The sequence below is a fragment of the Ovis aries genome, chromosome 1 (assembly GCF_016772045.2).
Source record: "Ovis aries strain OAR_USU_Benz2616 breed Rambouillet chromosome 1, ARS-UI_Ramb_v3.0, whole genome shotgun sequence".
In the NCBI taxonomy this organism is placed as follows: domain Eukaryota; kingdom Metazoa; phylum Chordata; class Mammalia; order Artiodactyla; family Bovidae; genus Ovis; species Ovis aries.
Window position 1 is genome coordinate 156,415,037 of NC_056054.1, and position 53,734 is coordinate 156,468,770.

The 53,734-nt window shown below is 37.1% G+C and overlaps 1 protein-coding gene across 1 annotated transcript; it reads left to right on the forward strand.

Moving 5' to 3' along the window:
- The first annotated feature begins 20,080 nt into the window (after positions 1 to 20,080).
- On the forward strand, positions 20,081 to 51,699 carry CHMP2B (charged multivesicular body protein 2B). The gene is made up of 6 exons (XM_004002839.5): positions 20,081 to 20,394; positions 37,631 to 37,722; positions 41,674 to 41,868; positions 45,496 to 45,598; positions 49,476 to 49,582; positions 49,781 to 51,699. Exons 1-6 carry the CDS (start codon positions 20,094 to 20,096, stop codon positions 49,889 to 49,891), a joined length of 909 nt encoding a protein of 302 aa, XP_004002888.4. The 5' UTR covers positions 20,081 to 20,093; the 3' UTR covers positions 49,892 to 51,699.
- The last annotated feature ends 2,035 nt before the right edge of the window (positions 51,700 to 53,734 follow it).

Here is a 53,734-nt window from a genome sequence, read left to right on the forward strand (position 1 = left end):
ATTTACTTTACCAGATATGATTTTAATTTGGGTATTTCTCATTCCTCCTTCTTTAGCAAAACTATTTCACGATGAGACACTAGAACTAGTCAACTCTCAGGGGTGATTCTGAAAGATTAAATCCTGAAATTCTTCTCACAATCACTTATTATTTCATAGTTCTCACTATTTGTCTACACTACATTTCTGCTCTGACACCAAACAACAATTCTATAATTAACCCCAGCCTGGTTAGCAGCTCTGTGCTGACTTCACACTAATGGTACTTTCACCGCTTTCCTGAATTCTCTTCCTTTCTCATCTTTCTACTATTGTACCCTTAGTGTGTGTGTTAGTTGCTCAGTCATGTCCTTCTTTTTATGACCCCATGGACTATAGCCTTCCAGGCTCCTCTGTCCATAGAATTCTCCAGGTAAGAATATTGGAGTGGGTTCCTATATCCTTCTCCAGAGGATCTTCCCAACCGAGGGACTGAACACTGGACTAGTGCGCTGCAGGCAGATTCTTTACCATCTGAGCCACCTGGGAAGCCCGTATGACCTCACTATCCATGGATCAATACAAGAATTGCCTTCAATTCTCCTTTATTATCAATGCCTTACACACTGGTAATGATGAATCACATGAAAATATTTATTGGAGTTCACTCAAGTTCTAGTTTCTCATTTCAACTATGCTACTAAAGTGCTTACTCCTATAATTCTCTTCCAGTTCCTTGAGACATTTGCTGTGCTTACTATTATATTCCTTTCAAAACCCCAAACATATTCTACTCTGTTAAAATAAACAACTGAGTATCACTCAAAAACTCCATAACTTTACTATCACGCTCAGTTATCTGTATGTAATGCCATACATTCTTTTTTTCCTTTTCTTTTGTGATTCTAGATTTTTCCTATTCTCAGAGAGTAAACTTTTGACCCATGAACTGAAAATTTTATTCTTCCTACTCTGGGCTCTCATTCCACTAAATATCCTCTTTATCATTATCAAAACTCTGTTTTTCTAAACTAAAACAATTTGAGTTTTGTTCAATTTGTTCAATCTAAAAACTCTGCCTCTCACACCAATCCCCTCAAAATAAATAAATAAAACAACTTTCCTCAGTATTACTATCTCCTTCAGTTACTGACTCATCTTCTTCCTTCCTTTTGTGGTCAAACATCTTGAAAGAATACTTTGTTCTTAATTCTGTAAATATCCTTGTCAATGGTATATAGAGTAGTATAAACCTGGCTTTAGCCTTTATAGTAGGCTGTATATCCTTGGGCAACTTATATAAATTTTCTAAGTCTATAAAATTTTAATAACTATGGCAGAAATTTTGTAGGACAATTACACGTCATCATGTTATATAACACTTGCACAGTACCCAGCACTGTGTGAGTGGTCCATAAATAGCAACGATCATCATTCTTATTCTTTCATATTCTTATTATTCCTACTATTGTTTCAGCTCACTATATTTCACTTATGCCCATGACCTCATCCCCAATTACCTTATACAACTGCTCTTCCTATACTCACCAATGACTCCTAATTGTCAAATCCAGTGAACTATCTAAAAAGTTTTATTCTATTTGAGTATTAATATTTCATACAGTTAGATGCTCTTGTCACTTGAAATACTTTCCTTTCTTGATGTTTACGTTGTCTGCCTCTCATCTTTTCTTTCACTATTCCTTCCCGGTCTCCTTTATCGACTCTTCGTTCTTTAGGTAAAAGTGTTAGTTTCTCAGTCATGTCTGACTCTTTGTGACCCTGTGGACTGTAGCCCGTCAGGCTCCTCTTTCCCTAGGATTTTCCAGGCAAGAATACTGGAGTGGAGTGCCATTTCCTCCTCCAGGGGATCTTTCTGACCCAGGGATCGAACAAGCTGTCTCTTGTGTCTCCTGCATTGGCAGGCAGATTCTTTACCACTAGCACCACCTGCCTTAAATAATCCCCCTCCTACAAACTTTATTTTAGTAGTCTCTATCTTCTAGTCTCCAGTTCTAATTTTGGTCCTATCATACCTCAATAAAAATACTCAATTCATTGTTTGTTTAATGACTTTGAACTCCAGTTTACCTACCACAAAATGACCGTCTCAAATTTAATGCTAGCAGTCCAACGTGAATGTACTTATACTATGAAACTGTACACTTAAAATGGTTAAGACAGTCAATTTTTTGTCATGTACAATTTATAAAAATAAATTTAAAAATCAAATGCTATGCTTGGGGCTGGTGCATGGGGATGACCCAGAGAGATGTTGTGGGGAGGGAGGTGGGAGGGGGGGTCATGTTTGGGAATGCATGTAAGAATTAAAGATTTTAAAATTTAAAAAAAACTAAATAAATAAAGAAAGAAACTAACAAAAAAATAAAATAAAAATAAAAAAATAATAAAAGTCAAATGCTGGAGAAGTCTTCAGTGATTCCAATTGCTACAATCTTCTCATTGCAAACTAAATATTTCAAAATCTGTTTCCCATTTATTCCTCTAAGTTCCTCTAATACTGCTGTTTCTGTCACTCTGATCTTTGCATATATTGTTCCCTTTACTCAAAATGTGTTCCCTTTTTGTCTAATAAGCACTTATTTATGATTTAACCCCTAATCTTTCTTCTGTTTTCTTAGAATCTCCCAGTCCAGAGTCAGTGACTTCATAGTTACTCCAATAATAGCGTTTTTGTACATACACACACATAATACAGTGCTTAGGCTTTTCTGGTAGCTCAGCGGGTAGAGAATTCAACTGCAATGCAGGAGACCCTGGTTTGATTCCTGGATTGGAAAGATCCCCTGGAGAAGGGATAGGCTACCCATTCCAGTATTCTTGGGCTTCCATGGTGGCTCAGATGACAAAGAATCTATCTGCCATGCTGGAAACCTAGGTTTGACCCCTGGATGGGGAAGATCCCTTGGAGAAGGGCATTGCAACCCACTCCAGTATTCTTGCCTGGAGAATCCCATGGACAGAGGAGCCTGGTTGGCTACAGTCCGTGAGGTTGCAAAGAGTTGGACATGACTGAGTGACGAAGCACAGCACGATACAATGCTTATCACCTTATAACTATTTACTTCTCCTTTTCTCCTCAGCTAGACTGTAATGACATTAATCTCAAGACTATACCTCATTAGACTTTTTATCTCTAGTTTTTAGTAGAATTCCTAGAACAAAATTGCTACTTATTATGGATTGTACAAACAGATGGATGAGTGAGAGTAGATAGAAAAAATGATGACAAATCACATTGTGAAAATCCCTATTATAGTACTTTATTTGATCTAAGATGACATCAGTTCTCAGAAGTATCATCTCTTATAGGCAATTGAGAAGGGAAAAAAATCTGCCAATAAAATGATATAATTTCCTGAAAAATATATTTTTTATTTTATATTGTTAGAAGAGCTTTTAGACTTATTTAGGTGTAAAAAAATTAAATATAATTTTTGAATATATTTAAAGAAAATATAAGACTATATAACTTTGGGGAGGATACATAATTTTCTAAGTCTCAAATTCAACTGATATGCAATTTCTGAAATGTGTTTACTTTGAGAGACTTTTTTTTTGAAATTTTTTTATTCCTTCATCAATGGGCATGATTTCATATTAATTGTCATCTTTTGTCCTGCTAAATGTGTTTCTGATGCATGGTTATTTTTTACACAGTCACTATTTCCTTCAAGATTTTCATTTAGATTCCCAATGGGCAGTTTTTATATCTGACACTAGATTAACCTTAGCAGGTGTTAACAGATAGCTGTCTTTCAGCAACAAGGGCTCACATCCTCCTTTAAATGGTCCTTAAATGATTGGTTGATTGAAAATCATGAGGTTTCAGTTATCCACTCACAGTGGCAGCCATTAACAACTAAGTCATTATAGTTTTGGGTAAGTTTATGTTCAAACTGGTTCAGTGCATGCCCACTAAATAAATCAAGAGGTGAAATATTGCAACTCACTAGGATAGGCTCCTACTTGTTTCTTCCAGAAAACATATATCCAGTCTAATAGTTCAGACAATTTCCAACCGACTGTGTGTGTACATGAACCTATGTACGTGCATACAAATATGGAGAAACATTTGCAACATGGAGGAAACATTTGACCGTTGGCAATTATGCACAATTTCTTGGTGATACAGTGTCTTTCTTCATCCATGCCCATAATCTTCATCTTCTCAGTGCTTTGGTATTGATGGTCTAACTTGGAGGCATGTCAAAGAGCTGCAGGATTTATCAGCTTATTCTATTTGACTAAATCGGAATTTATTCAGTTTTCTTCAACTGAATCGCATGTTGCTGGAAGTGAAAGTGGTAATATTAAATTAGCTGAAGTTTCTGGCAAATGGATGTCAAGCATTTTAAAAATAATCTGTGTTACAACTAAGTTGGTTATACCATCTTCTCACTAATCTGAAACTTCATCCATCTAGGCTGAGATATATGGAAATTTCGCTTTCCTTTAGTTACAGAGCCTGGTGCGTGATTGCCAATCTCTTTACAGACATCTCATTAATAAATATATGCATGTCTTATGTTCTTGGATCTCACTAATGCTTTTGGTTGTTTTTCTGGTAGGGAAATTATAAAATTGTGTTCATTTCTCCTCTGATTAACATTTGCTTCATTAATATCAAATTCATGTCCCGCTGCTCTGTTCCCATGTCTTTCTAAGTACAAAATAACTTACTGTTTCAAAGCTGAATCACAGAGTAATCATCTTGATGACATTTTCAACAATATACATAACAATTTAAATCACTATATGAAGTGCCATGATGGAGTCCCTATATGTGCTGGAAATAGCAGTTACATTAAGAGTTAATCAACACTGATTTTAAGTTGCCATCAGTGGTTAAAATGTTAGGCAAATATTATCCCTTAGGACCAACAGAATATCATGGACTTCTATGGAATTCAGCAAGTGACAATTTCAGAACTTCGTGATTATTTTGTTGTTGTTCTTGATTTTTATCCAGTCATAATCCAACCCATTTACTTATTTCTCAATAAAGGGCTTTACCTCCTATGTCACTTAGAGAATCCAGATATTGTAAGCTATTTATGTGATCACATGTTCACTCTTCCATAAAGCTCATCCAATCTCTTTCTTTATTTGCTTAAATCTCAGAGGAAAATATATTAATTTTCCTTTCTGAAGCTTAACTTTCCCATGCTCTTTGCCTGGTACACCTATGACATAGATAAATATGGCATTGATGGTGACGCGGGTAGTCTTCACCTCAGTTTGAAAAGCAATGGTGCCACCAGTTTCAAGCTTTGTCTTCACTAGGAGCTTTCATGATATTATAAAGGCACTCATGGTGGAATAGAAGTTTCTTTTTCCTTTTGTGCCCTTTCTTCCTTTAAGGTTGTCAATATTAGTAGAGAAATGTTTACCTTTTACATGTTACACTCAAAGGAATTCAGATGCTCTAAACTATTCCAAACTCAGGACAGGATGAAATCCAAAACCAATATTAGTTGCCCTGACAGTTAAGGTACACTGATGACCTTGGTCCTTTGGGAGTAAGGAAAATCAGAAGGATGAGAAAGATTAAAATTATGAATAAATTTTTTAAAAAGGTAAAAATACTCATGGGCACCCATTCTAGGTTGACAGTGTGTGGGTTACAGAGAGTCCTGTACAAAACTTGAAGGCATTTCTCACATTTCCCCTAAGTATACTTGGTCCACAAACTGAAAGAGTTTTCCCAGACCTATGCACTCAGCCCACAAGATGTTGTGAGGTTATATCTCAATTATCTTGAAAAAAACTACTTCTTTTTAATTCTCAAAATTTTGAAGTATATTCTTTACTCGATGATCCCACCTTCTTTCTCACCATCATTTGCTCTGTATCTTAAAGCATTCTGATCTTCTGCTCCTACACTAATGAAACTGCACTTCCTTTTTCTCTCACTCATACTTTTCATCCACTATTCATGCTTTTCACAATTTTGACTACCCATCCTTGAAATTCTCTTTCCTTCTGATTTTCCTAACACTAAACCAGAGATCCTCAACTTATTTATTTGTGTTGTTTATTTAAAGAAGCTGAGCGAGATTGCTTTCTTAAAAAAAAAAAAAATGTCTGGAATGTTGAGAACAAAGTCTTCACAGAAAGTCATACAAAGAAAGGAACTGGAGACACACAACTTCACAACTTTTAACCCCACATTTCAAAACTCTGGTTTTCTTCAATGGTGGGTAAAGGAGTCAAAGCAAAAAGCTGTTTATCCGGCAGCAGAAACAGGAAATGTTCTTCGAAGCATGAAGAGAAGAAAGTTATCTTTCTCCCATATACCAAAGGATCTAACTTTCTTTTAATAACATTTAATAATTTGCTTATAGAAGTCAAGGGGGTGATTTCTTGGTTCACAAAGATATTCCTGTATCTGCGAATAACCCACTAGTAGGCTAAGTGTTAGTTGCTCAGTCATGTCTGACTCTTTACAATCCCATGGACTGTAGCCTGCGAGGCTCCTCTTTCCATGGAATTCTCCAGGCAGGAATACTGAAGTGGATAGCCATTCTCTTCTCCAGCCCAGGAATTGAACCTGACCTGGGCTGCTTCTTCCTGACCCAGGAATTGAACCTCCATCTCCTGCACTGCAGGTACATTCTTTTCTGTCTGAGCCACCAGGGAAGCCTGATTATACTAAGCCTGATTATATTATACTCTAACCTGCCTATTCTGAGTGTATCTGAATATCCAGGGTAAATATTTGATCTGAATTAGGCATATTGACTTGGTATCCTTGGAATCCCAAATTTTGAAGGAAGAAACACAAAGGCTTGCTGGGCATTTTACCTGTGTCATGTTAATAAATGTCAATACCTGGAATAAAAAGGCATTTCTTCAGCTCCTAACAGTCATCCTAGTCTCTCTTATTCAACTAAAGTATACTTTTCACTCTTTCAATTAAAGTTGTAATTCAATATTAAATACTGCATAGATTCACAGTGAGAATGTACCATTTGCTGATCCCTCACGTAAGACACGGAGAAGGCAATGGCACCCCACTCCAGTACTCTTGCTTGGAAAATCCCATGGAGGAGGAGCCTGGTAGGCTGCAGTCCATGGGGTTGCTAAGAGTCGGACACGACTGAGCAACTTCAATTTGACTTTTCACTTTCACGCATTGGAGAAGGAAATGTCAACCCACTCCAGTGGTCTTGCCAGGAGAATCCCAGGGACGGGGGAGCCTGGTGGGCTGCCGTCTACGGGGTCGCACAGAGTCGGACACAACTGAAGTGACTTAGCAGCAGCAGCAGCACATAAGACATGCCACACATTGCAGGGTTGGGAAGTGTGTTTCTCTTTTGTTGCCCCTCACAGACTCTGGAGTAACACCAAAAGTCCAAATCAGGCACATTTTGTGAATAAAATTGAGCCTTATGAAAATCTTGGTAGGTGAACATTGGCAGAACAGATTTTTTTGTTATCAGGTTAAATGTGATTCTCAGAGTTTTATTACAGAGTTCAACTCACTTACTTTGTATCTCTTAACCATTTGTTTTCCTGATCATCTGGGCTCTGAGGATGCTTGTATGTTCAGTTACTTTTTATTGTCTGCTCTTTACAACACACCTGTGAGTTAGAGAAATATGATTATTCATACTGTACAGATGGTGGGACTAAGGTATAATGCCATCTACAACCTGAATAGCAGAGTCGGAACCAGAATTTATGATTCCCCAAACCTCGCATAGAGCAGTATTTCCTGTGATATCCCTGCCCTCCCCTTAACATTCGTGAACAAAAAGCTGCAGATAATTGCAATCTTTAATCAAAATGCCAACTACTTTTCCAGAATGGGTTTGGCTCTTTCACTGTAAGTAGAATATATTATTCATTAAAACATAGGTAATGATTATTAGTAGTACTCAGAGATAAGTTTTAGCTGATTATTGGAAAGTATTATCTTCTGTGTTAGGTATAAATTTAATTCCTTCCTCACTTGATTTCTTATTTAGGACATTAAAAAATTTATTTTATAATGGAGTATAGCTGATTTACAATTTGGTTTTAGTTTTAGTTGTTCAATGAAGTGGTTCAGTTGTACATACACGTATAGGACATATTTACTAAAACAAACAAAACTCTCTGGTGGGAAAAAATGTATTGGAAATAACATGGAGCTAAGCTCTTATGTAGAAACTTGCCAGCTTAGTCGCCTAGGGTAAATGACGTTTTGTGTCAGAAACGTGAAAATTCAGGCTAAACTTACTTTACTACTCGCAAAGAAAAGGAGGACATAGGGAGAAAAATATTTCGGACTGATACATTTTTGTTATTTATAAAGTAGCTATACATTAACATTAATAAAAAGGCCTTTCCCCCTCTAAAGACTAGATATAGAAAGATAACTTATTGGCCTATAGTACGTATTTCCCCCACTCCTTTTCTTCTCTGGCTAATTTTGGAGAAACTAAATTAATTGAACATACAGAATAATATTAAAGTTGATTTTCTATTATGTAGAAATTAAATACATCTTTGCCATATTTATCATCTCTATAATATCCAAATTAAGATTTTTTAAAGTGTTTTCAAAGTTTAGTTTACCATCCATGTTGCTGAGACTTTTCTTCCTGTTAGTTAATGAAGCGCAGGGGTAACCTAATTCATGGGATCCCCATCTGTCATCGCTGCAGCAGTGATGAAGCCCAAAATGAAATTCCATTCTTCATTTAGTTTCTGTACCTTGATATTAGTCAGGTAATCAAGCACAACTCCTGGGGTCTCGCATTTTCAGATGAAGAAACTAAGGTCAAGTGACTTGCCCTGTGTCACACAGCAAGACATCTAAGAACAAGGAAAAGATCCAGCATCCTTGGACTTTCTCAGACGTTACCAAGACCGCCGAACCATCCCATCTTCTCAGGTAATTTCCTTCTCTGATATCGAGTGGGTCACATTTTCTTACCTCTATTTTTTTTTTCTTTTTAAACAGAATCTTTTTTTTCTTTCTTTCTTCTTTCTCTTTGTCTTTTAAACAGGCATTTAGAAATGCTATTCTCTGCTTAGTGTTTCTGGTAATTATCTTCAAGGAAACCAGAATACAAATTTAAAGTAGTCATTAACATGCTGATTAGAAATTTCTCTCAAAGACTCCAAAGGCTGGAAGAGACCCCCAGAGATCATCTGATCCAGGCCCTGACTTCAGGCGTGTTTCACCTAAACAGTTTCCAGCAGATGGAAAACTATATTTATGACCCCCAAGGAGAACGTCCCCATCCTCCCTTGGTAGCTGATCTCTGTGCTTAGATCTGCTTTTCTAGTAATGCGCTATGTGCAAAATGTAGAAAAAGCAACCGCCCACTTTGGTAACATCAGATATTACTAAAATGATGGTTAACCAGAATTTATACTTGTATTCATATGACTTATCTCACCAACATTTCTGACTCAATTTTGGAAAGCCTTGTCATTAAGCATTATTTTAACATAAAATTTTTTGTAATTTATTTTTCAATTTTTAAATCATATTCTGGAAGATACTGCATCTTCATGATTTTAATTTAGGTAAAATGCTTGCCCTGTCTATTTTTGTGCCTTTTGCTTCTTAAATGCAGAATGTGTCCCAAAGAAATACTAGTATTTTCTGTCAGGCTCTATTTCACCATTCTATCCTGAATAACCTTACACTGAATTTGAGTGAACTGTGAGACTTAAGACCTGTTTCTAATGGTTTAGAACTGAATGATGAGCTGAATGCATGTGTATATTCTGACTTGTTCACAAGAACTGCCTTCATCACTTTCTAAATTCTCTAGCAGATTGTGGATAACGGCTTCCCAGCCTCATGTTCCCAATCCCACCCTCATGTTCCCAAACTCTTTTCTGGATCATTCCTTTCAGGGGCTGAGTTTGGCTTTTCCATTTATGCTTCTGACCTAAAATAACTTTCTATCTTCACTAAAATCAGAATATACTTATAAAAATATTAGCGTTCTGAATCTCCATATTGATGGCAGAAATCACTTGTTGAAAGAAAAAATTTCCTAGCTCAAATGTATCCTGAAATGTATCCAAGAGAATGAGGAGTTTACCCAAAGGACTGACCTCTCATATTTACACAACTGACCTCAATGAGCTACATGAATTATATCCTGGGCACTGAAAGTGGTAGGAACATATCATCATTTCTTCATAAACCAAAATGTCTCAATGCCTGCACATTTCTCAGAGCCTGCCTTCCACATCCTTTCTTTATTCTTCTTTATTATTTGCTTCTTTATTAAGGCAGATCTATAGGACAGGACAAGCACTGACTTGAGACCTGAGTCACTGGGGTTCCTTGTAGACCTCCCACTGACTGACAGTGAGCTTCGGCAATTCTTTGTTATAGGTCATGATATCTATTTGTAAAATGAAGAGCTTGTAATAGATAACTTTTAAAATTCCCTTCATCTCTAAAATTCTAGCATAAGTGAATGAAAAAATGAAGAAATAAATGACTGAATAAATTATTGAGCATTCTGGTCTGTGCTCAGTATCTCAGTCATGTCTAACTCTGTGATCACATGGACTCATCATGGAGCTCATCAGGTTCCTCTGTCCATGGCACTTTCTAGGCCAGAATACTGGAGTGGGTTGCCATTTCCTTCTCCAGGAAATGTACTTATTTCTTACAATAAAATTGAGTGGCATTAATCCAATATGCATTTTTGAAAAGTACTTAAATTATATGCTAAATGATGGTTGAATATGGTTGACTTGATATAAAGTTTATTGAAAACTTAGTTTTCAAACATGTGGAGGATAAAAGAAAAAGGAAGTCAGTCATCTAAACATTTAAATATGTTGATTGTGAGCACTATGAATGCAGCTTGAGTCCAAAATTAAATATCAATTAAATAAAACTGTCATTAAATACAAATGTACTATATCCATAAGAAAGAATTTAGAACAAAACATTAAGCCAAGTCTGTTTCAATGAAAATTTCCATGTCAGGATGGAAAAATTCCATCCTGATGGATCCTGATCTTTTGGACAAAAAAGATCCTGATCTTTTGTACAAAAGACCTTTGTCCAAAGATCTTGACTCCCTTTCACAGAAATCTGCTACAGCTGATGTGAGAAAGCATCAGGAATACTCCCACAAAAATGGAAATAGGATAGGTTAATATTTTGAACACATCTGACTATGATGTATAGTAGTAGAAAAGAGCAGTCTATTCATGTCAGTGGGGTCAACAGTGCTCTTTAGAACCACATGGGTGGTGTTGCAAACCACTGGGGAAACAATCTACAACTCAAATATCCCAAAGAATGCCATGCAGCCCAATGATTCATGCTTTTTATAAAAACATAGCCTCATTTCTGGCAGGCAGAATGCTATTCCTCAAAGATGTTTGCCTCCTAAAGCCTGAAACATATGAATATGCTTTGTTACATGACAGAAGGAAATTAGTGTCTAGATGGAATTCAAGTTGCCAATCAGCTGACTTTAAAACAAGGAAATTTTCCTTGAGTGTCTGACTGCATCCAATGTAATCACAAGTTACCTTCCATGTAGAAGAAGGTTAGAAGACAGTGTCAGAGACAGATTTGAATATGCTAACCTACAAGACTTGAAGATGAAGAAAGGAGCAAGGGCCCAAAGAATTCAGGCAGCCTCTACAAGGAATACATCCCTGATGAAACCTTCATTTTAGTCCCATTAAGACCCGTTTTAGATTCCCAGGCTCAATAATTAAAATATTACATTTGAGTTAAGTCACTAAGGTTGTGATAATTTGTTACAGCAGCAGTAGGAAACTCATACAGCATCCTTCTGGTAATAAAGTCAAGGGTAGCCATTCAAGGGAAAAGTCGTGAGTAAACAACTTCTGTACAGCCTTCTTTATAAGTCATATCCTATTCCAGCTGATCTCAGACTTGTACTTAGACTCCCCACATCTCCAAATGCAATAGCTGTTATCATAAAAATGGTTTTAAACTATGAAGACTGTTCTGATATGTCAAATCAACTTGCTATTCTTGACTACAAATTTAACCCTCCTAATACAATTACTTTTCTTGTAAGGGTACTTGTCATCACTAAAATATGTTATTCTTAATTTGGCAATTAACTTATCTAATATTTACTTTATACTTATTTATGCTGTACATGGAGCAGATAATCACTAAATATGATTACTGTTTGTACTATTGTAAAGACCATGTAAAAAGTTAGATTCAGCTAGAAAGAATTCCACAACTGAGTCTAAATACATATTAACAAGATTTCAATAAACTGAATGCCCAGATCTCTTCTGAGTGATTGTCTAAATTTTTATAATATAGAAATGCTAAATTTTTAATTATGTTTTGAAAAGACTAGTTTGTAGCCTAAATTGTAATTTTCACATATAAAGTACAGAGAGAAGATATAAAATTCTCATATTAAACCCTGAAAATGTGATACAGCAGTCCTCCAGCATATGAACATTGTACATAGATATTACTTATCACTGCAATTGTATCTATCAACAAGGTCCAGTTTATGAACTTTAGACACTCTTACATTTTTTGCACCAAAAATAACTAAAATTTTTTTCAAAATTATTTTAATTTTTCATCTACTCTTGGGCATCTTTGAGATTCTGAGCCAATTTTTTGAGTATAACGTATTTAAGAAAAAATGAGGCTTAAAATGAGGTTTAAAAATGAGGTTATATCTCTAAATACAATACATTAATTATAGCCCAACTATCTGAAAGATCTCCAAACTCAAAATTTATAGTCATACCTTCAGTTAAAGATGCAATTTTGTTAGTGGCCTTGAGAGACCCTATATTGTGACATTTAATTCTTGAGTGCATGTGTGAATGCTCATATCATGTCCAGCTGTTTTGTGACCCCATGGACTGTAGCCTGCGAGGCTCCTCTGTCTATGGGATTTCTCAGGCAAGAATACTGGAGTGGATTGCCATTTCCTTCCCCAGGGTATCTTCCTGACCCAGGGATCAAACCCACACCCCCTGCATTGATAGGTGGATTCTTTACCATTGAGCAACCAGGAAAGCCAGGGGTACATTTATCTTTTTAAATTGTTTAATTCTTGACATACCACTACTAATTTTAATAAACTTTTAAGTTCTCTAGAACAATCTTCATGTCTAACTCATTTTTAGATCCCTCAGAGTTACTTCCCTTGTGATTCAGCTAGTGAAGAATCCACCTGCAATGAGGGAAACCTGGGTTCAATCCCTGGGTTGGGAAGATCCCCTGGAGAAGGGAAAGGCTACCCACTCCAGCATTCTGGCCTAGAGCATTCCATGGACTGTATAGTCCATGGAGTCACAAAGAGTCAGACGTGACTGAGCGACTTTCAGAGTTAGTAAGTAGCACTATATATTTCATAGCACATGTGTTCTTTCACTATTTGTTACTGCATAAGCAATGACAAGAAAGCCACATAAATGTAGCTTGAAATGAGTACTACTTTAAAAGGTCAACTTATTTGCATAGAAAGTTCAATGTCATTGTTTTAGTAAATTATTCATACTTACTAATTTACCAAGATCTAATATCCAGAGCCTTTCTTAATTTCTATTCATGTGAAATACAAAGTGAGATAGCTATTACGGTTTATTTTATTGAAGAAGCAAATCCATTACCCCTATGTTGAAGTTCATTTCTATTTGTATGGTAGCAGTTCTGTACTCTAGTGCTCTTATTGGATTGAAGAGCAAATATACACATATGCTGTGTTGTGCCAGGGGGCACAAATTCAGTCCTGATTTACTCATGTGCAACTCCTATTAACACTGAGAAATTCAGGGCAAAGTTTAGTTTATTTTTCAAAAAAGATAACACTGTTACATATTCCAAATAACACAAGAACACTTTGCGACTATAAAACCAATGATGTGCAGCCATACACATTTAGGGTACTCATTTAGCTTTTCATTGACTAAATGTCTGACTTGTCCAACTCATTTTTTATAGCAGATATTTTATAAAGCAAGATTTGACAAAGAGAAAAATGAGGTGAATTTCTGGAACTATAAAAGCATGGAGGCAGAAATTACAGGGAATATTTGAAATTTTAATGCAAAAACATGGTGAACATGCCAAAAATGTGGGAAAATGTTGCATTTAGTTTGCACAGTATTTGTTGCATAAATGTTGCATACATTATTTGGCTTGAAATGGATATACATGTGTTTGAGATAATGCCATTTGAGTGTTTGACCTTTATTTAGTCAGACGGAATAAGTGATGCCTCTCTGTTTTGAATTTGGAGAAGCTGAGAGAGGGGGATCCATGTATAGATATTGAGCCCTGACAAGAGATGGAAGCCAGGAAATGAAGGTAAAACAGGTCCTTTTCCAACGTACCTTTCCTTGAAATCAAACCTTGGGTTCCTCTGTGAGCAAATGTGGGAAATAGCAACCTCAGACAGCCCACACTCTGCTGTCCTGGCCCCTGAGTACACACAACCTACCCATTCAAAGTCACATGGTAACTGACAAACAAGAGCCAACATAATTGACTATGAAGCACAAACTCAGCAAAGGAGTCTGTCCCCACATATTCTGACTCAACACCTTGCTAGCTGTACAGCTTTGAAAAGCCTTTTGATTTCTCTCTTAACTGTTATGTGTTTTAAGAAAAAGAGATTTTTGGATTTTACCAACAACTCTTTCTGCCCTAAGTTTCTAAAGTACTTATAAGTGAATCAATACAAACAAGAATGAATGTCTCCAGTGATGCATGATAACATTAATATTTGGGCTACAATTATCCATAATCAAGAATAGGATGGGAAGACTGAATAGGAATTTATATTTTTTAAAAACACTAAAACTTTTACTTGACTAAAATTTTGATGTAATTCAAAAACAGTAATATAATTAAAGGGAGTTCTATCAGAAATTCCATGTAGATAACAAATAGCATAATTTTAGGATCACATGTAAGTAATTATGTTCCATGTGAGGGATGCACAATGAAGAGAAATGAACAGGAAAGCAATATGGATGGTAAAAGTTTGGACGTATGATGAAATAACAGAAGTTCAATGTGGAACAGTTGTGTGTGTGTGTGTGTGTGTGTGTGTGGTCCAGACATAAGTATTGAGATTATGTTGATCTCCTTCTGAGAAATAGAATAGCATGCTCTGCCCTGATTCACATTTTGACAGGACTAAAAGTGGTCCTTTTGATACTCTTCTGATATAAAAGAAGAGTGAGGTGAAGATGAAAGCAGGGAAATATCAATTACATAGACGGTTATGATCTGGAGGAAAGTAAAGGTTACCTGAATCAGGATGATTCAAAAACCATAAAATATGATTATCCTCTTGGCTTTACCATATCTTTAAAGGTGAAGCCAATAAGATTTGGTGGCATTACTATTAGGGAATGGAACACCCTATCCCAAGATACTTGGCCTGAGCTATATTTTATTCATAAAAGAATTTCAAAATTTAAAAGAAATTTAGAAACCTTCCAATCAAGCCTTTGATTCTTCAAAAGAATTCTTTCTACCACAGCTTGCTCCTGCTTGAGCACTTCTGTGACAAAATGCTCACTATCTCATCTAGCACACATCCTGTTTTCCAAAAGTTCTGCTCTTTTATTTATACTGAGCCAAAGCTTGTCCTGTGATGGACACGTATGCTATCATCATGTATAAAAAGAAATACATATTTGGTCTTCATCTTCATTTCTGACATAAAGCTCCTAAAATCCTTGAAAATTCATAAGTGATAAAAGCAATAAATATGTGTTGACATTCATAACAAACCCCTTTCAAATACACCAAGTTTATGATAATAAAGTGACTTTTGTAAAGCTTCTAAGGATGGGGGCTGTTCATGAGAGGAATGAGCCATGTGTTAGAGGGTTGGAATTTTGAGTCTCCTTCCTCCAACCTCTGGAGAGGGAAGAGGGGCTGGAAATTTAGTTCAGTCATCACTGATCAGTGATTTAATCAGTCCTGCCTTTTAAGGCATTAAAAATCCAAAAGGTCGGGGTTTAGGAAACTTTCAGGTTGGTGAGCCAGAACACATCCACATGCCACCTTGTTTGGGCTCAAAACTCCATGGGGACAGAAGAGCCTTCATTCAGAACTTGGCCCTAGGTATCCCTTCATCTGATTGTTGATTCATATCCTTTAATATCCTTTGTAATAAGCTGGTAGTCTAATGCAGGTGTCCCCATTCTCTGGAGAGGTTGGCTGGGACCTCCCGTCAAATCAGCAGCAGCATTAGATTGGAAATAAAGTGCCCAATAAATATAATATGCTTGAATCATCTCAAACTCCCTCCCTGCCTGCCAGGTGTGTGGAAAATCTGTCTTCCATGAAATCTGTCCTTGGTGCCAAAAGGTTGGAGACCACTGGTCTAGTGAGTAAACTGGTTTCCTGAGTTCTGTTGAGATAATCTAACAAATTAACTAAACCCAAAGAGGGTGCTTCCTAGGTAGCCCTAGCGGCAAAGAACCTGCCTACCAATATAGGAGATGTAAGAGATGTGGGTTTGATCCCTGGGGTGGGACGATCCCCTGGAGGAAGAGATGGCAACCCACTGCAGTATTCTTGCCTGGAGAATCCCATGGATAGAGGAGCCCAGCGGGCTACAGTCCATAGAGTTGCTAAGAGTTGGACACTACTGAAGCAACTTAGCACGCATTCAAAGGTGGGGGTGGGTGGGTTATAGGAACATCAAGTTTATAGCTGGTTGGTTAGAGGCACATTTAACAATCTGGACTTGCAACTGGCACCTAAGTGGGGGCGGGGGGAGGTTAGTGGTGGTGGAATTTTTGGGGATCTGATGCTATCTCTGAGTAAACAGTGTTGGAATTGTTGGAACTGAGTTGAATTGTAGGACACCCAGATGGTGTTGGAGAACTGCTTGGTGTGGAAAAAAAATCCCACACATGGGAGTTGGAGTTAGAGTGTAATAAGTGAATGATAGGAGATGAAAAACCTGGTAGGAAGGTGGGTAAGAGAAAATGGTGGAGGAACACAGTTTGTTTCTTCATAGTATGTCCCCAACACACATGGTATGTGTCATTAGGAATATAACAAATATTTTTCAATGAATAATTTGGAAGACTAGTCTTATGTCATAATCATCATAGGATATTAAATCATTACTTCTTAAGATTTAAAAATAACATTAGAAAGTTTTATCTGTCCACTATGCTTATACTTCCCTGGTGGCTTAGACAGTAAAGCGTCTGTCTACAATTCAGGAGACCTGGGTTTGATCCCTGGGTCGGGAAGATCCTCTGGAGAAGGAAATGGCAATCCACTCCAGTACTATTGCCTGGAAAATCCCAAGGACAGAGGAGCCTGGTAGGCTACAGTCTATGGGGTCGCAAAGAGTTGGACACAACTGAGCGAATTCACTTTTACTTTCTTTCGCTTTCATGCTTATACATGTTTCTTTTGGATTCAGTGAGTTTGTAAGTGATAATGTTGGTTTTAAAGAAATGAAAAATACCAGTGTTCTACATTATGACTCCTTGAAAGTGAAAGTCTCTTAGTTGTGTCCCACTCTTTGCAACCCCATGGACTATACAGTTCATGGAATTCTCCAGGCCAGAATACTGGGAATGGGTAGCCTTTCCCTTCTCCAGAGGATCTTCCCAAACCAGGGATCAAACCCAGGTCTCCTGCCTTGCAGGCGGTTCTTTACCAGCTGAGCCACAAGGGAAGCCTAAGAATACTGGAGTGGGTAGCCTGTCCCTTCTCCAGGGGTTCTTCCCCACCCAGGAATCGAACTGAGGTCTCCCGCACTGCAGGAGGATTCTTTACCAACTGAGCTATCAGGGAAGCCCCTATGACTCCTCGGTGTCCTAAATCTCAGTTATATTAAGTGTACATGGCCTTTAATAAGGTGGAGGTGGTAGTTTAGTCTCTAAGTTGTGTCTGACTCTTGCGGCCCCATGGACTGTAGCCTGCCAGGCTCCTGTGTCCATGGGATTCTCCAGGCAAGAATACTGCAGTGGGTTGCCATTTCCTTCTCTGAGTGATCCATAAAATATAAACAGGTACAGTTTGGACACCAATGAATCAGAATAGATTCCACTTTGCTTATCCAGCTATCAGCCTGCTTCAAATTAGGGAAGAATGACGCTATTCCAGTGCTGGGTTTAAATACTACACATCTCTATTTTGTCTTTATTGTAATGATGAAGCCCCATCTTGAGCTCCTGCTGTGCACTTTTGGAAGGTCTTCCATATGGTTGCTGCTAAGTATTTTGGCATTTTCCCAACTGTTACAATTGGGTCAGTGGGGGGGACTGTGTAGGAGTAATAAAACAAGGGTGACTGCAGCAGGGAAGAACAGGATCACTACACACAGAACAGCTTATTGCCTCTCAGGCATTCAAGCACTACTCAGTGCCATTCATTACAACAGGCAGCCAGGGTAAATTGCCTCTTTGCCATAGAGCTTACTCCAGGAAAGGCCAGGCCTTGGGCGCACAGACTGTGTCCTGCTTACCTTTTTTTCCATTTCTTTACTTTTTCACCTTCCCACAATATCTCAAATAACCTGAGGAGTAAGAGGATTATACTTTTCCTGAGAAAAGAAAGTTTTCCTGAGCAGATTCTCAGCTAAATTTCAGTAGCAACGGCAGGAAGAACAGTTAGCCCTGAGGGCTTTGATGTCTCTGCTGCTGCTGCTGCTAAGTCGCTTCAATCCTGTCAGATTCTATGCGACCACATAGATGGCAGCCCACCAGGCTCCCCCATCCCTGGGATTCTCCAGGCAAGAATACTGGAGTGGGTTGCCATTTCCTTCTCCAATGCATGAAAGTGAAAAGTGAAAAAAGTTGTTGTGTCGACCCCATGGAATGCAGCCTACCAGGCTCCTGCATCCATGGGATTTTCCAGGCAAGAGTACTGGAGTGGGGTGCCACTGATGTCTCTAGAGGGGGATAAACGAGGAGGGGAAACCTGACTACCTCAAATACTTAAAAATCCTTGAGACATAATTCATAAAACCAGAGGTGATTGATAATACTGATACTGTTATTGAGGTGTCTTCCTGTCAGAAATCACATCTTTGGGAAAAAAATACTATTATTTTCATCCTGTGGAAGGCAATGTTGCTTAAAGCACTAATAGATTGGGAGAAAAAGAGTTCAATGCAAAATTAAAATTATAAATAGCAAAGTAATATATTAAGCAGAGATGAGTACAAATACAAACACACAGAGAGTAAAAGCGGGGGAAGGAGGGAGGGAGGGAGAGGGAAACATACATACACACACAAAAATGAACAATGAATTTAAGATCTTGATCCAAAAATAATATTTCCCATATTTACGCTTATACACAGAAGGATTCTTTAAGTAATTCTTTATGCTTTTCCTTGTACATAATATAAAGCTTTTGTTCCACAGTGAACACCAATATACAGGTATGTAACATTCTAATAGGTTCACAGTGTAGCTATATATTTTTCTTGAGCAACTGAAAGACACAGATATTAAAAAACAGAGTTGGAGACATTTAAGCCGGTGTACAACAAATGTGTGTGGATTTCTTTTTTCTTTCCAGTCAAGAGCACTAAATAAAAAACGTTGCATTAAGAAAGTTGCTCCCCACCCTTCTCCTGGCCACTTCCAAGCCTAGAAACCGGATCCCTGGAGACCCACACCGGGTAATGGGAGCCCCGGGCCCAGGGCCGCAGTGAGCGCCTTGGGTCCGCAGGGGCTGCGCGGGTGGGCGTCGGGGAGATTGCTGAGCCACTCACCGCGGAGAACTCCCAAGACAAACACCACCAGGCCACGGACCTCAGCATTATCATCAGCCCCTGCACTTATAAAAGGCTTAATACAGACAGCAAGGGCATGGTCATAAATCAACTGGTTCCAGGACGACCCACGCTTGTCCTAGGACTCTGGGGACCCCTACTTCCAGCTTCTTCTGGGCACCGAGAGCGCCAAGGATCATCTCTGTCCGCATTCAGCGTGGAACCAGGACCGAGAAGCCACCTGACCCCGCCCGCGATCCCCCAGGTACTGCTAACACCGCTAGCGGCGCATCACTCCCGGCGCCAGGACCCCGGCAAGCTAGAGAGTGGGCAGCCGCGGAAGTGAGGGCAGCGGCCGCGGCTTCAGGCGCCGCAGTGCGCAGGCGCATGCGCAAAGCGCGCAGGCGCCGCCTAGAAGTGACTTCTCCAAAAAGTGTCTTAGTTCGCGGTCACCTGAGCTCCGGGCAACTCCGCTGCGGTAGGCTTCGTGGATACCCGCTCTCCGCGGGTCCTGACTGCAGACCGCGCCCTCTTCAATTGCCCATCCGCTCCGCCATCCCGAACCTTTCGAGAGTCTGTCCTATCCCTCCTTGTTCTTTCTCACTCGCGGGCCGGATCGGGCCGAGCCGGGCTGCCCGGGTGCGGTTCCTGACCATGGCGTCCCTCTTCAAGAAGAAAACCGTGGATGGTGAGTTCCGTGCCTGGCCGAAGAGGCCTAGCTCTGCGTTTCGCAGGCTTATTTGGGGGACTTCCGGCCTTGACTCTTGTTGCTGTCCCTGGGGGCGGGGCTGGATCAAGTGGCCCCACAGGTGACCGCCTTCGTGCGTCACTTTGCCACTTCCCTGTCTCTTCGGACTCGCCCTACCTCAGTCTCACCTGGGCAGTCTGGCTTCCTCTCTCTGATAACACAATCCTTAACAGCCCCGCCCCGTCCCCAGGTTTCTCCTTCAGCTGTATCCTGAGCATTTCCTGGAGGCAGGATGCGGTTGACCCTTGAGCGTCATTAGACTTAGTGATTTGATGAATTTCTTGTTGGTTTCCTCTGCGTGTTTACTGCTCCTTCAGTTTGGAGCTGTACTACTTGGGAGCATCCAAACCGGAACCCCGTGTTGACGTGGGGGGAGGGTGTAATAGGCTCCAGTTACCAGAAGAACTTGGTCTGGACCAGTCTTGCCCTGGGAACACACCATCAACAGAGATGTGAAATAAATGCTTCTAGACTGACACCAGTAGGAAAATACAAGAAATCCAAGGAAGGTACCTGGATTTCGTTTTCATAGTTGACTTCTGTCTCGTATAAATACCTTGCTGTCTAAAGTAAGAAATGTGGTTTGCATTATCTGCATAGACGCTTATGTTTGAATATGCTTGCATTGCTTCGGACATTTAACTCAATGTCATTTTAAGAGGAAAAAGTGAATACAGGAATATACAAATTGGTGTCTGTAAGCAGTGATTGTCATATATGCTTATATAGCTGTTTAATTAGCCTTGATATTTTCATTGACTTTACCAGGAATCAAATTCATTCAAGTTATTTAGAAATCGTGTTTCACATTACATGTTGAGTCTAGGTTGTTGCTGATTCAATCAAAGAATCACTTCTTTGTAAGGGTCTAGCTGCCACAAAAGGAGCAGTGGTAGCAAGACAGTGATTGGTACAAACAGGGTGCTCAATCCAGACGTGGGGTAACTCCTTCATTCCTTTGTATTGACTGTTCCAGTGCTGCCACAATTATTTTTTGGAGGATAACACAGATAGCCTCTTTACCCTCCGCACTACCTTTTACTTCAGCACATGTCTTTTTACCCCTGATTTGTCACACAGCATAATACTGTGTGATACATAATAATAATTTTTGGTTATTCTGAATGGGTGAAATTGCCTTTTTATTAACTGAGAAATACCACTTACAATACTTGAAATAACTATCAAGTTTGGATAGGAAGTAATACAGTTATGTGAAATGAGTTTTATGTGTATTTTACCTGAGAATGTTAATCTTTAACATGACGCTTTATTTTTTCAGTGTTCAGTACCAACGTTATGGTTTTCAATTATTGTATAGTACTGGGGGGGGGGCGGCGGGGAGGGTGTTTTTTTTTTTTTTTTGGTTGTTTAAGTCTGATAGAGTGAGAATTTAGTAAACAGAGGGAAAAGGGTTGCATCTTACTATGATATTGCAAATTAATTTTTTAAAATTAACATTAAAAGCCAAACGTCCTAGCTCTAATTGCTTGATGTCTGTCAAATTACAAAGACATAAAAATCAGTTCTATATTCTCAGTGCTGTGCTTCCTGGTGCTTTTGGCAATCCAGTGACTATTGTACTTGAAGTATAGAGCAGGAAAAAAAAAAAAAGACAATGAAGATGTGCTGTGAGGATGTTTAGCTGTATACTTATTTGCAGCTGGGTTAATTCATCCAAGAAATGATGTTTTTGCTGAATAGACTTACTTGTGAGAAAAAGATCTTAAGGACTTTTGGAAGGAACTATACTACTGACTTAAAGATCTGAGTGTGAAATTTCTGAATATAAATTTGGCCACTACATACATTTTACTATAACCAGCAAACTGCATACTTGATGTTTTCTTAAATTATCATGTCAATTGAGATCAATTAATGACATCTTAATTGTAGATCTGTACTTTTGTTACTTTGATCTGGAGATTTGCTGATGCTTTTATTCTTTATTTTCTCAGGAAAAAAAAAAAAGATGTTTTGTTTAAAAGGTGACAGCATTCATCTTAGCAATAATGAGGCTATATATTTTGAAAGTGAACGTATTCTTATGCATGTCTGCCAGATCCTCAGACTCGTTGATTATTGATCATAAGATCTTTTACTGTATGCTGTCTTTTTACCTGTTTCAGCAGTAATGAAATTCTGATATATAAGAAAAATATGTAACTGCTTATAGAGCTGGAGAATAATTTAATCTTTCTTGTCTCTTTGGATTGGCTAGAAGAGTTGCATACTATATCATTAAAGAATACTGCATATGTAAATTAAAAAGGGAGAAAACATTACAGCATTTATTACTATTCAGAGTTATGTTTAATTCATTTTTGACACAAAGATGAACAAGTCTCTGCAGTGTATACTTTGTTACAGAAATTAATGAGAATTGTAGCTCAGTGCTAAGGAAGAGAAAGATTCTTTTGAATTTGAAATTACAATCGACTACTTGCTTTTCCTTATACTGATTTCTAAGAGATATATATGTATGTATACACGCACATACACAGACACATTATATAGGCCTTTCCCAGTAGCTCAGTGGTAAAGAATCCACCTGCAATGCAGAAGATGTGAGCGATGTGGGTTCCATCCCTGGGTCGGGAAGATCATCTGGAAGAGGTCATGGCAGCCCACTCCGGTATTCTTGCCTGGAGAGACTCCATCAACCGAGGAGTATGGCGGACTATGACCCATAGGGTCATGAAGAGTCGGACACAACTGAAACGACTTGTATATATATATGTACATATATATATACACATATACATGCATATATATTTTTGTTTTGTTTTCCTTTTGTATTTTTTTCCCTAAGTGGACTAATGGTGACCTATTTTTTAAATCTAATTATGAACCTGTAAGTCAAGATGCCATGAGGACTTGTGAATGCACAGCTAAATATGCCTGTTAAAAAGTAAAGCTCTTTAAGCGCTATATACTTTTTGTCTGTTATCCTTAACAAAGACAAACTTGAGGTGCTAGTCTAAGCCAGCCAGAGAAGGCAATGGCACCCCACTCCAGTACTCTTGCCTGGAAAATCCCATGGATGGAGGAGCCTGGTAGGCTGCAGTCCATGGGGTTGCTAAGAGTCGGACACGACTGAGCGACTTCACTGTGACTTTTCAGTTTCATGCATTGGAGAAGGAAATGGAAACCCACTCCAGTGTTCTTGCCTGGAGAATCCCAGGGACCGGGGAGCCTGGTGGGCTGCCATCAATGGGATCGCACAGAGTTGGACACGACTGAAGCGACTTAGCAGCAGCAGCAGCAGCAGTCTAAGCCAGCCACTGTGTTAGCGTATTGTATCTTATTTAATTCTTACAAAACCTATAAGCACTATTGTAATCTCCATTTTATAGATGAGGAAACTGAGAAGCAAAGGACTAAGTAACTTGCCCAGGATCATTCAGCTACTAAGTGACAGAGTCATGACCTCCTCTCTTTGAGCATTATCATTGTTATTTATTTCTTACTGAAAAGCCTGTGGCACAATTTAATTTTGCGGTTCTTGCTAAGTACATGGACTTCTCAGCATTTGGTAGATACCATGTAAGGCATACCTTTTGTCTATAAGGCAAAATTTTCTTAGAGGAAATATTTTCCCTTAACCCAATGTTTTCTTAGGAAGTATTTTCCAACTCATTTTACTCTTCATCTAAATCTCTCAGAGGACTGGTGATGTCTCCTATCCCCACTTCTCTACTTCTCTGACATCCCCCCCCGCCCCCCATTGTACAGCAGTTTGATTTACATCTCATGTAATATATGAGATCTTGCTAAGATCATCAGTGACTTCTAGATCACTGAATCCCATTTTTAGTGATCATCTCTTGGGCTACGTTTTGCATTTGATTTTGATAATAATTTCTTCCTTGAAATTCTCTTTTGGTTTGCATAACATAACACTGTCTTCATTTTCCACAGATTCTTCTGACTACTCCTTTTCCTTTTATGTTTTTCTTTTCTTCCTTCCTTTCTTATTTTAACCTTGCCTTTAAATGTTAGTGTTTTTCTTGGTTCCATCTTGGATTGCCATTATTCTAACCATACATTTTCTCCCTACGTGATCTTATCTAAACTCTTATTTTAGTTATAACCTAAGTGCTGATGTATCCCAATTGTGTATCTTTAGATATATTTTTCTGAGTTTCGGATCAGTATATCTAATAGTTTGCTAAGTATCTCCACCTTGATGTCCCAGAGTACTTCAAATTAAAAGAGGTCCCCAAAAAGATTCATCACCATCTTTTTCAAGTCAGTTCTTTTCCTGGGTTTTCCTCTTCCAATGTGTAGCAGTCCCTGATTTTGCCCTCTACCTTTAATTAATTACCAAGTCCTCCTTTTGTCTCTTAAATGTTTGTCACATATGAGCTTTCTTTTTCTCATTCAGGTCCCATTTATCTTAAACCTTTTTACATCACTTTTCTGTGTTTCCTTCTTGTAGCTTCATAGCCTTTAAATCATTCATCTGTAAAGTTGCCTGTGTGATATATATATATATATATATATATATATATATATATATGAAATCCAAATCTGACTATGCTACTCCTCACTATAAATCCATTTATTGAGTCTCTAGCATGAAAGGATCAAGTGAGTGCCATGCTTGATCTGTTCCTTGTCTTGCTTACTAGCCGTGTCATTTCCCTAAGAACTCTTCTTATATTCATCTGTATATACCGTACTCTTTCTCACTCTGATGTATTTTTAGTTATGATACGTTTATGTGTAGAGTTCTCTGTTTTTCTTCCTGTAGCTAGTTTGAACAGGTTTTTTTCTTTTTCTAGAAATTGTTCTTTCAGTGCCACCTCAGTTCAGTTCAATTCAGTCGCTCAGTTGTGTCCAACTCTTTGTGACCCCATGAACCGCAGCACGCCAGGCCTCCCTGTCCATCACCAACTTCCGGAGTCCACCCAAACCCATGTCCATCGAGTCGATGATGCCATCCAGCCATCGCATCCTTTCTCGTCCCCTTCTCCTCCTGCCTTCAATCTTTCCCAGCTTCAGGGTCTTTTCAAATGAGTCAGCTCTGCGCATCAGGTGGCCAGAGTATTGGAGTTTCAGCTTCAACATCAGTCCTTCCAATGAACACCCAGGACTGATCTCCTTTAGGATAGACTGGTTGGATCTCCTTGCAGTCCAGGGGACTCTCAAGAGTCTTCTCCAATACCACAGTTCAAAACCATCAATTCTTCGGTGCTCAGCTTTCTTTATAGTCCAACTCTCACATCCATACATGACCACAGGAAAAACCATAGCCATGACTAGACAGGCCTTTGTTGACAAAATGATGTCTCTGCTTTTTAATATGCTGTCTAGGTTGGTTCTAACTCTCCTTTCAAGGTGTAAGCGTCTTTTAATTTCATGGCTGCAGTCACCATCTGCAGTGATTTTGGAGCCCAGAGAAATAAAGTCTGACACTGTTTCCACTGTTTCCCCATCAATTTGCCATGAAGTGATGGGACTGGATGCCATGATCTTAGTTTTCTAAATGTTGAGCTTTAAGCCAACTTTTTCACTCTCCTCTTTCACTATCATCAAGAGCCCCTTTAGTTCTTCTTGCTTTCTACCATAAGGGTGGTGTCATCTGCATATCTGAGGTTATTGATATTTCTCCCGGCAATCTTGATTCCAGCTTGTGCTTCTTCAGCCCAGCGTTTCTCATGATGTATTCTGCATAGAAGTTAAATAAGCAGGGTGTCAATATACGGCCTTGATGTACCCCTTTTCCTATTTGGAACCAGTCTGTTGTTCCATGTCCAATTCTAACTGTTGCTTCCTGACCTGCATACGGATTTCTCAAGAAGAGGTCAGGTGGTCTGGTATTCCCATCTCTTTCAGAATTTTCCACAGTTTACTGTGATCCACACAGTCAAAGGGTTTCGCATAGTCAGTAAAGCAGAAATAGATGTTTTTCTGGAACTCTCTTGCAGACTGTGTTAAATACCTCACTCCTTGTGCCCCCTCCCACTTTTTTTTTTTTTTTTTAACATCTTCTTGATTTGTATTTTCCTGAATGAAAGTAGATCTTCACGCACTTCCACAGTTGGATTATGCTTTTCTTAAGTTTTTCCACATTCCACATTTGGATGGTTGCAGAGAGTCTTCAGCATAAATGGGAATGACTCTATAGCAGTTTAGAATTTAGAGACTAAATGCCAAAATAGTGGCAGTTACTAACCAAGAGTGGTGTTCCCTGTATCCAGAACATCCTGTAGTCTACATCTATATTATCACCACCCACCTTGAACCTTAGTGCAAGTTTAGAGATAATTTGAGGACTGTTATTGACAGTAGAGGAACAAAGCTTCTTGGGTTTTGCCTTATTGGGTGCTATTTATGTATGCTGGTTTTCCAGAGTTCAAAACTTGTGATATTTTGACTAAGTTGGATAAATCTGACAAGAGGGGGTAAAATTTATCATCTACATAAATTAGATCCCGTTCAGAAATATCCCTGCCTTCTTCCAGATAAACTACAACATTCTCATGGTGCTACCTACAGTACCGAGATCTTTCTTTGCATGGTATGTGTTCCCAGAATGATTATTATCCTGAATATTCAAAAACTCAAATTTTGCTTTCTGGTTGGTTTCTAAATTCTTTGTACACCAAAGAAAAACAATTGAATAAGGAATTCACAAACACAATACTCTTCTGAGCATTTTCTGAGCAAAAATATTGCAACATTTTATTTATAGGAATGGAGACTGTTTATTTTCTTCTTTTTTTTTTTTGCAACAATTTCAGATCTAAAGAAAAGCTGAAATGACAATATTCAGTGAATACCCATTTTCTCATTGCCTCAATGTACCAATTATTAACATTATGCCACATTTGTTTTCTCTCCCTTTCTATGTGTGGATGTCTTTTTAAGTATGTTTGTACACATATGTGGGTTTTTGTTGTTGAATTATTTAGGGTAAGTTATAGACATCATGCAACTGTGACAATCCAGCAAATATTTCCCAGAATAGGATATTCACCTGTATAACCACAATGCCATTATGACTCTCAAAAAATTTAATAGTGTACAGAAGTGAAAGTGACAGTGTAAGTCTCTCAGTCGTGTCCTACTCTTTGCTACCCCATGGACTGTAGCCCACCTGGCTCCTCTGTGCATGGGATTCTCCAGGCAAGAATACTGGAGTGGGTTGCCTTGTACTCCTCCAGGGGATCTTCCGGACCCAGGGATTGGAACTGTGTCTCTTATGTCTCCTGCATTGCAGGCGTGTTCTTTACCACTAGCACCACTTGGGAACTCCCAATAGCATTATTTAATATGGAGTGAAATTCCAAATGTCCTTAGTTGTCCACCCCCCGCACCCCCCAATTCATTACTGCTGTTTTTGTTGCTGTTGTTTGTGGGGGAAGTGATTACCTGGGTGATGAAAAGACTTTCCTACTTATGTGGCATTTGAGAGAAAAACATAGTGTTGAGAAAGAAATAGTTATGTGATGATCGGGTACCTGAGCCTTCTAGGCATAGAGAACAGTAAAGTAGGAAGCCCTTTCAGAAGCCCAGGAACAGATGTTTCTGTATGAAATGTCTTTCCTTTACATTTCTCCGTTCCAAACATGATACCAAAGGCTGGTATTTCTTTTCATGCTACCATTTTCTACCTTCAAGTCCATCCATTTATCTGTGAGACTGTTCTTTCAAAGGCTCTTTCACTCATTCCTTTACTTATCTAAGCTGAAAAATGTCCTTGGCAGTTTTCTGAAGCTGTTATTGATGAGCATGCTAAAGGCTGTGTCTTTGAGACCCACATGAGACCCAAAGATCTGCTCACAGGTGACATCTTAAAACTTCCTTAAATTCCTGAAAACACTGATATTTTAATAATCATGAACAAATTCATTTCAATGAGTTCCTCAGGGCTTGAGTTACTTTTGAGACTTTCCTGGTGGGGGAAAAGCATTCTTCGTTGCTTCCTTTTATGCTACCATAGGGCTAGACTCCTGTTCTCTTCTTCGTGTTCCACCTTTTCCTTTCAAGTGAGTCCTGCTGAGTTTTTCAGCTTCAGCCTGGTTTTTAAGCAAACCCCTGGCTGTCTGGACCAAGTATAGAGTAAAGCTGTTGGCATGATTCTCGACTCTCCTTTCTGTTTCCCATAATTGTTTATTTATTTTTTGTTTTTATTTTTTCTTTGCCATGTATTAAAACTGGTTACTTAGGTGATACATTTTCTTTCAGATTTCTGATATACCATGTCCAAAGCCTGAGAAACAAGTTTGCTTTGCATATCAAATTCTGATTTCTTCTCACCCACTCTCCCACTGCTGTTGTCCTTCTGCCTTTGTAAATTTGGTTTTCAAAGCCAGTATTCTCTAGTTACTGACCTCTAATATTAGTATTTCTTTCTTGGCCCTTAACCTTTGAGTTTGTAGCATTTTTGCAGTTTTCTTTTTTCTCCTCATCAACCTAAGGAGATGGTATATCCTCACATGGCCAGTACCTCATCCCCCTTTATTGTTCATTGTGGAGCTCCCCATGACAGCTTTAGCTGAACTCACGCTCCCAGCTCTTCTGTTCCTAGCCATGATCAGAGTTTATCTAATACTCCTTCACCCACTGGACCAGTGCCGCAGTAGCCACTATTTCCTCTGATACTAGCTTGCAGACCTTGCACATAAAATGCAAAGAGGACACTCCCTTTCCTCTTGGATCTTAATCCCCAAAAGCCAGTTCATGGAGATGGTAAAGCAGGATGTGGAAGCATTTTGTGCTCCTTTTTCAATCCACGTGATCGTTAGATTCAGGATAGGCAATACAGTTGCATAAATCAAAATGATTTTTCTCTGAAGAAATACATTTAAAAGCAGACAATATGGTATATGTTAAGTTAAAAAGTCCATCATGACCTTACAGTAAAGTGGCAAACCCAGTACACGGTAGAGCCGGTGCTGTCTAGGAGACCAGCTTAAACACAGCTGAGTGGTATGAGTTGTGCCTTAGTGTTCCTGAGGCACAGTAATCCTGACTGCAAGCTTGAGCTCCCTCCCTTCTCTCAAAATATAGGCACTTGAAAGGATGAAAAAAAAAGAAAAAAGTGGGCTTCCCTGGTAGTTCAGTTGGTTAAAAAAAAATAAAAATTCGCCTGCAATGCAGGAGACCCTGGGTCAGTTCCTGGATGGGGAAGATTCGCTGGAGAAGGGATAGGCTACCCCCTCCAGTATTCTTGGGCTTCTCTTGTGGCTCAGCAAGTAAAGAATCCACCTGCAATACAGGAGACCTGGGTTTGATCCCTAGGTTGGGAAGATCCCCTGGAGAAGGGAAAGACAACCCACTCCAGTATTCTGGCTTAGAGAATTCCATGGACTGTATAGTCCATGAGGTCGCAAAAAGTAGGACACGACTGAGCGACTTTCACTTTTCATATTTGCAGCATGTAATTACTTTTTGCTTTAATCCTCAGATGTGCAAACAGTATGGAAATGAACAGTCTAGAAATAACAACTATGATTCAAGTTGGGCCTTGGACTCAAACCCAGTAGAAAATTCTAGTGAGCTAGATCACATGGGAGAGCCTTTTATATTTCACTTTTTATTTTTGGGCTCTCTGTTTTTCTTTTCTTGGTAATCAGATAAACCTTATTGACTGGGAACCAAAGAATGACCTTAGGTCTGTTTGTATCTTCTTAAGTCCAAAATTTAACTCAGTGATCTTATCACTCTTACACATATGTGTTACTTTTTCAATAAGAAGAGCCTGAAGGGCTTTAATGCCCAGGGTGGAGCTGGCCTGAGTGGCTTTTTCTCAGTGTTGTGCTGGATGTGGGTGAGGACAAGATGGTGGGTGGGGCAGCCCCTGGATCCTTCCGACATGTCCAGGTGGTAACAGAGCGAGCACACCATAGGCACATCCCTGCATTTTCACAGTTTGAAAGTTCAGTACTCCATATTTCCTTTGTAGAAAATGTCATAAAGTCTGTCATAGCTCAGATTTTGCCATTGCTAAATCGTCACCCATCTTTCTTGATAACTAGTAGATTTTATTGTTGAAATATTAGCCATCTTTCTTGATAACCGATAAATTTTATTACATATTTTTAAAGAACCTGTTAAATTATGGCTATAGGATAAATCCTTTCATATTTTGGTATATATATGTTTATACTCCCTTAGATTACAATTAACAGATATATTGGTATAGTGGTTGACATGAAGTAAAATGTAAATACAAATAGGTAAATGAATAAAATATACTTCTTGCTCTTAAAGAGCTGAATCTTAGGAAGAAATCAGACCTACTAAGAAATAAATTTAATGGGAAATAAACTTTGACTTCAGAACATTAAGAATGTCTCCTAACCTTTCTTACGTTATTCCTTCTGAATTATTTGAAGACCAAATTATTAACTATGAGTTAAGTATAGGAATTGTTTTTAAAGAAAATTTGTTTCATAGGATACACCCATTATCTCATATGAAAAAAAAATTTACTATCTTTTCTCTCTTACCTTAATATGTTTTAAAGTGTTACAGTTTTGTTTTATACAGTCTAGTGTGTAACATTAGATGGTCTCGGATTATAGCTTAGAACTCTTTAAATATTAATAGGTCATTAACAACAGGCTGTGAAATATGCGGTAGTTAATTTTCTTTATTTTTCCTTCTCTAATATACAGTGACAGTTATGGTACACATAGTTACATAAAATTAAGAAAAGTGAAATCAAACAATTTTGATTAAATTATGTTTTATTAAAGATCATGTCATAATACTTGTATTTCAACAAAGATGGCTATATCTATTCTTTATTCTGATTCTCTGACACCAAGTGGGTGTCTCCAGCACTTTAGTTCAATCCTAACAACTGTTTGGAGTTAGTACAGACCCCACAGGTTAAGGGCTCTGTCCACAAAACTGTCCTCATTTAAGAGGCCAGTCACAAGTCTTAGATTGCCACCAGTACTTCTGACTGACCGGCTGTAAACACTAGTGTCAGCCCAACTCCCTCTTCAGATTTGAAAACATACTAGAACAATTCTCAGAACTCAAGAAAGTACTTAGTATTACAAGTTTATTTCTAAGAAAACAACTCAGGAACAGCTAAATGGAAGCAAGGTACTATGCAGGGGGATGGGGTGAGGGGTGGTGCTCAGAGTATCTATGCCCTCTCTGGACATGTTACCTTCCCAGAACATCAGTATGTTCACCAACCTGGAAACTCTACCAGTCTCTTTAAGAGTTTTTATAACCCTGTCTCTGGCTCTACTCCCCTCCCCCGAGGGATGGGGTTGAAAGGCCTCACCTTCTAATCAATCATTTGGACTTTCTGGTAAGCAGCCCCATCCTGAACTCTCCAGAGGTACACTTCCTTAGATCAAAAGACATCTCTATCACTCAGGAAATTCCAGGGGTTTTGGGAGCTCTGTGACAGGAATTCAAGACAGAGACCAAATATAAATTTTTCATTATATGACCTTAGTAATGACAAAATATATATTGATAACATTCTAGATCTTTCTAGATCCAACAGTCAGTGCTTTCAGCAGTTGCTTTACACTGTGTCAATTACCTAGTCACAATTCAACTTATCAATATGGTGGCTTCTCTCTCAGCTCAGTACTTCTGTAACCTTAGAAGACTGTCATCCTTATGTTAATATTTCATCTTATCTTAGTTGAATTCAGGGAGTTTTTAGTGTGCAAAAGGATTATATTCCAAAAGTTCACTTGTAATACTGTAGTGTTAAATTTAGGGCATATTTTCTTTTGAAATAGTAGGATAATTGGTCAGTGTTTTCATACCAATCCATTGTCTTGGGCAAGATAGGGGAACTACGTCCAAAACAGGGAAATTGAGGAGGTTTAAGTAGTGAGGACAAGGCTGATGATTGTTTTGAAAGATGGGGAAATGAGAGCTTTCTTTGCTCTTTTGTTTAGTGTCAGTCTATAGATGGCAGAGGAAAAACATCATGTGTGTAGACCTAATTAAATTATGTCCACCTAAAATTCATATGTAGAAGCCCCAACCCCTAATGTGACTGTATTTGGAAACAGGGTCTTTACAGAGATAACAGGTTAAATGAGGTCATGAGGGTGGAGCCCTAATCCAGTAGGACCAGTGTTATCATAAGAAGAAAAGATAGCAGAGAAAAGGCCATGTGAGGACACAAGAAGGTGGCTATCTGCATGTCAAGGGAGAGGGCTCAGAAAAAACCAACCCTGCCAGCACCTTAATCTCGAACTTCTAGCCTTCAGAACTAGGAGAAAATAAAATTCTGCTGTTTCTGCCACCCAGTCTATGGTGTTTGTTGTAATAGCCGTAGCAAACGAACAAGTCATGTTTTTTAAGAATAGGATCCCAGCCAGTGCTCCATGAAACATTTCTACCCAAGAAATGCTAATAGAGGTTTCTTTAAAAGGATTCCTGGTTTAATGACTCTGGAGAATAATTGACCACATATTCTTCCCTTAAAGGTTGACAATGTACTTTTGTATATTAAATGTTCTTAGAAGCCTTGAAGCAAAGAAATTGGTTTAAAATTTTTTCAACTTGAACATTTCCCAGATATATTTGCCTACAGACTATCCCCTTCTTTTTTAAGTGAAACATGTTTCCCATCCAGAAGAAAGTTAGTGAGGGGAGAGAGCTCCCTCTCTTCTCATCTCCTATATAGATATTGTATGGTTTCCTATTCCTGTGTGTAAGGAACATATAGAATGTCTCTGTAGTAAATCCTGAGTGTGAGATGTCCACCAATATAACTTAATTGAGAAACAGCCTAAGTAGAGGAGGAGAAATAGATGTTTTGTAAGTAGGATATAGGAGCTCTGACATCTTATTTTTAACTTTTATTCAGTCATTGTAGTTCATTTTATATAATGACATGAAATGTTTTTCATTCTGTTTAACAGTATTATTTGTTGATATCTGTCTCTCTTTGTAAGGATTGTGTCCTTGATAACTTTATTTTTTGTTTTCCTACAAGCTTCATAGTCAGAGGCTTTGGAATCAGAATGCCTGTGGGGTGAAGCCTAGCGCTTTTTCTCCCTTAGGCAGATTACCTCACCAAATACACCAAATACCAATTCCTGCCTCTGAAACAAGTGAAATGATAGTACCTACCTTTGGGGGTTGTTGTGAAGCACTTAATATACCTATTATTCGGTATAATTAGTTATTTTTATTCTGAGTAAAGTTTCATTACAATAAGAAATGTGTAGAATATAAGCTGTGATGCTCCATCACTACAAAAGATAATGGTTGCTGGCTTTGCTGTTATTTTAATGGAGTTGAAATTCACTTAACATTAATCACTTTAAAATGAATAGGTCAGTAACATTGAGTACATTCGGAATGGTGTATAACCACCATCTCTAATTCCAAAACATTTTCATCACCGTAAAATAAAGCCCTGTATCCATTAAGCAATGACTCACCAGCCCCCTGTCTCTGCAGTTCATGACATTTGGGTTGTTTCCACCTTTTGACTATTTTAAATAGTGCTGAATTTGTGTAGAGTAATGGTTTAGGTACTTTTTTTTTTCAGTTCTTTTGGGTAAATAGGAGGGAAATTGTGAGATGAGTTGGTACTTTTATGTTCAACTTTTGAGGAACCACTGAACTTTTATCCACAATGGCTGAAATAATTTACATTCCTACCCACAAGAAGAACTAAAGAGCCTCTTGATAAAAGTGAAAGAGGAGAGTGAAAAAGTTGGCTTAAAGCTCAACATTCAGAAAACAAAGATCATGGCATACAGTCCCATCACTTCATGTCAAATAGAGGGGAAACAATGGAAACGGTGACAGACTTTATTTTGGGGGCCTCCAAAATCACTGCAGATGGTGAGTGCAGCCATGAAATTAAAAGATGCTTGCTCCTTGGAAGAAAAGGTATGACTAAACTAGACAGCATATTAAAAAGCAGAGACATTACTTTGGCCACAAACATCCATCTAGTAAAAGCTATGGTTTTTCCAGTAATCATGTATGAAAATGAGAGTTAGACTAAAAAGAAAGCTGAGCACTGAAGAATCGATGTTTTTGAGCTGTGGTGTTGAAGAAGACTCTTGCTTATAGCCATTTTGGCAGATGGGAAATGGTTTCTGAGTTCCCTAATGAGTAGTGATACTTTATATCTTTTCCAAATATTTGTTGGCCACTTATGTATTTTCTTTGGCGAAATGTCTGTGCAAGGTGTTCACTCATTTGTTGAGCTGTCCTTTGTTTTTGAATTGTAAGAGGTATATATACATATATATATATATGTTCTGGATTCTAGACTCATATGTAATTGGCGTATATAGTCTCCCATTTTCTACATCGTCTTTGCGCTTGATAATGCCCTTTAGTCACAGCTTTTAGTCTTCGTGGAGTCTGTTTTATCTGTGTTTTTCTCTTGTTGCTTGTGCTTTTAGTGTCATACCTAAGAATCTCTCGCCAAAACCCAAATCATGTAGATTTACTCCCATGTATTTGTCTAAGACTTTTATGATTTTAGCTCTTATATTTGAGTCATTCTTCTCTTTTGAGTTAATTTTTATATATGGTGTGAGGCAGGAGTCCAGTTCTTTATTTTTTCTCATGTAGCTGACTGGTTTTCCCAGTGCCATCTAATGAGGAGACTCTTCTATCTGTTGTAGTGGTGGTAGTTTTAAATTCTACCTCTTTACTGAAAAGGTGCTCTAGTAAAATGATTAAGACCACTGATTCAGGAGACAAAACTTGGATCCAAATCTGGCATTACTACTTACTACCTTGTGACCTTGGGCACGTTATTTAAACTTATTAACACATATTTTCTGATACATATAAAATAATAGAAAAACCAGCTCCTTGGCATTATTATGAACGTCATTCTCAATTGTTGTTTTTCAGTTGCTAAGTCATGTCTGACTTTTTGTGACCCCCTGGACTGGAGCACCCCAGGATCCTCTGTACTTCACTATCTCCCAGACTTCGCTCAAATTCATGTCCATTGAATCTGTGATGCTATCTAACCATCTCACCCTCTGCCACCCTCTTCTCCTTTTGCCTTCTATCTTTTCCAGCATCAGGGTCTTTTCCAGTGAGTTGGCTCTTCATTTCAGGTGGCCAAAGTAGTGGAGCTTCAGCTTCGGCAGCAGTCCTTCCAATGAGTATTCAGAGTTGATTTCCTTTAGTATTGACGGGTTTGATCTTCTTGCAGTGCAAGGGAATCTGAAGAATCTTCTCCAGCACCACAACTCAAAAGCATCAATTTTTCGGCGCTCAGCCTTCATTACAGTCCAACTCTCACATCCATAAATGACTGCTGGAAAAACCATAGCTTTGACTATACAGACCTTTGTCAGCAAAGTGATGTCTCTGCTTTTTAATGCACTGACTATGTTTGTCGTAGCTTTCCTTTCAAGGAGCAGGTGTCTTTTAACTTCATGGTTGGAGTCACTGCTTCCACTTTTTCCCCTTCTATTTGCCATGAAGTGATGAGACCAGATGTCATGACCTTAGGTTTTTGAATGTTGAGTTTCAACCCAGCCTTTTCACTCTTCTTTCACCCTTATCAAGAGGCTCTTTAGTTCCTTTTCACTTTCTGCCATTTGGTATTATCCTCATATATGAGGTTGTTATTTCCTCTTGCAGTCTTGATTCTAGCTTGTGATTCATCCAGCCCAGCATTTCTATTGATGATACTCTGTATAGATGTTAAATAAGCAGGGTGACAATACATAGCCTTGTCATACTTCTTTCTCAGTTTTGAACCAGTCAGTTGTTCCATGTAAGTTTCTAACTGTTGCTTCTTGACCTTCATACAGGTTTCTCTTCATACAGGAGACAGGTAAGATGGTGTGGTACTCCATCACTTTTAAGAATTTTCCACAGTTTTCTGTGATCCACACAGTCAAAGGCTTTAGTGTAGTCATTTAAGCAGAAGTAGATGTTTTTCTGGAATCCCTTTGTTTTCTCTGATCCCACAGAATGTTGAGAATTTGCTCTCTGGTTCCTCTGCCTTTCCTAAGTCCAGCTTTTACATCTGAAATTCTTGGTTCGCATACTGTTGAAGCCTAGATTGAAGAATTTTGAGCATAACCTTACTAGGATGTAAAGTGAGTGCGATTGTGTGGTAGTTTGAACATTCTTTGGCTTTGGGATGAAGACATCTTTTCCAATTGTGGCCACTGCTGAGTTTTCCAATTTCGCTGACATGCTGATTGTAGCACTTTAACAGCATCACCTTTTAGGATTTTAAATAGCTGCCCACATTTCATCAGAACTTCACTATGACTTGTCCCTCTTGGGTAGCCCAGCATGGCATGGTTCGTAGCTTTTTTGAGTTACACAAGCCCCCTTCACCATGACAAGACTGTGTTCCATGAAGGGATCACATACTTTATGTGAAGTACTTAGCAAGTTTCCTCACAGTGAGGAGACAGTTTGGCAAACATTACCATCCATATCTGTGATCTTTTGAAGTAATCACTATTTAATAACAATTAATCTAAATTGTGGTCAATCAGTTAGACTAATACTTTAATTCTTCAAAAGGTAAGACTGATGGATCCTCATGAATTGAAATAAATGAGAAAGACATTAACAATGAATGGCACTTACAATATATCAGGTCATTGTGAGTGTTATTTGTGCCTCCATGATAATTTTTATTTTATAAGAAACTGAGGTTTAGAGTGTTAACTGACTTTACAAGAAACCATCATATAATGATCCAGTAGCAGATGTGTGATTCAAATCCCTGTCTGCTTCATTGGAAGGCTGGCTGCTTCTCTTTATTCTGTTATAATGATGATGACATAGTGTAGAAAAAAAGATTTAATAAACACATTGCCTGTCTTCCTTTTTGGAATTTCGTGTAATATTGAAGTAGGGAAGAGATGACAAATGTTGTGTGTGTGTGTGTTTGCTCACTCGCTTGCATACATGTGACATATATATACATGTCATAAAAGCAATGTATAATAATCAGTTCTCTAAGGGAGTACTTTAGTGTGATTTATATATTCTTTTGACTAAACCTCAGACTATAATGTGTTTGTACTTCAGTGTTTTTTTATATAATCAATATTTATAATTCATTCTAACATTTGATTAATGTTTGGTTTATTGAAACAAAAAATTTAACATCTTGTAATTTTTTTTAAATTGAGGTTTCTAATTCCAATATTTTAAGTGGTATTAAAGAAGATCTTTAATTCATACATTTAGGTTTCTTTTCTGATTCTCTTAGATGTAATAAAGGAACAGAATCGAGAGTTACGAGGTACTCAGAGGGCTATAATCAGAGATCGGGCAGCTTTAGAGAAACAAGAAAAACAGCTGGTAAGTAGAACATTAAATTTCAGTTTAACTTTTCTAACAAATTTAGAAGTCAGTGTTGGAGTAATTAGCTAACTAGGAAACAGACACATGGCAGGTGGTAAGTGATTTACTTTACTAAGAAATGGCATTTAATACCTTCCTGCAATTTCTGGTTACCTTTGTTTACTGTGTCATTCTCCTGATTTTTATCAGGAGTCTTTATTCTGCTGAATATAAAATCAAATTATTCTTCTGTTTGTGAAAGACATAAATGCCTAGGAAGAAATATTGCTCAAAACAGCCATCTTCTTCTCAATCAACAGCAAAGATAAAATAGTCCTAGAAGACAAGAGACCTACACAGTATTGTAAAGCAATTATCCTCCAGTTAAAAATAAATTAATTAATTAAAAAAAAAAAAACAAGAGAGGGTTGCAAGAAAATAACTCTGTTAACCAATGGGGTGTCTTACTTTATATTTTAACTGTTATTGACAATGTCTTTGATAATGAATATACTTTTAAAATAGATTGGCTATCTTTAAGTATTTTTCTGTTATGTTTTTAAATGTATATTGCTTAAAACATTTTTAAAAACAAACATGCTTGAGGTATAGTTGACATGCAATTGATTGTCCATGTTTAAAGCAAATAATTTGACACATTTTGATATATGTATTATCTCATGAAACCATTACTACAGTCAAGGTAATGAACATATCCATCATCCCCAAAAGTTTCCTATTCCCTTTGTGATCGCTTCTACCCATCCCCTTTCTCCCTGTGTCCTCCTCAGTTAGGCAAACACTAGTCTGTCATTGTAGATTTTACATTTTCAAGAATTTTATATAAATGAAATCTTAAAGTGATTTCACTTTTTTATGGCTTCTTTCAGTCATAATTATTTTGAGCTTAATCAGTGTCATTACATGTATCATCATTTCTACTGATGACTGTTATTCCCTTGTGTGGACATTGCAAAATTTGACTATCCGTTTACCAGCTAATGAACATTTGGGTCATTTCCCGGGTCATTTCAGGGTTATACTGATCTTGTGCTACTTTCTTCATATTTCTGATATTTTTTGTTGTTGGTATATAGAAATACATTCATTTTTTTTGTACATTGATCTTTTATTCTGTAACCTTCCTCAACTCACTTAGTCGAGTAGCCTTTTTGTAGGTTCTATTAGATTTTTACATAGGCAATCATGTCATCTGTGTAAATAAAATTTTTCATCCTTTTATCATTAAGTATACTAGCTATAGGCTTTTTGTAGAGGCCCTTTCTCAGGTTGAAGTTCCTTTATCTAGTTGTTGAGAGTTTTTATCAGGGACTAATTTTGTCAAGTGCTGTCTTTTTTTGCATCTATTGAGATGATAATTATGTAGTTTTTCTTCTTTAGTCTGTTTGTATAGTGAATTACATAACTGATGATTTTCCAAAGTTGAATCAAACTTTTGCTATTGGGATAAACTTCCTTAGTAGTGATGAATTTTTAAAAAAATATTTTATTTCAATTTGTTGAAATTTTCATAAGAATATTAGTATCTCTGATCATAAAAACTATTAATTTGTAGTTATGTTTTTGTGTGGTATCCTTATGTAGTTTAACATCAGAGTACTGCTGACCTTAAAGCATGAGTTGGCTAGTTTCCCTTTCTGTTTCATTTACTGGAAGGGTCTGTGTATTTCTTTTTTAAATGTTTGATCGGTTTCATCAGTAAAGTCATTAGGAGTGAAGTTTTCTTTGCGGATAGATGTTTGAACTTAACAGAAATCTCTTTGTGGCTAGATTTTTAAATTCTAAAATTTGCAATTTTTAGAAAATAGGTATCAAATGGATCAAGCTTTCTACGTTTTGAATGAGGTCTGGTAGTGCACATCTGTCAAATAATTTGTTCATCTCTACTAAATTTTAAAATGTAATAACATTGTGTTTATAATATTTTCTTCTGGTTGTTAAGTGATGCCCTCCTCTGCATTTTCAGTATTTGTCATTTGTGTATTCTCTGTCTGTTTTTCTCTCTCTCCTAATTGGCAGTGGTTTATCAATTTGATCAATTTCTTGTAAAAGAAAAAGCTTTTGATCTCATTAATTTTCTGTAGTTTTTCCTTGCTAGTTTATAGAGTTCTTCTCTTGTTTATATATTTCTTCCTTTTATATACTTTGTGTTTTATTTTCTCTGCTTTTTTTCTGCTTTCTCTATTTTGAAGCCTATTAGATACTCAGTTTTTCTAAATGTAAACTCTAACACTTTAAATTTCTAAGAACTGTATTTACAGCAACTCATGCATTTTGATATGTGCATTTTTATTTTATTAAGTTCAAAATATTATCCCATTTCCCCTGTGATTTTTTTTTTCTATTATTATTGTCATGACCCCATGTACTGCAGCACACCAGGCTTGCCTGTCCTCCACTGTCTCTCAGAGTTGGCTCAAACTTATGTCCATTTAGTCAGTGATGCCATTCAACCAACTCATCCTCTTATCTCCCCCTTCTCCTCATGCCCTCCATCTTTACCAGCATCAGGGTCTTTTCTAATGAGTTGACTCTTTGCATCATGTGGCCAAAGTATTGGAGCTTCAGCCTCAGCATCAGTCCTTCCAATGAATGTTCAGAGTTGATTTCCTTTAGAATTAAGTGGTTTGATCTCCTTGTTGTCCAAGGGACCTTCCAGAGTCTTCTCCAGTACTACAGTTGGAAAGCATCAATTCTTGCATGACTTATTTCGAACCATGTTGCCTAATTTCTGCTTGTTATTTTCCTTTCTTATTTTTCTTACTGCTTTCTAGTTTAATTTCACTCCAGTTAGAGATCATACTTGTAGGATTCCAATCCTTTTATTTTTGTTGAGCCTTGTTTTCTGATCCAGAATGTGGTATATTTTTGGTAATTCCTTTTTTTTTTTTTATGTGCACTTGCAAAGAGTATTCTGCTGTTGGTGATGGAGTTTTTAGTGAATGTTGGTTAGACCAAGTTGTTGATAATGCTTTTGTGAATCTGTATCTTTATAGTTTTTCTGTCCACTTGCCCTAAAATACAGCAATGTACTTAAGAAAGGAGTTGTTGATGTCCCTTATGCTACTTGTGTCTTTGTCTGTTTCTCCTTTCAGTTGTATCAGTTGCACTTAATAAATTTGGAAGCGCTGTTTTAGATGCATACACATTTAGGATTAGTTTGACATCTTTATGTATTAATTCCTTTGTTATGAAATGCCCCCTTTTATTCTGGTAATATTCCCTTTTCTTTCTTTCTTTTTTTTTAAATCTAGTTAATGTAACCACTCCAAATTTCCAGATTTTACCAAGTATTTATATAGAATATGTTTGTCTAGCCTTTTACTTAGTTTTATTTAGCTTTGTTTTGCTAATTAAAGTTGTTTTCTTGAGATAGCATATATTTTTATGTTCTGAGAAGGAAATGGCAACCCACTCCAGTATTCTTGTGTGGAGAATCCCATGGACAGAGGAGCCTGGCAGGCTACAGTCCATGGGGTCACAAAGAATCGGACACGACTTAGCAACTAAACAACATCTAATTTGCCAGTCTGTCTCTTACTTAACATAGTAAATGGACCTTTTCATTGAAGATAGTTGTCTGTATTACTAGCTTCAGATCTGCCACTGTACTCTCTTTTTTTTCTTTGCTATCCTCTACCAATTCCTCGTTTGATTTTTTTTTTTTCCTACCTACTTTTGGATTGAGTTTTTAAGTTTTCTTTTTGGCTTTATGTGAGCACTGTTTTGTAGACTTGCTTTGTATGTGTAGAACACAGTACTAGTTCATCTTATCCTTATAAACATGTAAAACAGTTTGCCCTCTCAAATGACTATTTGTATGACTTTGTAAAACCCTCTTAATAATCAGGGTGAAAGGGTATAATGTATATGCTCAGTCTATTCTTCTCAAATCACTGAGGACTCCCCCTTTTATGATCTATGCCTTCTTTTTATTTCCTCTGATAGGAATTAGAAATTAAGAAAATGGCCAAGATTGGTAATAAAGAAGCTTGCAGAGTTTTAGCCAAGCAGCTTGTACATCTAAGGAAACAGAAAACAAGAACTTTTGCTGTAAGTTCAAAAGTCACTTCCATGTCCACACAAACAAAAGTGATGAATTCTCAGATGAAGATGGCAGGAGCCATGTCTACTACAGCAAAAGTAAGTGGAAACCTTTATATCCATAGCCTGTGATTTCATCTGAGACGTTTAAATATCAGCATTCAAATTAGATTTAAAGCTCCCTCTCTTATATGTGTGTGTATAATATATATATATATACATATATATATATATATAGGAGAAGGAAATGGCAATCCACTGCAGTACTCTTGCCTGGAGAATCCCATGGAGGGAGGAGCCTGGTAGGCTACATATTATAAAAATAACATATATATGGTATAGAATCTTTGTAATTTTTAATCAAATGAGTTATAATTAAACACAGTTCAAATAAACATCTCTAGGCTTTTTATCAATTTGTTTTATATAAAATTTTTGTTTTAGGCACTTCCACTCTTCCAAGACTATATGTAATGTCTAAATTTTTTTAATTGACTTAAAACATTATTTAGTTTTTTTTTTCCTTAAATTTTAAAAAGATTTTGGGGCTTATTTCATATGCTATATATTCTGATATAATAATTTGGATTATAGTTTCCTCTTGATTCATTTTCATGAAGTTGTCAGAAAGTTGTATGAATATTTTCAGAAGAATTTATCAGTTCATTTTATCAGGAATGTAAGTTTAACTTACAGTCCTTAGATTAAAAAAACTTAATGATTTTACTGTAGAACTTAAAAGACTGTGAGCCTTTCAGACATTTAATAGTGAGCTCTTTGCTGTGTATTAAGAACTGTGAGAGACCAGAAGAAGTTCAAGACAAAGGCTCTGCTCTCACATATATTACATAGTTCATTTTGGCGGTGGGAGAAGGTTGAGATGTGCTAAAAAGGAAGCTTACGCTCTACAACATTCTGTTCTCCATGTTTCAGTGAACTGCACAGATCCTTGAATAGACTGAAGTGAAAGACTTTCTGGAAGACCAAAATTATCAGCAGGCTTTAAATAAAGGGAAGAAAGAGCATGAATATGAAGAACAAAAAGAAAAGATTAACCCAGAGGAGAGAAAGTATAGGGTTATATATATTAGGAAAATAGTCCATAACCATTACTTCTCATTATTTGCAGTAATTACATTCTATAAAGTTTGAGGAACACTGAATTAGGGAGTATCGAACCATTGTTCCTAGGGGAAATGGAGGATTAGGTTCCTGTGAGCCTTTGATCACAGTTGTTGTTAACTTGTGTAGACCATACTTCAGTCCTATGCTTAGGGGAGCATTTTAAACAGTGAAATCACCAACCAAAAGGGAAAAAATAGACCACAAAGATGACACTGATTTACATTATTAGTGCTGAGTCAAGACGGCAGGGTGTCATCTTGGGAGACCTAAGCTGGAATTATGCTTGTTGGGCCACTCAAACTTGATGCCACTCTGTGCATGTCCACAAACGAGCATAAAAGTCCTGCAGGTATTGACTTGAGGTTACAAATACATTTTAGTGAGTAGGCAAATTCACAAATAAGGAATTCAGAAATAATGAGGATTGACTAAAATTGCCTTTTAGACCACAGAACACATGAAATGGAATGTGTCCATTTTATGTACAGTAAGTACAGTGGCACGCTGTGTTCCTTTAAGAAACAGATTGTTTCAAAGCTGTCTATTCTGAATAAAGCTTATTCGGTCAGTTTCCTTACTTTTAATGGATCTTAGTCATTTACAGTGGAAATGCATGGTTAAGAGCAGAAAAACTTTGTTTTCCTTTTTTGGTTTTACAAATCGATAGAACTAAATATCTGTCTAATTTGAAGATAAGGTCGTATCTTAAGATCACACACCAGAGCTGGATAACCTTTTAATAATGTTGAGGAAGAAGACAACTCATTTTGCAATTTTCTGCAAGTGATAGGGGAAGAAAACATACCTAATGTGGTCCTGCCATATAACAATGTACAAATTAGAATTTTCACTTAAATTTCTTAAAAATTTGTTAATTCAAGAAATATTTGTTTAGGTCCTCTAAGTAGGAACTATAAAAAGTGATGGGGATGAAATGGGAAGCATAACCAGGCAAGTGCTGACTAAAGTCTATTTACAAAGCATCCCATTTGAGAGGTAGTTTTAGTTCAGTGATTGGGCTTCCCTGTGGCTCACATGGTAAAAAATCTGTCTGTAATGCAAGAGACCCGGGTTCAGTCCTGGGTCAAGAAGATTCCCTGGAGAAGGAAATGGCTACCTAGTCCAGTATTCTTGCCTGGAAAAGTCAATGGAGAGAGGAGCCTGGCGTGCCACAGTCCATGATGTCGTAAAGAATTGGACATGACTGACTGACTAACACTTTTTACTTTTTTTCCCTTTAATTCGATGATTAGAAACATGGGCTTTGGAGTCAGATTACTTGGGTTCATATCTTACTTGATAGCTGTGTGATCTCGACAAGCTCTTCATCCTTCATTTGTAATAGAGAGGAAATGGTAATACTTAGCATATAAAGACTTGTTAGGTTTTAATGTATTTAACTTTAAATATTATATTGAATACATATAGTGCTTAGAACAGTGCCTGGCACACAGAAATAATATATATCAGCATTAGCTGCTCTGTTATCACTGTCAGCCTTGTAGTTGTTATTAGTATATTTTTGTAAAAGTACTGTAATTTGCAAATAAAGTCATATAATTTACACCAATACATAAAACTTTTATCTGTAGTGAGTAGGATTTAACAAGAATATCTATTCTAACCTAGGGTGTCAGAAACTGCTGCCCTAAGGTGGGAAACTAAAATCTGAAGTATTTATAGTGAAAGCAAGTGAAGAAGAGCATTCCAGCAGAGGGACAGTATATGCAGAGGTCCTGTGGTGGGAGGGAACACAGTACAGTTAAGGAAATAGAAGGTCAGTGTACCTAGAGGGCAGTGGTGCAGAATGTGACTGGCTTGTTAGGCAGGGTTAGGATGTTTGGTCTGTTTATGGAATTGAGTTTTCAATGCTAAGAACAATGCAAAGCCCCTAGAGAATGAGGTACGTGTGAGCTGGTGGGGGATGGGAGGGTACAGTCTTGTATTTGAAAAAATTACTTTGGCTGCAGCATGCATAAAAGACTGTTTGTTCTCTATCTTTGAACTGACATATCTTATGTAACACACATACAATAAACACATATACCCAGATACATATATGATAATAATATATAAAATATTTTGGCCATACTTGATATCATTAATTTGTTTTAATTAAATTAGTTGTGAATATAAAATGTTCACATATTTTTTGCAAAGCTCAATGTTTTTATCATTTCTTGAAATCATGGTTTTAAATTAAATAAGTGTCCTTTAATTCAGACATGAAAATTTTTGGAAAAAAGTTAATTTTTTAAAAAAATTTAGATATTACCTGCTTGCCACATAATAGGCAAATGTAGTTTTCCTATATGAGTAGCAATGGATTTTGTTAGCAGTATTTTTTTATTGCATAATTTTTTGCCTATTGTTCAGATAAGTTTTTCCACAGTGGTCTTTATTATATAGATGTTAAGCAGATGGTTTCCAAATGAGTAGTTTAATTTTTTTTTAATAATATTAACACTTTCATGTTTGATTATGGCAGAATGGTTATCTTTTAAAAAAAATCTACCTTTATTGATGTGTTTCCTTTGGACTTATTCCATAGTAAAATTTCATAATTATGTACGTAACATGAATCTTTTCATATATTTAAAGACAATGCAGGCAGTAAACAAGAAGATGGATCCACAAAAGACTTTACAAACAATGCAGAATTTCCAGAAGGAAAACATGAAAATGGAAATGACTGAAGAAATGAGTAAGTGTAATCACTTGTAATGAAATTTTGTTTTTTCATCTTTCAATTAGAAAGTTTATTTACCAACAACCTCATATTCTCACCCATGAAGACACAGATGAGAAAAGAAATGATGCAGCTCCCTTCTAAATAGACAACTGTATTGGAATTTCATCAAGTTTCTGTGTAAGGCTCAAAATTCTGTTAACATTTCGCTGAGAGAAAAATGTAAAATATGTGATGCCATATTTCTGTGCTATTTGGCCTCAGCAGTTTTACTTTATAGATTAGAGAAACAAAACCAACTTGTGACTAAAACAACGCTTCCTAGTATAAGTTAGATAATTTAAGAGTTGTGTTGACTATTTCATACTGTAGAAGATCTATAAATATATAGAAGATATATTTTTTCATATTATAGAAGATATATATTTCATACTCTAGAAGATCTGTTTATATTACAGGTAGAGATAATGGAGCTTTTTCATTCTTTTTTCTTTTTCCCCTTCCAGAATCTAAATTTAATATTTAATTTTCTTCTTATTGAGTATAAACTACACACTGTGGTAGAACTATGAGGAATAAGAGGAATAAGGCTATAAACAAATTTATCATTATACCACCTATAGTGTTAATATTATTTCTTTCCTGTATTTTTCTATATCTTATAAAGTGAGATAACATAGATGATTTTGAATCTTATCTTGCCTTTAAAAACATAGTAGTATAACATAAAGATGACCTCATAACCTTGAATTTTCTGTTATATAAAATGGATTTAATATTATATAACATCAATATATCCTAATTTATTGAACAATTCTTATATTGGTAAGGTTGTTTTAAAATGTTCAGTTTATTTGACAGTCTTTTGATAAATATGTTTCTGTAATATCTTTGTCTGAATTTCTTCAGTGTTCTTAGACTGTTAACTTTTATAAGACTTTTGGTTCATCAGTTCAGTTCAGTTACTCAATCGTGTCTAACTCTTTGTGACCCCATGGACTGCAGCATGCCAGGCCTCCCTGTCCATCACCAACTCCCAGAGTTTACTCATACTCACGTCCATTGAGTCGGTGATGCCATCCAAACATCTCATCCTCTCTCGTCCCCTTCTCCTCTCGCCTTCAATCATTTCCAGCATCAGGGTCTTTTCAAATGAGTCAGTTCTTCGCATCAGGTGGACAGAGTATTGGAGTTTCAGCTTCAGCATCAGTCCTTCCAATGAATATTCAGGACTGATTTCCTTTAGATGGACTGGTTGGATTTCCTTCCTGTCCAAGGGATTCCCAATTTGGTTCAAACTACCAGATTATTTCAGAAGGACTATCCAATCTTTATTTCATCGATAACAAATGAGTGACCCTTCACAGCACCCTGGTCAACATTGAATTGTTACTTGTATAATACATTGAATTGTTACTTGTATAATATGTCAAAACTAGCATCGTTTCACAAAGATATTGTCTAACTATTTTACAGCTGTATAGGGATATGTCAGTTTAGCTGTTGTTTATCTCCTAGCATTTTAATTTGACAGCATTTATTGTATAAAGTAGTATCTAAATTACTAGGATTACTAAATTCACGATAGTCCTAGTATTTTATTTCAGAGTATCTATTTTCCTTCTGTGGTTTAACAACACTGTGCTTCTTTGGTGGCTCAGATGGTAAAGAATCTGCTTGCAATGCGGGAGACCCGGGTTCCATCCCTGGGTCAGTAAGATTCCCTGGAGAAGGGAATGGATACCCACTCCAGTATTCTTGGGGCTTCCATGATGGCTCAGATGGTAAAGAATCTGCCTGTAATACAGGAGACCTGGGTTTGATCCCCGGGTTGGGAAGACTTCCTGGAGAAGAGGGGAATGGCCACCCACTCCAGTTTTCTTACCTGGAGAATTCTCTGGATAGAGGCCCCTCATGGGCTCTTTCATGGGAATACAAAGTGTCAGTCATGACTGAGCACGCATGCATATGTCTGACAGTTTCAAAAATTCTTTAGGTTTCACTTTTACTTTTAAAAATATAATTTTTCAAAAACATCATTAGTGAATTCTTAGTGACTGAGAGAATTGCCATTTATATAATGATCATAGTATCTAACATGTTTATGTGGATTCCAATGATGGCACAGGTGTGAGCAGATCTTAGTGGAGGAATTAAATATTCCATTAAGCCATAATGAAGAGAATCAATAAGCCTGTATTTAAAATTCGTGTCTATCACTGTTGTTCTCATTTGTTTTTTAGTAATTTGCAAGTCTGAAAGAATAGTAGTTATTGGTGGTGACTCATTTTTTTCAGTAGAGTGTATTAACATTAGTATTTTCATCCAGAGATAAATACAAGGTTTAGATGGACATATCTTTTTCAAATTAGAATTTATATTTTACAGTGTTGTTCCAATGCTTGTTCACATTCAGGTTTTGGAAACAAGATCTTTGGGAAATTTTTATTACATCTTTAATTTTGTTAACACTTTTCCTGAAAACATTTTTCTCTGCTAATCCTGATTATACCATTCTGGTGCTGCTTCTCTATCCTCTTCTTTCATTTTTTTCTGTGAGTAGTTTTTCATTCCAGCCCTTATTAACTCTAACCTGGACTCCCTACAGCCCTTGTTACTTCACTACCATCTGAGTATCACTGCTAAATAATTTTTCTGGAGGCTTACTTCTGAGCATGCTGATCAGATTCCCATAGTGACACTTTTCTGACTACAAAAATAAAGTCCCACATCATAAATCAAAGACAGTTTTCAGGTCAAGCCCCTTTCTTTTCTCAATGCAAATATTGAGGCCCATAGTGGTAAAGTGACTTCCCATAAAGTGGGCCAGTTACTAAGTGTAAGAACTGAGATTCTAAATAAAAGTTTAGCATTCACTTTACTTCTTCAGAGATGGTGTTCCTTTTTTTTTTTTTTTGGTCTTAAGCTCTTTAGCTTTTTCCAGTTGATTTTATACTATTAAACTGACACAAAAAAATCAAAATTATCAAACAATGCTCAGTAGAGATCTTAATCAATATCAAGCTTTATTAGCAATGTCAAGGATACAAGCTGTTAAGATACTCATGCAGAACAGGGAGAGGGGTGGGGCCATCCGAAATGACTCGCCAAATCTTTTCTTCCCGTAACAGACATAAGCATCATAGATGATATGTCTAATCTGTTTGCTTATTTCATGTTCAACAGAACATTTACAAAGTGTAGGAAATATATTTATACTTCAGGTGGTCACCTATCTTATATGTTCTTTTCAAAGAACTCATAGATATAAACCCATAGGTTGTAGCTACAACAATCCTAAAACAAAAACAGCCTGCTAAGTTCATAAACAGGGACTCTCTTGCTGGCAAATATTAGTCGGTTTACTGGACAACCAGTTAGCAGGGTGCTTACGTGAGATCAGGCTAGGTTACTTGTCTTTCTTCCTCTGGGACCTTCCCCAGTGATCATGTTAATAACAATCATAGGCCAGTTTTTAAAATTCTTTCCTTCCCAACCCCTTTGCATTTATACATCTTACATAGTCAAACAGAAGAACTTACTCTTCCTTACATGTATCCCTGTTGCTTTCCACTGTGACTTTGCTCATGCTACTGTATCTCTGCATGTCCTTCAGTGACCATCTCAAGTATTTCTTCCTTCCAGATGGGCGTCGTCTCTTCCATTTGAAACTTTTATAATCATTCACCTTTCCATTTATCAGAATCTGGTTTTTTTTTTTTTTTTCTGTTCTCCTTAAGTGTAAACTATCTAAGGTATTTACTTTTCTCCATCTATTCATAGATTTTATTTGCACTGTGTAAATTACATTGCTGGGCCTTTTTCTAAAAATATAAACCTAACCTGAAATCTGTTTGAAAGTAACTGCTTTGTTTCCTCTTCTCCCTTCAAGTCAATGACACACTTGATGACATCTTTGATGCCTCTGATGATGAAGAAGAAAGCCAAGACATTGTGAATCAAGTTCTTGATGAAATTGGAATTGAAATCTCTGGAAAGGTATGAACGAATGTCCTATTCTCTCAGATGGAAATACTTTCTCTTCACTTCATTATGTTAAGATTTCCTTTATGTTAGATGTATGTTTTTTAATATCTGTTTGAAAAGTAAATTACACCTCTTGCAGCATATCCTTTATGTCCTAACCCGAAAGTTTGTTAATACTTTTTTTTTTCTCTTTTTCTCTCTTTAATGTAGATGGCCAAAGCTCCATCAGCTGCCCGAAGCTTACCATCTGCCTCTACTTCAAAGTCTACAATCTCCGATGAAGAGATTGAACGGCAACTCAAAGCTTTAGGAGTAGATTAATTTAAAAAGCCATTATATTTTGCCTATTATAATTATTTAGTATAAACCAGGCAGAGTGAAGATTCCTTTTACAAAGCACATTTATTTTGCAGAAATGAAGACCATGAGTAAACAGTTTTTCCTAACCCATGGCTATTTTGAATCTTTTGCCAAAGAATGACAATGATGCAAAAATGGGAACAGTTTGGATTTTAATTAGAACTCTTTGAGAGTGATGATGTGTAAAATGTTGACTTCTTTTCTGCATGGCATAGAGGAATTATATTCATTCCTTAGTGTATTTATGTTCTGAATCTTTTTACACAGAATACAAATCTTGTTAAAGCCATGAGGCACCAACTTAAAGAGACTTGTAAGAATATTAAAAGTACCATTAATTTTGTGTCTGTTACTTGTCCTTTGTAAGTGATCTGTGTTATGACCATAGGCGGTTCAGCTGTCAAATTATTTTTAAGTCACCTAAAAGAAGAGTGCTATTTGAACATCTGTCTTAAACAAAAACAGTTATGAGCTTTTCTTTTCTTTTCCTTTGGGAGAACATTCTACTTGGTAAGTTTATTACCTTTGAAAATGTGCTTGGCACCTGCCTTAAACAGTACAAACATATTGTGCACATCTTTAAATTATTTTAACTGACAGAAAAGAACTACATTTTAAACTCAAATTGAAGCCTCTTGCAAAAATTAGCCAGGCACTTTTTTTTAAAGCTTATAAAGTGAATTAAATATAATTAGCAAAAACAGACACTGAATTAATAACATTTTATATTAATAAAACAATATATTTTGGTCTTTCTTCCAGAACTGAGAAGATTTCTTCCATATGAATTATAATTGAATCTCTTTAGTTTTGAATTGTATTAATGTGTATATCAAACCCTCATTGGGGTTTGATGAAGCCATCGTTCTCAATTAAGTGACACTACTAAGACAGTACTCAACCTAAATTTTAAAAATTAACATTTTTTTCTTGGTAAATAAACTACAACTTTGTCAGAAATTGCTGCCTGAATGTGTATTAATGTATTAACTGCATTTTTTAAGGTAAAGTTGCTATGTTATTTAATGTATGTATAGAAAGTGAGAAGAAATGAAGACATGGCAGATTAGATAGAATTTAGAATTACGTTAGCTTTGAAAAATGATGTTGTCATATATGGATTTTAGTACATCCCACCCTTTAAAAACTCTTCTGGAGGAGATCAAATAACTGTAACCTGGTTAATTTGGGACAATGAATGTTTTGGACTAATATGGACAACATAAATACATTTTAGGACTAGTGGACATATGGCATAAGGATTGATGAGAAAAATGAAAACCTAAACTTTATAATCCATAAACCATTTTATAATGTTCAAAGATAAGATTTCATTATTGATGACATTAAATACAGGTACCCTGAGCATTGATGGGTCAAAACATTTTACTTGATTATGGAATGTTAACACAGGACTTGTTTTGATTCTTGGATGTACATAATAATGCCAACTAACTTTATTTACTTTCTTGTTTACATGTGGGGTTTTTTGTTTTTAAAATTATTTTGTTTAAAAAAAACCTCAATAAAGATTTATTGCTGTTATGTTTTTTTTCCCCCTTATCTCTTTTACTCTATTTTTGATTTCTGCTAAAGTTAAAAGTTTTATGCATATCTGGTAATTTTTCAAAAGAATGATTTTTATTACTTTCTTGGAAGGAAAAATTAGATAACAATGCTGTTTATATGTCTGTTTAAGAACTAGCAGTTGGTATAGAACTGATGCTTGTGAATGGAATAAATCTAATAATTGGTGGTTTCACATGAAATTTATCTGATAATTTCTTTCCTGGAACTTGCAGGGGATAACCATTTTAAAATCTTTAAACAGATAAGTCTTAGAGATTTTTAAAAACAATTTCAGTCAAACATGAATGCCACAGAAGACCTTGGGACCCAAAGGAAAAAATAGAGTCATTTTGATTTGGCTATATTTATAAAATGCTCTAGTTTTGATGAGCATTGTCTGTAAATTTGTAAGTTATGCTGCTTCTTGTTCAGTCAATAAGTCATGTTTGACTCTGCGACCCCAGGGACTGCTGCACGCCAGGCTTCCCTGTCTTTCACTGTCTCAGAGTTGGCTCAAACTCATGTCCATTGAGTCAGTAGTGCCCTCTAACCATCTCATCCTCTGCTACCCTCTTCTCTTTCTGCCCTCTATCTTTCCCAGCATCAGCATCTTTTCCAGTGAGTCAGCTGTTCATATCAGGTGGCCAAAATATTGGAGCACCTTCAGCATCAGTCCTTCCAATGAATATCCAGGGTTGGTTTCCTTTAGGATTGACTGGTTTGATCTTGCAGTCCAAGGGCCTCTCAAGAGTCTTCTCCTGCACCATAGTTGGAGAGCATCAATTCTTTGGTGCTCAGCCTTCTTTACGGTCCACCTCATATCTGTACTTGACTACTGAAGAAACCATAGCTTTGACTATACGGACCTTTGTCAGCAAAAAGCAAAACTTCCTTTTAGACCCTTAAAACTAGTAAACAAGGATTCTTACACATTGAGTTTAATGAAACAACTGATTTATATGTTTACTTGATTTTCTTCATTTCCTACTTTTGGCAAAAGGATTTCTTTAGCAACTGACAAGTGTGCTAATAGAAAGTGAGCGGAAGAGGATAGCAATTTCTCTTACTGAAGGATGCAGCCCAATGTCATATTCTATTACTGGATGTTAATGTCATGGATGGAGATCACTGAGTCAGTGTCTGGTTATGGCAGAGGTAGTGGAAATGAGTTCAAGAAATTAATACAACCTTGTAAATCGACTATACTTCAATAAAATAAATTTTAAAGCAGTTGTGCCTATGTAGACCAGAGTGGAAAATCTGGTGACCTGTGAGCTTCATGTTACCTGCACAGTGAGGTGTATTATTTGTAATGAATGCCTTTAGGAGAAGCCCGCCCTCACCCCATGGACATTCCTTACTAGCCCAGTAGCCACACCCCTAGCTTGGTCCTGGTTGGTCCAATTTAAATCTATACCCCTGTTTCAGACATTCCCATGTTTAAACTGTGTATGTGCAAATCTGAAAAAGACCTGCGATGACTTTCTCTTTTGATGCCATTACTCTACATGAATAGGGTTTTATAGTTACAGAAGAATAGATTAACTTTTCAATTTCTATAGAATCTGAGTCCATAAATGTGTTTAAGACAATTCCTATTACTTAGTTCTTTCAAGAGTCAACTGGATTGAATTTCCCTTCAAGGAAGCCTGAGGATCCTGAAGTCTGATTTCAGGTACCCAGCTATAGGAACAGCATACATTGTTGCATGGGTGCACACACACATCTCTGTCCCAAACACTGAAAATAATTCTTTAACTATTTTTACCATTAGATATGGAAAGTGAAAGTGTTAGCTATGCAGTTGTGTCTGACTCTTTGTAACCCCATGGACCATAGCTTGCCAGGCTCCTCTGGCTATGGGATTTTCCAGACAAGAATACTGGGGTGAGTTGCCATTTCATTGTTCAGGGGATCTTCCTGACACAGGGATTGAAGCTGGGTCTTCCGCTTTACAGGCAGATCCTTTATTTTTACCATTAGAAATGGAAAGGTAAATTAAATGAATTTCTCAGCCACCTCTATAGGGTAAAACTGAGCGTTTACCAGTAGGTATAAGTGACAAACAGAGCCTTCCATTTTAATGGAACTCCATGAAATTCTTGAAGATTTCTCACAGAAGAGCTCATAAAAACAAGAAATGGAAAGGCTCTGTGGCTAATGTCAGCTTTGGATGTATTCCCAAATGTTAAACACATAGACACTGCACAGTAAATCACATCTGTCACTTGTTTA

What these genes read in the sequence shown, in the direction of transcription:
- CHMP2B (XM_004002839.5), top strand. Translation starts at nt 20,094, where the DNA reads ATGCGCAAAGCGCGCAGGCGCCGCCTAGAAGTGACTTCTCCAAAAAGT. An exon ending in AGAAACAAGAAAAACAGCTG is followed by an intron (nt 37,723 to 41,673) that starts GTAAGTAGAACA and finishes TTCCTCTGATAG; the next exon opens with GAATTAGAAATTAAGAAAAT. An exon ending in GAATTGAAATCTCTGGAAAG is followed by an intron (nt 49,583 to 49,780) that starts GTATGAACGAAT and finishes TCTTTAATGTAG; the next exon opens with ATGGCCAAAGCTCCATCAGC.